Source organism: Mobula hypostoma, chromosome 1 (assembly GCF_963921235.1).
Source record: "Mobula hypostoma chromosome 1, sMobHyp1.1, whole genome shotgun sequence".
NCBI lineage: Eukaryota > Metazoa > Chordata > Chondrichthyes > Myliobatiformes > Myliobatidae > Mobula > Mobula hypostoma.
In genome coordinates this window covers 153,651,121-153,723,209 of record NC_086097.1, presented here as the reverse complement: position 1 = coordinate 153,723,209, position 72,089 = coordinate 153,651,121, and positions in this window count along the sequence as shown.

The following is a 72,089-nucleotide window of genomic DNA, read 5'->3' as shown; positions in this document are numbered from 1 at the left end:
ACAAGAAACACAACAGGATCAATGAAATACCACACCCAACAGACTGGACAACAACAAATGTGAAAAAAGCGAGCAATACAAAAAGAAAGAGACAAGAATCACTCAGAATATTACATAAATAAGCAATAAATATTGAGAACATGAGATGAAGAGTCCTTGAAAGTGATTCAAGTTCAGTAAGAACAATTCAGTGATGGGACCAGTAAGTTGAGTGAAGTTATCCCCTCTGGTTCAAGAGCCTGATGTTTAAGGGGTAATAACTATTGCTGAACCTGAGAAGACGGCATAGCCTGGATGGTGAGGGCTGTTGATGATGGATGCTGCTTTCCTGAGGGAGTGCTCTGGAACCTTCTTACTTCTGCAGGCCTGGCTGTATCCCCTCCCCTCCTACGGCTGGTTCCCAATGGCTCAGGAAAATACAGATGAGTCCAATGGAACTCCTCGATGAGTGATGGATTCAAGGTGAAACTGGACGGCAGCCAAGAACTCACCTCTGGGCCATATAGGACAAAGTAAGTATGGTTTCCTTCAGGGAAAATCCTGCTTGATGAACCTATTGGAATTCTTAGAGGAGATTACAAGTAGGATAGAAAAGGGGGATGTAGTGGATGTTGTAAATTTAGATTTTCAGAAAGCCTTTGACAAGGTGTCACACATGAGGCTGCTTACCAAGTTAAGAGCCTGTGGTATTACAGGAAAGTTACTGATATGATTAGAGCATTGGCTGATTGGTTGGAGGCAGTGAGTGGGAATAAAAGGATCCTTTTCTGGTTGGCTGCCAGTGACTAGTGGTTTTCCACAGGGGTCGGTGTTGGGACCACTGCTTTTTCTGCTGTATATAAATGATTTAGATAATGGAATAGATGGCTTTGTTGGCAAGTTTAAATAAACGTGCAAACTATTTTCTAAACGGGGAGAAAATCCAAAAAGCTGAGATGCAAAGGGACTCGAGAGCCCTTGTGCAGAACACCCTAAAGGTTAACTTGTAGGTCGAGTCGGTGGTGAGGGAGGAAGGCAAATGCTATGTTAGCATTCATTTCAACAGGTCTAAAATACAACAGCAAGGATGTGATGCTGAGGCTTTATAAGGCACTGGTGAGGCTTTACCTTGATTATTGTGTACTGTTTTGGGCCTCCTTATCTGAGAGGGTCCAGAGGAGGTTCACAAGGATGATTCCTGGAATGAAAGGGTTATCGTACAAGGAACGTTTGATGGCTCTGGTTCTGTACTCGCTGGAATTCAGAAGGATGGGGAGGGATCTCATTGAAATCTTTCAAACGTTGACAGAGTAGGTGTGGAAAGGATGTTTCCCATGGTGGGAGAGTCTAGGACAAGAGGGCACAGCCTCAGGATAGAGGGACACCCTTTCAAAACAGAGATGCAAAGAAATTTCTTTAGCCAAAGGATGGTGAATTTGTGGCATTTGTTGCCAGGTGCAGCTGTGGAAGCCAGGTAACAGGGTGTATTTAAGGCAGAGATTGATAGGTTCTTGATTGGACATGGCATCAAAGGTTACAGGGAAAAGGCCATGAACTGGGGTTGAGGAGGAGAGAGAAAAAAAGGATCGGCCATGATTGAATGGCAGAACAGACTCCATGGGCCAGATGGCCTAATTCTGTTCCTATGTCTTATGGTCTTATGGTATCCTTCCCAATTGTCCAGGTACTACACACGTTGTGCACATGATGTGAATCCAGAATGGGCAAACTGTTACACTTGACAACGTTCCACTATCCTAGGTTCCAGAGATGCAGGCTCAGGTAGGTGGGTTGAGTGGTCCTTGGCCAATGGGCTTGAGGTAGGCGTGATCCTGACTGACAGTAGCACCTGGGGACAGTAAGTGACAGGATTGAGACCATGGGTGACCTTGAGGGAATAAAGTCTGGGCAAAAGCTTGCAGGAGTCAGAACAAAGGGGCAGATGTCTCAGGCAGGCAGCCAGACACAGTCTACAGGATGGAGTAGTCTGGGTGGGTGCCACTGACAGTTGGCCTGGTGGCAGTAGGCATAGTTTGCAGGGAGAATGGCTTTCTTCCATGCATTCCGGCAGCAGTGAACCAGGGCTCCTCCACGGGGAACAACAGGGATTGCTAGCCCAGAGTGGCACTGATCGGAGGGATTGGACTGGGCACATTGATGGCAGGAAGGGATGAAATAACGTACATCTGCGACCAGAACCAGTGTCGCAGAAAGTCCAGAGTCAGTCGTGCACCCGGATGGCCGGAGAGGGGCGAAGATTGGGCCCACAGGATTGCCTCAGTGCACGTATACACGGTGGCTAGAGCAAGCTTGTGCTGTAAGGCCTGACGGATCTCATTCTAAAGGTCCCTCCCAGACAATTGGGACAAGGATCAGTGAGGGTGGAATGATCGGCTGAGGGTCGATCTCATTTCATCTGGGTTGAACTGTCAGGACAGGGTGTCCACCTTAGGGTACCTGGAGCTGAGTCACTAGGAGGTGGTGAAATTGAATCGCTTGAAGAAGAGGAACGAGTGATTCTGGTGTGAATTGAGAAGCCAGGTGTATTGTTTGGATATCAGATTCAGGTTCAGTTCAAGATGGGCTTGGTGTTTCCCGTCAGCCAATGCCTTTATTTCTCTAAAACCATTTAATACTGAGTAGCTCTCTGTCTCTTACTCCATAATGGCACTTTGTAAGGTTGAATGTGTGAGAAGAAGGCACATAGGTGTGTCCTCCAGACCCTTTCTCACTGGGAGAGAATGGCCCCAGCACCCACGTCAGATGCATCCAGCTCTATCACAAATGTCTGGAGGGATTCAGATGGTGGAGTATGGGAGTAGTGGTAAAGCGTCTCTTGAGATCCTCGAAAACATGGTCCAGGGCAGCAAACCTGGTTATCTGTGTGGTAGGTGACTTGGTGAGAGAGGTGAGAGGAGTGGCGATTTGGCTGTAACTTCTGACGAAACAGGAGTCGAAGTTGGAGAAGCCCATAAAGCGCTGTAGCTGTTTGAGAGTGCACAGTCAGGGCCATTCAATGATGGCGTGCACTTTCTCTGGGTCAATGATTATGCCTTCCAGTGAAAGAATGTAACCTAGGAAGGAAATGACTGGGAGGCTGGATCTTGCATTTCTCTAACTTGCCATAGATTTGTTTTTCAAGGAGACACCAGAGAAATGAATGAATAAGATAAATGTTGTTGTGGGGGTTTTTGGAGAGGTGACAATATCATCGAGGTAGAAGGAAACTTAACTGTGTAGCATGTCTTGCAGGATCTCATTAATGAAGTCTTGGGAAATGGCTGGACTGTGGAAAGTCCGAAAGGCATCACCAAGTACCTGTAGTGGCTAGTGGGCATTATGAATGCCATCTTCCACTCAAACTCCTGGTGGATGCAGATCAGATTGTGCGCAATCTATAGATCCAGTTTGGTGAAGACCTGGCCCATAGAGTGTTTGAAAGTGCTATCCATCAACAGGAGAGGGTAATAGTTCCTAATGGTTCTTTTGTTGACTCCACGGTAGTCAGTGCAGGGATGAAGACACCAATCTTTCTTTTCGAAAAAGAAGAACCTTGCACCAGCTGGGGACTGGGCTGAGTGAATGAAGTCATGCTGTAGCACTTTGGCGATTTAGTCATTCATGGGTTGGGTCTCAGGAGGAGAGAGGGAGGACAAATGGCCTTGGGGAGGGGTGCTGCCCAAGACGAGGTTGATGGCACAGTTGTGTGGTCTGTGACCAGAGTGCTGGCTTTCCTTTTATTGAAGGTGATTGCTAAGTTGTGATATTCCTGTGGGAGTTTGATGAGGTTGAGCGTTTCCTCCGTCATGATGGATTTATGGGGCAAAGTCAATTGATTTTACAGGCAGGTGGGTCCCTCCCCAACTTAGCAGTGCATCAGATGACCAGGTGAAGAGAGGGTTGTAAGTGGAGAGCAAGCAGTAATCCAGGATGAGAGGAGTGTTGGGTGAGGAAGAATTGGATGGACTCGCAGTGCTTTTGGATGCTCGAGTGCACAGGCTGAGTGCACACTCTGATTGTCCCAGACCCAGGGGACGTCTGTCAATGGCTGTGATGTTGAATGTGTGAGAGGTAGGTTCAGTAGGGAGTCCAAGCTGCGCACACAAACTCCGATTCAGAAAATTGTCTGTTGTGTCGGAATCCACCAGAGCCCCCTGTGCTTGTAGAACTGTCAGTGTATGGAGGGAGATAAAGAGAGTGAGATGGGCTGTGGGGCTGCAATGAGGGGCAGGGCAGATCTTGTCAGATAGGAGACTCTTTGTCTCGACCTGGAAGCACCATTTTCTGGACTCAGTGGGCATTTGATGTGTTCGTAGTTGATGCTCTGCAGTAGGCACACAATTTGTTTCTCCACTGATGCTCGTGCTCCTGGTGGTGGTGGGGTGGGGGGGTGGGGAGGTGGGTGGGTTAAAGTAAGGAAGCTCTCCACAACTGCCTGGGTTCTGCAGGTGTAGGTGAGGAGGTTCTGAGAATCGAACTGGCTGATGACCTGAAGGGAAATTCCATAGGAAGCTTGTTAAAACAGAGAGCCAGAGTGATGAGGCTTTCAAGGTTGGTGGGTAGACAGCTCATCTTTAAGAGGACATGATCATATTGGGCCAGCGGTGCTCCTGCATCCCATCTGCACTCCACCTTGAGGTTCCCGAAGGCCCGTGATCTAGCACGGAGTGTGGACCTTGGTGCAGGCTAATTATCAGATCGACTGTCTCCCTTCCACTTCCTGGATGGTCAAAAACCCAGCGCATCTCAGCGGTGACTTTATTGCCCCAGTTACTGGTGGCCCAGGCCAGAGCTCACCCAGTGAAGAGAGAGATGAGGAAGGCAACCTTGACCTGGTCTGCTGAATATAGAGATGGCTGGAGCTCGAAGTAGAAGACACACTGGGGGAAGAAGTAGCGGCATCAAGCTGGAAATCTGTCGAAGCATTTGAGTCTGAGAGGGAGACGTTGGCTGGCATGGAGTTATGGCACCAAGGTGGACTGTCGGACGAGAGTGGTGGACAGGTGGCCAATGGTTTTCTGCTGCTTCTGGATTGTGTGCTTGTGTCGGCATACGACCTCCTTTAAGTAAGCATACACCGGTGGGTCAATCTGCTGGGACAACTACTGAAGGGTCTCGGCCCAAAACATCGACTGTACTCTTTTCCATAGATGATGCCTGGCCTGCTGAGTTCCTCCAGCATTTTGTGTGTGCTGTGCAGAACCACAGTTTTGAGTGCCGCATTAGATCAAAGATCCCGATAGGACCCCAGCCACCCTGAAAAGGAATATAGAGACATTGGAATTAGGAAGAATTTAACTGTTTTGCCGATGATCTGGGAGAAGACACCCTCTGGTACACTCTTTTTATAATTCATCTTTCTATAGATGCTGCCTGTTTACTATGCTTTTCCCAGGATTTTCTGTTATTATTTCAGATTCCAGTATCTGCAGCTTTCTTTTTAATTTTGAGCCATATTGGGGTGTGTCACACAACAGACATCAAAGTTGCTGGTGAACGCAGCAGGCCAGGCAGCATCTGTAGCAAGAGGTGCAGTCGACGTTTCAGGCCGAGACCCTTCGTCAGGACTAACTGAAGGAAGAGTGAGTAAGGGATTTGAAAGTTGGAGGGGGAGGGGGAGATGCAAAATGATAGGAGAAGACAGGGGGGGGGGGGGGATGGAGCCAAGAGCTGGACAGGTGATTGGCAAAAGGGATATGAGAGGATCATGGGACAGGAGGTCCGGGAAGAAAGACAAGGAGGTGGGGGGGGACCCAGAGGATGGGCAAGAGGTATATTCAGAGGGACAGAGGGAGAAAAAGGAGAGTGAGAGAAAGAATGTGTGCATAAAAATAAGTAACAGATGGGGTACGAGGGGGAGGTGGGGCCTTAGCGGAAGTTAGAGAAGTCGATGTTCATGCCATCAGGTTGGAGGCTACTCAGATGGAATATAAGGTGTTGTTCCTCCAACCTGAGTGTGGCTTCATCTTTACAGTAGAGGAGGCCGTGGATAGACATGTCAGAATGGGAATGGGATGTGGAATTAAAATGTGTGGCCATTGGGAGATCCAGCTTTCTCTGGCGGACAGAGCGTAGATGTTCAGCAAAGCGGTCTCCCAGTCTGCGTTGGGTCTCGCCAATATATAAAAGGCCACATCGGGAGCACCGGACGCAGTATATCACCCCAGTCGACTCACAGGTGAAGTGTCGCCTCACCTGGAAGGACTGTTTGGGACCCTGAATGGTGGTAAGGGAGGAAGTGTAAGGGCATGTGTAGCACTTGTTCCGCTTACACAGATAAGTGCCAGGAGGGAGATCAATGGGGAGGGATGGGGGGGACGAATGGACAAGGGAGTTGTGTAGGGAGCGATCCCTGCGGAATGCAGAGAGAGGGGGGGAGGGAAAGATGTGCTGAGTGGTGGGATCCCGTTGGAGGTGGCGGAAGTTATGGAGAATAATATGTTGGACCCGGAGGCTGGTGGGGTGGTAGGTAAGGACCAGGGGAACCCTATTCCTAGTGGGGTGGCGGGAGGATGGAGTGAGAGCAGATGTACGTGAAATGGGGGAGATGTGTTTAAGAGCAGAGTTGATAGTGGAGGAAGGGAAGCCCCTTTCTTTAAAAAAGGAAGACATCTCCCTCGTCCTAGAATGAAAAGCCTCATGCTGAGAGCAGATGCGGCGGAGACGGAGGAATTGCAAGAAGGGGATGGCGTTTTTGCAAGAGACAGGGTGAGAAGAGGAATAGTCCAGATAGCTGTGAGAGTCAGTAGGCTTATCGTAGACATCAGTGGATAAGCTGTCTCCAGAGACAGAGACAGAAAGATCTAGAAAGGGGAGGGAGGTGTTGGAAATGGACCAGGTAAACTTGAGGGCAGGGTGAAAGTTGGAGGCAAAGTTAATAAAGTCAGCGAGTTCTGCATGTGTGCAGGAAGCAGCGCCAATGCAGTTGTCGATGTAGCGAAGGAAAAGTGGGGGACAGATACCAGAATAGGAAATTCTGGGGTGTGTAATGCTATTTTGTAAACGGTATCTCCATTTCACCTTGCAGTTTAAATGCTAGTATAACTGTTGGATAAATTTGGCTGAGGGCATAATTATTTCAGAATTCAATTCTTCAGTAATGCAGCTGGAATGTTGTCTGATCCCTTTGTCTTTGCTTCTGCCAGTGCTCATATTGTTTGTAGATTGTTTTTTGTGGAGGTGGGAAACTTTGGAGGGGATTGAGATAGATTATATGCTTGATACCGCTGGCTGAGTGATTGTGAATTTTCCAGCCTTGTCTTTTTCAAGCAGAGGTTAGATTTTGCTATTGATGAGGATGACTCATTTGTGGAATTGACTTGCCCCATTCAGCTATTTAACTGTTCACCACCTTATAGACACGAAGGAAGGGGAGGTGGGGTGGCGTTGCTGGTTAAAAAAGAGATTAACGCAATAGAAAGGAAGGACATAAGCCGGGAAGATGTGGAATCGATATGGGTAGAGCTGCGTAACACTAAGGGGCAGAAGACGCTGGTGGGAGTTGTGTACAGGCCACCTAACAGTAGTAGTGAGGTCGGAGATGGTATTAAACAGGAAATTAGAAATGTGTGCAATAAAGGAACAGCAGTTATAATGGGTGACTTCAATCTACATGTAGACTGGGTGAACCAAATTGGTAAAGGTGCTGAGGAAGAGGATTTCTTGGAATGTATGCGGGATGGTTTTTTGAACCAACATGTCGAGGAACCGACTAGAGAGCAGGCTATTCTGGACTGGGTTTTGAGCAATGAGGAAGGGTTAATTAGCGATCTTGTCGTGAGAGGCCCCTTGGGTAAGAGTGACCATAATATGGTGGAATTCTTCATTAACATGGAGAGTGACGTAGTTAATTCAGAAACAAAGGTTCTGAACTTAAAGAGGGGTAACTTTGAAGGTATGAGACATGAATTAGCTAAGATAGACTGGCAAATGACACTTCAAGGATTGACGGTGGATATGCAATGGCAGGCATTTAAAGGTTGCATGGATGAACTACAACAATTGTTCATCCCAGTTTGGCAAAAGAATAAATCAAGGAAGGTAGTGCACCCGTGGCTGACAAGAGAAATTAGGGATAGCATCAATTCCAAAGAAGTAGCATACAAATTAGCCAGAGAAAGTGGCTCACCTGAGGACTGGGAGAAATTCAGAGTTCAGCAGAGGAGGACAAAGGGCTTAATTAGGAAGGGGAAAAAAGATTATGAGAGAAAACTGGCAGAGAACATAAAAACGGACTGTAAAAGCTTTTATAGATATGTAAAAAGGAAAAGACTGATAAAGACAAATGTAGGTCCCCTGCAAACAGAAACAGGTGAATTGATTATGGGGAGCAAGGACATGGCAGACCAATTGAATAATTACTTTGGTTCTGTCTTCACTAAGGAGGACATAAATAATCTTCCAGAAATAGTAAGGGACAGAGGGTCCAGTGAGATGGAGGAACTGAGCGAAATACATGTTAGTAGGGAAGTGGTGTTAGGTAAATTGAAGGGATTGAAGGCAGATAAATCCCCAGGGCCAGATGGTCTGCATCCCAGAGTGCTTAAGGAAGTGGCCCAAGAAATAGTGGATGCATTAGTGATAATTTTTCAAAACTCGTTAGATTCTGGACTAGTTCCTGAGGATTGGAGGGTGGCTAATGTAACCCCACTTTTTAAAAAAGGAGGGAGAGAGAAACCGGGGAATTATAGGCCGGTTAGCCTAACGTCGGTGGTGGGGAAACTGCTGGAGTCAGTTATCAAGGATGTGATAACAGCACATTTGGAAAGCGGTGAAATGATCGGACAAAGTCAGCATGGATTTGTGAAAGGAAAATCATGTCTGACGAATCTCATAGAATTTTTTGAGGATGTAACTAGTAGAGTGGATAGGGGAGAACCAGTGGATGTGGTATATTTGGATTTTCAAAAGGCTTTTGACAAGGTCCCACATAGGAGATTAGTGTGCAAACTTAAAGCACACGGTATTGGGGGTAAGGTATTGGTGTGGGTGGAGAATTGGTTAGCAGACAGGAAGCAAAGAGTGGGAATAAACGGGACCTTTTCAGAATGGCAGGCGGTGACTAGTGGGGTACCGCAAGGCTCAGTGCTGGGACCCCAGTTGTTTACAATATATATTAATGACTTGGATGAGGGAATTAAATGCAGCATCTCCAAGTTTGCGGATGACACGAAGCTGGGTGGCAGTGTTAGCAGTGAGGAGGATGCTAAGAGGATGCAGGGTGACTTGGATAGGTTGGGTGAGTGGGCAAACTCATGGCAGATGCAATTTAATGTGGATAAATGTGAAGTTATCCACTTTGGTGGCAAAAATAGGAAAACAGATTATTATCTGAATGGTGGCCGATTAGGAAAAGGGGAGGTGCAACGAGACCTGGGTGTCATTATACACCAGTCATTGAAAGTGGGCATGCAGGTACAGCAGGCGGTGAAAAAGGCGAACGGTATGCTGGCATTTATAGCGAGAGGATTCGAGTACAGGAGCAGGGAGGTACTACTGCAGTTGTACAAGGCCTTGGTGAGACCACACCTGGAGTATTGTGTGCAGTTTTGGTCCCCTAATCTGAGGAAAGACATCTTTGCCATAGAGGGAGTACAAAGAAGGTTCACCAGATTGATTCCTGGGATGGCAGGTCTTTCATATGAAGAAAGACTGGATGAACTGGGCTTGTACTCGTTGGAATTTAGAAGATTGAGGGGGGATCTGATTGAAACGTATAAGATCCTAAAGGGATTGGACAGGCTAGATGCAGGAAGATTGTTCCCGATGTTGGGGAGGTCTAGAACGAGGGGTCACAGTTTGAGGATAGAGGGGAAGCCTTTTAGGACCGAGGTTAGGAAAAACTTCTTCACACAGAGAGTGGTGAATCTGTGGAATTCTCTGCCACAGCAAACTGTTGAGGCCAGTTCATTAGCTATGTTTAAAAGGAAGTTAGATATGGCCCTTGTGGCTACAGGGGTCAGGGGGTATGGAGGGAAGGCTGGGTTCTGAGTTGGATGATCAGCCATGATCATAATAAATGGCGGTGCAGGCTCGAAGGGCCGAATGGCCTACTCCTGCACCTATTTTCTATGTTTCTATGTTTCTATGTTTCTATGTTTCATACTGGACCACAGTCAAACTTTGAGTTGCTAGATATGCTCTGGGTTTATCCCAGTTAGCACAATTAAATACCCCACAATCCAATAAATGGAATCCTCAGTGTAAAAACAGAAGCAGGTCTCTCTAAGCACTGTATGTTAGTGACTTCTACCAAAGCTGACAACGTGCAGAAGTACCTGCAATTAGATAAGTAAACATGAAATTAATTAAATTTGTCCCTTGTATAGATATGCAAAACAGAACTGGCATTCCAATGAGCTGGAAAATCCTAGATTCAACTCATTTCCTGAACCTGCTATTCATAGCACTGGAGTGTCTACATTAATCTTTTTCAAATATGGAGAGTTAGCCAAAAAGATTCTTTGTGCACAAGGATTGTGTGGTAAATTCATACTCAGAGTAGACTTGAGGCTCCCTGGACTGCCCTGATGATCTTTGACAACACAGAGCTGCCATCGAATTTGAGGTATGTTTGAAGATCCTGGATGGTCAGAAATATTCAGTATCTGTTCATTTCGGTGCTGGCAGTCACTTCACATCAGTGCTGGAAATGAAACTTGAGATGCTTTGGTGAAATATGAAAGTGAGTGTTTGAAGTTAGACTTGTGGAGTGTTGATTACTTTTAATGCATGAATAAAGAGTCAAAATAATTTATTTTAAGTTTGCTTCTTTCAAATGAATCTGTCAATTGAGATCTTTCATCATCAAACCAGACCAATGATCAGAAAAAAACACTCGGCATTTGATGCAATGCCACTCCATTTTGTGTTGCCGCAGGCATTCAGTACTTAGAATTAATTCCATTTAGGCATTTGATTCACTTTTATCATAAAGTACACAGAAAAGATTGTGGGTGTGGTGTTCTGGGCATGATGTTCCTTGAGATCTTATAATTGCAAAGAAGAAATTATCAGAAGTTCCTTTAACTTTGCCCAATGGTTGACAGTCTTCTTGAAAATGCCAAGGATAAAGGTACATTAAATGGCTGGAAGATGCCTCTGTATTGTTGCTTTTGGTGGAGTTGTTGTTGCACTTAGAATGGATGCAATAACTTGTTAGTCTAGTAGGGGTGACCAGAGAAATGAAGATCACAGATGTTCTATCATTGTCAACATTTCAGATTTCTATTATAGTCTTTAGCTTAAGAAACATTCCAAGCTGCTTTGCAAGGAGGAACCACACACAAAAGTGGAAATAAACAAGTAAGTTATTTATAAAATTGAGATGGCAGTCTTTGACCAGGTTTTTGAAAGCATGCAGGGAATTTGTCAATGTGTATTGCTTAGAAATATAATTCCAGGGCATATGCTTGTGATATCTCTGCCGAACAAATGGGAATTGAAGTTGGAAGAAGATGCAGAAATAGATGGGAGAGATAGTGACTCAGGTTCAGATGTACACTTCAACACATCAACATTGAAAAGGCTAATATTGTGGTAAAGAGAAAATGTGATATTGAAGGAAATATTGATCACATTTTTTTAACTTATTCTCAGGATGGGTGGTGTTCTGGCATTAGCAGAGTCTCATAAGTTCTCACTGCAGCCAGCCTTGTACTGACTGATTGCTAAATCACTCCCACGCACTAAATTCATTTTATACAACAGAAATTGGTTTAAGTCTATTCTATTCAATCCTTACCAGCGTTATAACCATTAGAGAAAACAGTTTGATGCATCAGAATAGGGAAGCTTAAGCTGAAATTGTTTTAAGTGTATTATCCAGAGCCCAAATTTGCAGCATCTTGTAATTCCATTCCTGCTTTCCTATATGCTTGTTTGCAAAATGCATATATTTCTCCTTGGTTTAATAAGTAAGTCATTAAAAATTATTTTTGTGATATAAGTATAAATAGCAGCTTTCTCCTCTCCCCCCTGCAAGTCTACTTAGAAGCTAATGTACACTGTGTCAATATTGTTATTAATTTTCTTCATTTTAATTTAAAGCAGCCTTCGGTGAAAAATTCTGTATAGTGCTTGGAGATTTACCATGTGTCAGTTAATCCCACAATGAGCGCACTTCGTTCTTCCATCTGCTGTATTTTCTTGCTCCATTAAGTTAACATTTCCTGCTGATGGTATTGGGACACCAGGGTGCGGATAAAGTACAAGTCAGAAATGAACAGCCAGCAATTGGTTAGGATTTGTCAATCCCCTGTCTGCTTCCTTCTCCCTTCACTTATTAATTGCAACCACAGGGAAATCTCTGATGAAGTCGTTCCTGATACCTGAACTATAAAGGCTAAATGGAGGTCAAGTTCCCAGAAAAAAAGGGAGTGAAGTCTTGACAGAGACTCAAAGTTCAAATTAAATTTATTATCAAAGTATGCATATGTCACCAGAGGGACATCATTAGGAGAAAATGCAGGCAGAAAAATTAGATCTGGAAACTGTACGGCTGATCTGCTAAAACAATGCCAGCTGCTTGGAGGTCTCATCATCACATCCATTGTTGGCAGTGGTAGCTCCTTAGTGTTGGGGTCCCCGTCATAGGACTTTTATAGTATACACTCAACAATCTGGCGTCCATAGGAAACTGAAATTCTGATGGAAGATTGGGGTGAGGATGCTGGTTGCATGATTAAACTGATTACTTGAAGATTGCTCAAAAAGTAACTCCACATTGCATTCTATGTGTGAACGTTTAAATATGTGACTCAAATTCATTTATCACTCCGAGCTGACAAAGAATCCTTTAAGCTTCACACATTAATGACATAAATTGTTAAGATTGTGAAATCCCTCATAAGAACATCAAGATTTTCATCTTTTTCCAGCGTTTTACATGTTTCAATTTTAAAACAACACATTTTCAGTTTGTACCTTCGCTGTAAGTAGTCTTATCCAATGTAATGGCGAGATGGGAGAAATAAAAGAAAGTTTATGAATCACAATTGGAACCAATTAAACATGCATGTGAAGGCAACACACAGCAAAGTTGCTGGTGAATGTAGCAGGCCAGGCAGCATCTCTAGGAAGAGGTACAGTCGACGTTTCAGGCTGAGACCCTTCGTCAGGACTAACTGTAGGAAGAGTTAGTAAGAGATTTGAAAGTGGGAGGGGGAGGGGGAGATCCAAAATGATAGGAGAAGACAGGAGGGGGAGGGATGGAGCCAAGAGCTGGACAGGTGATAGGCAAAAGGGATATGAGAGGATCATGGGACAGGAGGCCCAGGGAGAAGGAAAAGGGGGAGGGGGGGAACCCAGAGGATGGACAAGGGGTATAGTCAGAGGGACAGAGGGAGAAAAAGGAGAGTGAGAGAAAGAATGTGTGTATATAAATAACGGAAGGGGTACGAGGGGGAGGTAGGGCATTAGCGGAAGTGATGGCATGAACATTGACTTCTCTAACTTCCGCTAATGCCCCACCTCCCCCTCGTACCCCATCCGTTATTTATTTTTATACACACATTCTTTCTCTCACTCTCCTTTTTCTCCCTCTGTCCCTCTGACAATACCTCTTGTCCATCCTCTGGTTCACCGCCCCCCCCCTTGTCTTTCTCCCCGGACCCCCTGTCCCATGATCCTCTCATATCCCCTTTGCCAATCACCTGTCCAGCTCTTGGCTCCATCCCTCCCCCTCCTGTCTTCTCCTATCATTTTGGATCTCCCTCTCCCCCTCCCACTTTCAAATCTCTTACTAACTCTTCCTTCAGTTAGTCCTGACGAAGGGTCTCGGCCTGAAACATCGAATGTACCTCTTCCTAGAGATGCTGCCTGGCCTGCTGCATTCACCAGCAACTTTGATGTGTGTTGCTTGAATTTCCAGTATCTGCAGAATTCCTGTTGTATGCATGTGAAGGCCTCAGGGCAGGCTGATGGGAGACAGTGCATGAACGAAAACACATCTGAAAAGTGAAATATGCACTTTCTGAGAAAATTCTATGAAATAGATCAATGCTCTTGGACACTTCTGCCAGTTACATGTGAATTCTGTATAAGGGCAAAGCATCTAGTTGTAGATATCAAATTAAAATATTAATATTGAAATGTTACTTAAATAGAAGTTATATTTTTGAGATATGATATGAGGCTTTCGGCTACATTAAATTCACCTCCACATATTATGGCTCATAATGAAGGAAAATATAGAAGGGATAAATTGGCCAGTAAGCTAATGTGACATGCAACCAATATCTTTGAATCAGGCTGTTCTCCTTAAATTTGCAAAATGATGTCGTGATGTTGTTTCTGATGATGTAATGGAGAGTCTAGGTGGTGTGGTTGATTTCATTCATTTTGAGAAGGTTAAAGGGAGGTTTAATTGAGATGTTCAGAATCATAAAGGGCTTTGATAGTGAAATTGGAAACAATGGCAAAAGGTTAATGGTCAGGGGCGTGGCAGATATTTAACATAATTGCTGAAGTACCGGGGGTGTGATGAAGAATTTCCCCCTCCCCCCATCACCACCAAACACAGCTGAAGTGCACCATCTGAAAACTGATGTAAGCAGGCTCAATAATATCTCTCACTGACACAATAAACAAACGGTCTGTTTCTATTCTATTACATTCTACTGCCTATAATTTTCATATTTAGTCCATTCCTGGACAGCTATTCATTGGCAATTACACTATTTTTGAGATGGCTTTACAATATTTTAATGCTGCCACATTTGTAAGACAAGCATAATGCAATAAAGAGCTTCACACTTTCTTTTTGATTTTCAATGCATAATGCAAATTAACATCAGAACTAATGTACTGTGGTATTTTCTGGGAGCTGCAGACATTATGACCTGTAAATTATGCTTTTTTGTCAAGATAGCAGGTGAATGCTTAATGCCTTCTTTTAGTAATTTAATTCCTTTGCTGCAGCAGAGATGGCCATTCTTTTTATCACAGTGCAGTGTTTTTTTATCATTTTCTCCCCCGCATTTCTTCTTCACAAGATAGATTAGGGCTCTGCCTTTCTGGTTATCTGGAAGCACTGAACTCTGTTTTCCTTAAGTTTTCTTACAACATAGAGGCAACCATTCAGCCCATTTATTCTATGGTAGTTTTCAGAGCAATGTCATGAATTTCATTCCTGCACTGATTTTCTTGTGTCCTATGCTCTCACATATCCTCTAACTCCACCCTGCCTCTCCTACAATCCACCTACACAAGGGGTGATTCACAGTTAATCTACCAACTAGCAAGCATTTTGGAAATGAGGGAGAAACCCATGCAGTCACTGGATGATGCACAACATTCATAAAAAAAAGCTCTGGAGAACACGTTTGAAGTCATGATGCTGCAACTATGAAGTAGCAGCACTAACTGCTGACACTCTGTGCACTTTCTGCAAAGAGCACACATTAAGAAACCGAATTAATACAGGAAAGTTTGATAAACACTGCTCAGGACCCTGCCCTTGTAATGAAATGATGTATACATTTGAAAACACATGACGGACAGTGCCACAACATAGGACTCTTTAAATTATTTCCCTCTTTTTTAACACTGAGAGACAAACAAACTCAGAAAGTGTCATTTTCTGGAATTTCATATTCACAGGTGTACCTCGGTTACCAAATAAACTCAACATTAATCACAGATTCTGCATATTGAAATTTATTGCTTAGTTTTCATGTAAAATTAGGTTGTATTTAACCACTCAGCCTTCTCTTAATTGATTAGGAAATCGAAATTTGCCTTCCCCTGACCCTTTAACCCATCAATTTTTCTCCATAATTCTGCCATTTAAGATTATTTGCAAGATTACTTTTTAAAAACATCAGATTTACTTTCAAGTATTTGTGTGAAGTTTTCTAGGTGTGGATTTGCTAATTCTGTTGTTTTTAATGTGCTTGAATAAACCAGGTACACAGCACCAAATTTCAATCATTATTGCTTCTCATCAATATTCCTTTTATGAGAGCCTTGTGGTTGATTATGGCATGCCAAGCAGCTCAACTTTGACCTTCAATTAAAAAAAATCTTCAGATTCCTTAAGTAAGAATGTACAAGTATTTGCACACACTAACCTCAGACTGGACAGAATTATTAGCCAACCTATGTAGATTTTAGTCAAAAGTATTGTTTGTTTTCCCCTCCTTTACATTCAACTACTGTATACTGCATTCTTATGTCAGAGTAGATGGACAATGGAATTACCTTCACGAACAAGAGAAAATCTGCAAATGCTGGAAATCCAAGTAACACGCACAAACTGCTGGAGGAACTCAGCAGGCCAGGCAAAATCTATGGAAAAGAGTAAACAGTCCACACTTCGGGCGGAGTCCTGCTGTACACTCGGCCCAAAACATTGACTGTACACTTTTCCGCAGATGCTGCCTGGCCTGCTGAGTTCCTCCAGCATTTTGTGTGTGTTGGTGTGTTGAATGGAATTACCTCGCATTATTTTCTTTAAAAACTGTTTACTGCAATGTAGATGATATTGGCCAGATGATATCTTGCCCATATAAAATTGCTTTGAAAATATTGTATTGAAAGGAGTGACGGCAAATTATGACAATTAGTACCAAACACCAAGGTGCGTTCAAGAGCCGAGAGGTAATGTTACAGCTATATAGGACCCTGGTCAGACCCCACTTGGAGTACTGTGCTCAGTTCTGGTCACCTCACTACAGGAAGGATTTGGAAACTATAGAAAGGGTGCAGAGGAGATCTACAAGGATGTTGCCTGGATTGGGGACAATGCCTTATGAGAATAGGTTGAGTGAACTTGGCCTTTTCACCTTGGAGCGACGGAGGATGAGAGGTGATCTGATGGAGGTGTATAAAATGGTGAGAGGCATTGACCACGTGGATGGTAAGAGATTTTTTCCCAGGACTGAAATGGCTAACACGCGAGGGGACAGTTTTGAGGTGCTTGGAAGTCGGTACAGAGGAGATGTCAGGGGTAAGTTTTTTTACGCAGAGAGTGGTGGGTGCATGGAATGGGCTGCTGGCAACTGTGGTGTAGACGGATACAATAGGGTCTTTCTAGAGACTCCTTGATAGGTACCTGGAGCTTAGAGAAATAGAGGGCTATGGGTAACCCAAAGTAATTTCTAAAGTAAGTACATGTGTGGCGCAGCATTGTGGGCCGAAGGGCCCGTATTGTGCTGTAGGTTTTCTATATTTCTATGTTTCTATGACTCCACATTTGGGTATCACCTTTCTGAAACACTGTTACAGATTGTGCTCCAATCAATCAGCTTTCATGTGAAGCTTACAAAGTTGCAAATTGTACAACATCAGCATGGTTTCCAACAAAGAAATGTTAAACTCTAACCTTTGCAGGCTGATACACAATTGAACACAGAGACTGCCGCTTGGGTGCACTGCAGATTGATGAAGGGCATCAGACTTCAAAGGCACATTTCCCTTGGCAGCCAGACAGCAATACACATTATGTCTGCTGTCGAGGATAGTACAGAATGCAGAAGTACTTGCACACACTAAGGACAGCCTGGACAGAATTATTAGCCAATCAATGCAGGTTTTAGTCAAAATTATTGTTGCCATGATGAAATTTGCATGTATGTCTCCAAAGTAATAGTCTCGGCCACTGGTACTTGTGTCACGATTCCATAACAAAACTGTTGTGTCATCTGAAAGAATTATTTCTATTGTAAGAACTGGAAGCAAGCAGAGCCTTTGGTCTTGTGGCAAGGGCTTTGCTGGCAGACTCTTTTATAAACTATTTGAGGCTGGGAAATAGTAGCAAAAGTGTATTTCTAAATCTCTTAACTATTACAATGGCAAATAAGGAAGATAAAAAATGTGGTAAAATTTATTAATACAGTAAGCTCCAAATTAAAGCTCTTTTGGCAGTACCACTTTGTAACTTGAAAGTGTAGGGAAAGCAAGTGTTGTCCTCAACTTGCCATAACTTTGAAGAAGCAGTAGCAGAAAACAATATAAACAAGCACCTATGGTGCAGAAAATGATACCAGCTCTGAATTGCTGTCATTAGAATGATGTATATAATGTAGGAATCAACAGATGCTGTTCCGAGTGTATTCTTAGAGATGATTTGCTGCAAATATCCACAGAAACACCTTTTCAAGTCTCCAGGAAGTTGTCTTTATGGACCGATGTTTGCTGCTGAATCACTTACAGAATTTGCTGTCAGGATATCTACAGACAACCTCAGTCACAAGGTCCCCTCCAGCAAAAGCAAGCATTCATCTTCGATATTTCTGATCTTGCTCTGGCTTTCCATAAGGGACAGATACAGTCAACCAGTAGAGCACCAAGACATCAATAAATTCACAAATGTTTTGTTTATCAGGTTAAGTATCAAGTAAAATAACAGGAGAAAGACAAGACGGCAACATTGCTTTGTAAGACACCCAAAATTCACAATCTCAGTTGCTGTCTGTGGCACTCATAGAGCATGCAGACTCCTTAACCATGTCACAGTCTTCATAGACCACAAGGCCCTTCACACAGTAAATGGCCAGCTTTTAACAAACAGCAGCACAGGAACATGCAGGTCAATGCTCACTTTCAGACAGCAGTCACAATTCATTAATTTTAATATTGCTCTTTATCACACACTATGCACTTCCTTTCCAAATAGTTTATGAGTTTTACTATTTATGGTGGAATTTAATCATGTGGAGAAATTTTACTAACCTCCCTTTTAAATCTCTTTTTTTCATAAATGTCTTAAACTTATGATCTAATATTGCAGCTTCGCCGCAAAGTAGATTTTCGCCACAAATCTTTCACGATTTATCTTATTGTAACTATTAATAATCTTGAGGGTTACTCTTAATCTTCCTCCCTCCAGTGAACAGTCCTTGCCTTCTCATGGCCACTTCCAAAGCTGTAACTCATTTTCACTAGTATAATTCAAAATGAAATTACAGTCCACATTTCCCATCATTTTTATGTCCTTCCTGTAGTGGGCCACTCAAAACTGTATTTAATTCCATTTACAATAAACACTCATCATGTCAGCTCATAAAATATGACTGCCTAATCCTTATATCTGTGATTATTTATATCAACTTGAAGCAAACAATGTCTGCTTTCTTTATTGCCATTCCCAAATACTTGGTATGCTCAGAATTACATTCAGACTTATGCAGGAATACATATGCTGTTCCTAAAACTGGAAATGCATTAACCAACCATGAGAATAAGAGGAAACTAGTAAAACAAGCATTTCTTTCTTCATGCTATATAAAAGAAAGGTTCCGAGTTTCATAATCTTTACATCACTTTTGCTTCAAAGATTTTCATTTATGAGGAATGTTCCTGTTCACACAATGGATAATGATTTTTTTTATTGTCTAGGTATGTTGGATCTTGTTTCAATGGTTTTACTAACTTGCTCTTCACTCTAGAGGTTACCTGTTTCAGATTCACTGATGGTGGGAAGTTGTTCGAAGGGCATGTTTTGTGTGATATAATTCTCCAGCTTTCCTGGTGATATTTCTGTAGTTCCATGTGCAGTTTCACATAAAGTCTTTGCTTCTGTGATTATCCTCTGCAGACAACTTTCTTTAGTGTTGGCATGATTTTGCAATGTGTGAAACCTAAGGAAGCTGAACATTTCTGAACTTAATACTTTTGATCATCAGTTCATAATCTCTAATCACGTTGTTTTCAAATCACCAAACAGTGGAAAGGCATGATCAAAGTCAAGAAATGTAGACTCCGCAGATGTTGAAGTTACAACTTCCACAGCTGAGGTTCTACTATAGTCCTCAATATATACAGTATTAGCAAATAATTACCAGAGTCTAGGTCTGCCAAATCAACACTGACTTTCATCTGAGGCCCTTTGTATAATTTCAACATTTTGCATCAGTTCTTGGAATGTTGAAATTGTGACACATTGATGGACAAGACGGTTGTTGTATTTTGCATTCAGCCTTCAATGTATTCATGGAAAACATCTTCTTGAAAAAAATATATTTTCATAGAACAATAAGGCAATTGTTCTATTTTCATGGTTTCTCAATGGCTCTTTGTGAGCAAACTTCATTGGCTACTATGGGACGAAGGTGATTATTCATAGCTCAAGTGCAATTGTGAATTCATTCTTGAATTTCCTGTGCTTCTTGAAGCATGTATGTGGTTTTCACACAAGGGCACAGTTTCCATAATGTTTCTATTTTTATAACTGAACATGTGTCAAATACTGACAAGATAACATGTTCCTTTTATGCATTTCATCATTTGGGCATCGTATTCATAATCACAAATCAAATATTTCATTCTTCAACTTCACTTGAAAATATTAAATATGGGAAGAACTTCAAAAGGTGTGTATACTTGCAACAAATGCACTGGTATTAACCTATACATTGGCTTGCAAGTTGCAACTGTTCACTTTTGGTTATGACCAAGTGTGTTTGTGAGTGTGATGCAATAATGTCAGAACTGGTGTTGATCTCTACATTAGTTTCTGCATTCACTAGAAGCTTTAATCAGCTCTGATACATCAGTTTTGGTAAATGATAACAATAAAATAGATGCATTCTCTGCACAACTTTCACAGTTTTCCTTTAGGAGGCATTCTATTTTATGGTGCTAGCTGCAAATGCAATGGTAGCACTGCTCTGAGTTCTGTTTCTCTTCCGAATGCCGGTCAGTGCTCAGTTTATAGCTTTGAGCAAGAAATTCTACCCTGAAGTTTATCTGCTCCATTGATTCTATTCACTGCAGCATCTTGTCCTCTTTCTACATTATCTGTATTTTTTTCTCTGAAAGTGACAATGGCCTTGCTAACTCAAGCAGCTCAGTCAGTTTGATATCCCATTCAAGGGCTTTCGTTGAAGTTAGTTTGATGTGCACCCTTCTGTGCTTTGTGCTTTCAGTTTTTGTTCAAAATAAGAAAGTTCTCATTTGTGGCAATTTGCCTCAGATGCATACAACATTGATCTCTTGCTCCTTTTCTTTCTTGCCTTGTATGATGAAACACAATCATCCTGGAAATCACATTGGGCTGCAGGATAAAATATATAGACAAGGCACTTTTCGCTCTAATGTAATCATTACTTGTAAGTTGTAAAGTCTCATAAATACAGTTCCCTGTTATTCTTCATCTCTGCGATGCAACAAGAACTTTTCTTCTTTCACCTTTAGTTTTCTGTGATTTCAAATCCTGTCCTTTTATACCACGAAACCACCTTTCTCAGAGTGGTAGAAGCAAAGATGGCTCAGAATGCACATGAAATAGCATGAAAATAGGTATGTAGATTGTTATTTTATCAGCATCCAGATGTAACCATATATAAATATAACCATATAACAATTACAGCACGGAAACAGGCCATCTCAGCCCTTCTAGTCTGTGCCGAACTCTTACTCTCACCTAGTCCCACCGACCTGCACTCAGCCCATAACCCTCCATTCCTTTCCTGTCCATATAGCTATCCAATTTAACGTTAAACAACAACATTGAACCTGCCTCAACCACTTCTGCTGGAAGCTCGTTCCACAAAGCTACCACTCTCTGAGTAAAGAAGCTCCCCCTCATGTTACCCCTAAACTTTTGTCCTTTAACTCTCAACTCATGTCCTCTTGTTTGAACCTTCCCAACTCTCAATGGAAAAAGCCTATCCATGTCAACTCTATCAATCCCCCTCATAATTTTAAACACCTCTATCAAGACCCCGTCAACCTTCTACGCTCCAAAGAATAAAGACCTAACTTGTTCAATGTCTCCTTCCTCTCACCTATGTCCTCTTGTTTTTGATACCACTGCTATGGGAAAAAGGTATTGGCTATCTATATATGCCTCCTCTAATTTTATATAGCTCGAACTGGAAATCCTTCAATTTCCTTGGATCCAGCCCATCCAATCTCTCTTCATAACTAATCCAGGAGTAACATTGATGCACAGGATATACTGGGCATTACAGTTTATGCAAACATATATTTTGACATTGATTGACTCACACTGATTTGGGTTACTTACCTTGCTGTGGGGATTTACTTCTTAGTGTTAAGCATTATTGCAAGAAACCTTACCATACTATGTCAGAGATCAACAAGAGGACCATCTTAGATGGTCATCACACAAGTGGAACTGCACGGTGATCTTGTAAAAGGGAGTACAAACATAACACAAAAACACCAGGGAATCTTAAGAGTTAAGAGTTGTACAGCTCAAAACAAGGCCCTTCAGCCCAACACGTCAATGTCAACCTTTTTGTCCAACTACACTGCTCCCATTTGCCTGCACTAGGTCTATATCCCTCTATGTTTCGCATATTTAAGTGTTTCTCTAAATATCTTTTAACCCTAATGGATGTATCTGACACCACCAACACATTCAGCAGGTGAGTTTCAGATAAACACCATCCTCTAAAGAAACTTTCCTTTTAAATCTCCTTCCTCTCACCTATGCCCTCTTGTTTTTGATACCACTGCTATGGGAAAATGGTATTGGCTATCTATATATGCCTCCTCTAATTTTATATAGCTCGAACAGGAAATCCTTCAATTTCCTTGGATCCAGCCCATCCAATCTCTCTCCATAACTAATCCAGGAGTTATCCTAGTGGATCTCCTCTCCATTCTCTCTAGCACAACTACATCCTTACTTAGTTTAAACTGTACATAATGCTTCAAATGTGGTCTAGTCAGTGTTCTATAAAGTTGGAACATAACTGTCACCTTTTAAGAAAATTACGCCTGAACTATGAAGGCAAACGTGCCAAATGCCTCTTTACCATCCTATCTACTTACTTTGCCACACTCCACACACAGACACACACACAATAAAATTGAACCCAAAGATTCCCCTTATGATCACCATTCCCTAGTGCTCTACCATTCACTCTACATGTCCTGCCCTTCTGTCTGACATTCCAAAATGCTTAATCTATACTTAGAAATCAGCTCACAAGACTCAGGCATTGTCAATTGTTACTTTCATGAGTTAGTGAGGAATTGTTGAAATTAATGGGAATTGGCAAGTTCTGAGTAAGAAGTTTCTGTGCAGAGAGCATGGTGATTACAATTAGGCTTGGATGATGCAAAAGGCTTGCCTAGTAAGAGAATTCTTCAACATGGTGAAAGATAAAAAGCCCTTTCATTTAATCATCAGGATTCTTGCCCTTCATAACCTTATAAAGTGTTAATTATATTGTCATGTTACTGCTGTTATGATGTAGGAAACATCATAAACAATGTGCCCACAGCAAGCTCCCACAAACTGCATTAAAGTGCCAATCAGATAACATGTTTTCTTTAGTGATGTTGGCAGTGAGATTAATATTGGCTAGGACACTGGGGAGAAGCTCAGTGTTCATTTTCAAAATAATGCTCTGAAATAATTTATGTCCACCTGTGAGGACAATATGGTGACATTTCAATGCCTTATCTGAATAACAGGGAGTCTGTTAGTGGAGCACTTGCACGGTACTGTTTAGGGTTGGATTTTATGCCCAGTTCCCTGTAGTAGGGCTTAAATCAATGAAGAGAAAGCTATCATTAAGTCAAGGTTAGCATATATATCTGTATGATTTGAAAATAACTGAAGGATAAGAAATGATATTAGTAAATGATAATTCAAATTCCAAACTCAAATGGAAAATTAATGGATGTGAAAATGAAATACTGCTTGATTAGTCATATCTGGAATTGCTTGCTAAACTGAAAGCCACTTCGGGACTCAAATAATGTTCACATTCTATATGAACTTGGAGTTTAATCTTTACAAACCAAAATAACATCTAACTCCTTCTGACACAGATTTCATCCTGACAAGCATGGCTCTTAAAATCTGTTCACTAGGAAATGAAAATACAAACACGTTTTCACCATCACACTAAAACTGCTCTTGTTTCACTTCAATTATATTCACTTCATTAATTCATTGACACCAGAACAAATGATGAAGCCATTAGCAGGACAACATGCACAGTGACATTCAATACTGCACTAAGATTATTTATCTGTCCCCGGCCAGTTCTGCCACTAGAGTTAGACATTCGTCTTTTTCATTTCAGTTAGCCACAATCTAACTGTGTGTGTATGTGTGTGTGTGTGTGAGAGAGAGAGCTGATCACTTTTCTGTCATCCTTCTTTCAAAGATAATTACCAATCATATTATGGAGTTCCTTTCATGTACATTTTTTATTATCCTTCTTTCATAAGGGAACTTAGTTGTTATCAGAGTCATTGTTATTTCTGTATCAGTTCAAATAAAATATACCTTCTGCAAAGTTCTGCTTCTCTCATCTACATTTGAAGATTTAAAGAGGCAGGTATGGAAGCCATATCTGTTACACTCCTGATTTCAATGAACAATGTCACATTTGATAGTGCAACACAACCAGAGTACTGTTTATGTTTGGATTTTGTATTCAGTTTTCTCGAGTGGTCATTAAGTCGAGTCCAACTCTTCATGACCCCATGAACCATTGGGTCCATAGGGTTTTCATGGCAAGATACGGAAGTAGATTGCCAGGCCTTTCCTCCTGGCAGATACTACCGCTGCCCAGGTTGGGACCTGGCTGAGTCTGAACTCAGGACCATCTGCCTTCAAGTCCAATGCTGATGCCATTACTCCACCAGCTGGCAACTCGGCAACAATTCTAAACTACATGTAAGAGAATTCCAGCAGATTCAGGAAATTACAAGACTTTTTTATAGAAGTGAAAATAAAAGGATGAAGGTATCATACTGATGTGCAGCACTTTCCATTAAACAGAATTAAAATTTAAAAATCGCAATAATTTGTAAATTTTAGCAAAAATATCCTTTGTTCCAGTTGAACATCATTATTGCATATAAAATGTTTTGCTTATTAAAGTTTAAAATTGGCTGGTTACTCTTTGAATTCTGTTCTTCTTTAACAAAGTTAATGGCATAAACCATTTTGCCTATGTTGTTTTTAGATCATGTTGCTTTTCTTTCAAATAGGTTTCTTTGAACTTTAGAAGGTAGATTAAAGGAGGAAATAACCACAGAGAATTATAACAAAATGCTGCTTTACCAAGATTATCTTTTATTTTATCTGTTACAGTCAGCAGAGAATATAATCAACTGAAAATGCATTTAAATCATATTCATGTGCAAGCAATATAGAATCTGATGAAAGGTTATTGTTCTGAAATGTTAATTTTTGTTCTCTCTTCACAGATGCTGCCTGATTTATGAATATTTCTGGCATTTTCTGCTTTTATCCAAGACTACCGTTGTCTGAGGTAGTCTGCTTCCAACAATTTGATTAATTGCTTTTGGGAAAGAGGAAGTAGTTCATCTATTATTGGGTTCTAGCCTGGTCATCTCATTCACTTTGGAGAACAGCAAAATTTTTATAATTGCTTGAGTGCTCATTAAAATTTTGATCAATAGTTTGCAGAAAATCAGAAGTTATTATACAATACCAGCATCCTACCTCACTTCCTCCTCCCCACAGAAAGTACTTTCACTCTCTCGCTTCAATTGAGCTAGTGGAACTGATTCGTTAAATGCATGGCTTATTGCCGTAATGTTGTCGTAGTAAAGCAGTATCCATCATCAGAGATCCTCACTACAGAGGTAGAAGGTAGTGGTGCTTCAGGATTTGTACCATCAGGTTCAGGAATGGTAACAACCCCTCAACCATCAGGCTCTTGAACAAAAGGATATAACCGCTTTTGTTCTATTTCTAGTATTCCCACAACAAATGGTCTCACTTTAAGGACTCTTTATCTTGTTATTTCATGCTCATAATTTAACGCTTTTTATTTATGTTTGCATTTGTAGTTTGTTGTTCATTGATACTGTTTACAGTTACTGTTCTATAGATTTGCTAAGTATGCCCACAGGAAAAAGAATCTCAGGGTTGCATGTGGTGATGTGTATGTACTCAGATAATAAACTTTACTTTGAACTTCGATTAAGATAAAGGATTTGATAAATAAAATGATAATTATGCCTTTAGCCAAGAACAACAACAAATGAAAAATGACATCTAAAATTTTCTTTTGGGGTGATTCCTAAAGGAAAAAAAATTCATGCAAGTCAGATTCAACCCTACAAGTAAGACACAGCAGAGTTCAAACTCCCTTTACGTAGAAGGTTAAATCCCAGCATATAGCGTAAACACTGCTCCTGACTGATGGCAAACTGCGGAGACACATTGGAATAATTAGTTCCTTCAAACTTCAGCAGATCAACAAGTACCTCAGCTGACCCACTCAGCCTGAATATTGAGGACATCTTGTTGACATGTTGTTGAAACGTTCCATTAAATCCTCAGTACTCTATTAAAGTAAGCTGGATACCTTTAAACTGTCCAAAAGCCTCAAGCCAGCCATCTTTTCACATCCATTTTGGGCAACCAGCATACTGGTAGGATATAAAGAAAGTCTATAATTTACATATAATCTGTCTGGATTCAATGCATTTGGCCCGGAGGAATTTTACCTTTACATCTACTGACATGGAAATCTCCCCTAGTTAAAACCTGCTCCCCAAAAGAATCAGTCCATCTATGTTTTTTCAATCTCCTTCTCCCTCTCCCTCTCTCCTCTCCCTCTCCCTCTGTCTCTCACACACTCCCTCTCTCTTTCTCCCTTTGAAATAATAATAGTGTCTTGGATTGAGATACTGTGGAGTTGAATTATTTAAGAAGATTTCAAATAATGGGTGTTATCGATTAACACTGAACTGTCCATTAATTGGAAATGTTTCCACTGTAAGATCTTTTCAGTAGGCAGAAATCCAATAATGAATTTACATTCTCTATACACTACAAATGATCTTGAAAAAATATTGCAGTCTTTAGTAAACATTATTGACAAGCATATAATGGAAGTTATGAAAATTGTCATGATCATTTCATATTTATGACTTTGTTTTAGTTAGCATTAGCTGACAGAATTGCAGAACATTTGCCTCTTGCTTAGGAGATTAGAAATATTTAATCTATTTTGCTCAAGGTACTATTTTTGCCTTTTAGAATTATTTTTCCTTTGTTCTTTGTAACACTTGTTGTGCATCTGCATTGGAACGACTTCCAGACTCTGTACTCCGCAATCCATCAAATATCAGGTAAACACCTGCCAATCATTTTTCTTTTGATGATGTTGATGGAGAAAAGACACACTGTTGCTTTTCACAGAGGACACTGTAGTCATCAATGTCCAGCTGATCTATTGACTTGTGAGAATGCAGGCATCCTCCTAACTGCTCTGACATATCAGGATAATTACATGCTCCCGACTTGGGGTGAGTGATGGGAGACTACTACAATAAATTTGGGCACAGGAAAAAAGCTGGTTGCTCTAGCATTACTAAAAGCTCATGAGGACTATACTGTATATGAATGGTAGTTAATCTCTATTTGACAGTCTTCTAGCAGGACTGTCAGATGTTGCTGAGTGAGGCTTCAGATGGCTATGGATCAAGAGGTGTGACCCGTAGACTAATACTGCTGGGGTACAACCCAGAGCCTGATCAACCCTGGCTGGGTTGCCTTGGTGAGGGTGGTGTTGAAAGGTTCAAAACACCAATGACCCAGCTGACGTCACTGATGATGTGTTCCAGTGCATCCTAAGATGTATCTTGCAGCACTACCTAAAATGAACTTTATTTTATTGGGGTTTTAGAATGTTTCTGGCATAAGTTACCAACTGAGCTACACTGAATTTTGAAAAATCTTTAGATGTGATCAAAGGCCTTAAATTACCTAAACATTAAATCAGAACCTGCCTTCATTTACCTGTAGGTTCTACAGGTAGTTTGCAGTAACTTCAAGCATTAAGACAAAAATATATCTTCCCTCTCACCTTGAGATACTAAAACTAATCTGGTACTTCCATCTTGATTGTCAAGGGCATATCAAAATTGTATAGGTACCTGAGCAAAGCTATATGAAATCTGGTACACAAATAAGTTTATTATGCTAATTCACATATACTCATCCAGTACATTAACTAAGTCCAATGAGCAAACCTTTTAAGGATAGGTAATATGTTATGGAAAGGAAAGGTACGAAGCATTCGGAGTATCTCTGGTTAGCAGATGATTTCCCTCCATGCCTCTCTGAAGTAGTGGGGAACCGGTTATGATCATCCTTATTTTAATTGAATAATTTCTGTTGGGTTGGTAAATACAAATATGCTAATATTTCCTCAATCCAGCCTGAAAAGGTTCTTAGTCAAGTGCTTAAGAGTTCCTAATACTCTTAAGAGTAGTGAGTTCTGTCAATAAGTGGAACAGAGTGCCTCCTAAAGCAATGGATGTTGACACATCTACATCAGACTATTGTTTATTGACTACAGCTCCATCTTCAGCATTATTGTTCCATGCAAATTCACCATGAATCTCCAGACCCTGGGAGTCAATCCCTCCCTCTGCAACTAGATCATTGACTTCCTGACCAAAAGACCACATTCAGTAAAGATAGGTAGAAAAACCTCCACCACAATTATTCACAACTCTGATGCCCCACAAGGTTGTGCTTTCAGCCCCTCTCTTCATCCTGTACACACACCACTGCACAACCAGGTTCTGCTCCAACTCTCAAAGTTCAAAGTAAAATTTATTATCAGAGTCCATTCATGTCATCACATACAACCCTGAGATTTTTATTCCTGTGGGCATTCTTAGCAAAACTATAGAACAGTAACTGTAAACAGGATCAATGAACAACAATCGGTGCAAATGCAAATATAAACAAATAGCAATAAATAATGAGAGCATAAAATAACAATTCTTAAATGTAGTCTTAAATCAGTTGTGGGAACACTAGAAATAGAATGTGTAGTTATCCCCCTTTGTTCAAGCACCTGATGATTGAGGGGTAGTAATTGGTTTTACAGGTTTGTAATTTGTATTTACAAGTTTCCAGATGATGCCATCGTAGCATGCCAGCTTTCAAATAATGATGAGTTGGAGTACAGAAGGGAGTTAGAGAGCTTAGTGACATGATGTCATGTCAACAACCTTTCCTTCAATTATATCAAAAGAGCTGGTTCGTGACTTCAGACAGGGTCAGTGGGGGTGGGTGGTCAGTGCACATGCTCTTGTCCACATCAACTGTGTTGAGGTTGAGAGGGTTGTGATGTTCAAGATCCAAAGAGTGGACATCAACAAAAGAATTTCCTGGTCCAGCCACATTGATGTCATGGCCAAGAAATCTCACTGATGCCTCTAATTCCTCCGGAGGAGAAAGAAATGCTGCACATCCCTATCGACCCTTACCAATTTTATTGATGCATTTTCGAAAGCATTCTGTCTGGATTCATGACTGCTCAGTATAGCAATTGCATGGCACATAACGGCAAGAAACTGCAGAGAGTTGTGCATACAGCTTAGCACATCCGGGAACCAAACATCATTCTATGGACTCGGTCTATACTCCTCACTGCTTCAGTAAAGCACCCAGCATAATCAAAGACCCTACCCACCCTGGACATTGTCTCTTCTCCCATTCCCATCAGGCAGAAAATACAAAAGTCTGAAAACATGTACCACCTAGCTCAAGAACAACTTCTGTCCCACTGTTATCAGACTCTTCAATGGACAGTATGATGGACGCTTGACCTCACAATCTACTTCGTTATTTACCTGCACTTTTTCTGTAGCTTTACATTTTATTCTGCATAATTATTGTTTTCCCTTGTTCTACGTGAATGTAGCAGATTTGATCTGTATGAACAGTATACAAGACTGATGATTGATGCAAGTGATCAATATGAATACCAGTTATCTTTTCCACACCTTCTATAAAGCTTTCCCTTTTCAAATCCTTCTTTGATGGCATTCACATACAAGCCAGCCACTTTGATCACTTACTGCCTCATCCTCAGCTTGCTGTTCAGAATTGTATCTTTTAGTTCATTTTGCCTTTCTCATTGTTCCTGCCAATGCTCTGCATTGTACTAAATTTTACCTCCCATTTGTCTGTATAATCAACCAGTCTTGCCATACTCTCTCAAAATCTCTCTTTATAGATCACTCCCAGATTTTGGAAATTGTGCCCTATGCTTCCAAATCTGTCATTATTATCTCATAATGTCACATGCAAATCAAGCTCAAACCTCAAAACAGATAAAGAATTGCCTACGGTAAGGAAGAGATTTATTCAAATAGTAGCAACACACATCAAAGTTACTGGTGAACGCAGCAGGCCAAGCAGCATTTGTAGGAAGAGGTGCAGTCGACGTTTCAGGCCGAGACCCTTAGTCAGGACGAAGGGTCTCGGCCTGAAACGTCGACTGCACCTCTTCCTACAGATGCTGCTTGGCCTGCTGCGTTCACCAGCAACTTTGATGTGTGTTGCTTGAATTTCCAGCATCTGCAGAATTCCTGTTGTTTTTATTCAAATAGTTTCTGTTATTTTATCATTGCTTTATTATAAAAATACAATACTGAAAAAAGAATCAGGTATTGGTGCAGAACTGGTACTTATTCCATCCTGGGTGTGACAGTGATATATTTCATTAACACCTTTTATCTTTCTATAAAAATTTTTCAATTATAGATAACAATACAATATAGAAGATCAAAAAAATTCATAAAGGATGAAGTAAAAATGCTTTGAAATATAAACAGGATGTTGCTGGAAATAGGCAGTAGCAACTGCGGAGAGACAAACAGAATTAGTGTTTAATATTGATAACAGTATCAAGCAATTAGTATTGATAACTCATCATCTAATTTGGGAAGTTAACAATTAAAAAATGTTTTCAGTTTTTCAAACAGTTGACACCAATTTATTTCAGTGATTGGACAAAGAAAAGTCTCCATCCTACTACAGACATCCTCTGCTAGCTCCTCTCTTTCCCTTCTTCCCAAATCAAAACTGTTTCAACTTCTGATGAAAGAAGTGTGATCTGAAATGTTACCTCTGATTCTCTTTTCATAGATGCTGCCTGATCTGTTCAGTCTTTCTGGAACTGCTTTATTTCAGATTACCAGCATCCACAATCTTTTCTTTTACTGTGTTCTGATGTCTGTCCAGATTCTATAAAATTAAAGAAGCCAACTCAGGTTTTATAAAGAGCCAGGACGTTATATCAAATTGAAATCCTACACTAGCCTTAAAATGTAATGGTTATCATGATTCCAATGAATATCTGATAAAAGTTTTAGGCTTCTGAAAGGATCCAAGTATTTAAATAGTTACCATCCAAAGCCCACTGTCAAGGCTCACCACCCTGACTTTACTTTACTGGTTGTGATGGGCTAGATTCAGCACCCAAGAGAGATCTGCAAGTGAGTAACAAAAGCACAGGCAATGACTTCTGAGGCTTAGATGTGTTTGATAGTCTAGCATGCTTAAACAGAGCAACACACCATTAATAAATAAATAAAATCATTTAATTAAAACCTGATGAAAATGTGAAAAATAATTGAAATATTAAATATGGGGCAATGAAATAAAATAAATCAAGCCCATGCCTTCTTCCACAAATCTCCAACATTATTTATATGAATGAGGTCATGTCAGTGACCTAGAATTGAGGGCCTGATGTGAAATTTCTTTACCCCATCTCTTCAGTGCATCAGTTTATAAGTACAGTGAGAAACCATCATATGCAGTAGGCCAATATTTCACTGGTGGCTGGCCTCAGACTCTTGCATCTCTGCCTTTATGATACGGTCAGAGAAAAGGTGTATTGAAAGTGGCTGATACCATTAGCCATCAGTAGATATGAATCAGTCTATTTCCTTACAGTCATTTCCTTAGAGCTCGCATGCACCACTTGCACTGATGTTCTCATGAACCCCCTCTGAGTGAAGATGCTTCCCCTTATGTTCCCTTTAAACTTTTCACCTTTTACCCTTAACCCCTGACCTCTAGTTGTAGTTCTACCCAACCTCAGTGGAAAAAGCCTGCTTGCATTTACCCTATCTATACCCCTCATATATATTGTATATTTCTATCAAAACTCTACTCTTTCTTCTGTGCCCCAAGGAATAAAGTCTTAACCATTTCAGACATTCCACATAACTCAGGCACTTCCACATGGCAACATCCCTGTAAATTTTCTCTGTACTCTTTCAAACTTATTTACATCTTTCCTGTAGGTGGGTGACCAAAACTGTACACAATACTCCAAATTAGGCCTCACCAATGCCTTATATAACTTCAATGCAATGACCCATCTCCTGTACTTGATGCTTTGATTTATGAAGGCCAAAGTGCCAAAAGCTTTCTTATGACTTTGTCAATCTATAATGCAACTTTCAATAAATTACAGACCTGTATTTCTAGATCCCTTTGTTCTACTACACTTCTCAGCGTCCAACCTACCCTGGTTGGTCCTACCAAAGTGCAATGTCTACCACTTGCCTGCATTAAATTCCATTTGCCATTTTCAGCTCATTTTTCCAGCTGATGCAGATCCCTCTGCAATCCATGAAAGTCTTCCTGGCTGTCCACTGCGCCCCAAGTCTTGGTGTCACCCACAAATTTGCTGATACAATTAAACACGTTATCATCAAGATTATTGATAGAGATGACAAACAACAATGGATCCAGCACCGATCCCTGTGGCACTTCACTAGTCACAACTCTCCAGTCAGAGAGGACTGTGGGAGAAGCCAGTGTCTAATCCAATTTACCACCTCATTTTGAATGGCGAGTGACTTAACCTTCTTGACCGACCTCCCGTGGGGGATCTTGTCAAATGCCTTGCTAAAATCCATGTAGACAACATTCGCTGCCTTTCCTTCATCAACTTTCCTGAAAAAATCCTCAAAAAACTCAATAGGATGTTGTAGGACCTATGTAGGACCTACCATTCACAAAGTTATTTTAACTATTCTTAATTAGTTTGTATCCATTCAAAAACTCATATATCCAGTGCCTCAGAACACCTTCCAATAATTTTCCCACTACTGATGTCAGACTCACCGGCCTATAATTTCCTGGTTTATTTCTTTTAGAGCCCTTCTTAAACAGCAGAAGAGCGTTAACTATCCTCCAATCCTTCCGCACCTCACCTGTAACTGAGAATGATTTCAATATCTCTGCTAGGGGCCTGTTAATTTCTGCACTTGTCTCTCACGGGGTCTGAGGGAACACCCATAATTTGCCTCAACACAGCAAACACCTCCTCCTATGTAATCTACATAGAGTCCATGAATATGATGCTATTTTGACTTACTTCTATATATTCTGTGTCCATTTCCTGAGTAAATACAGATGCAAAAACTGCATTTAAGATCTTCCCCATCTCTTTTGTCTCCAAGCAGGGATTACTATTCTGATCTTCCAGAGGATCAATTTTGTCCCTTTCAATCCGTTTGCTCTTGACATATCTGTAGAATCCCTTAGGATTCTCCTTCACCTTGTCTGCTGAGGCAACCTCTTGCTTTCTTTTGGCCCTCCTGATTTCTTTCTTAAGTGTTCTCTTGCATTTCTTACACTCCGACAGCAGCTCAGGTGTTCCTACCTGCCCATATCTGCAATGCACTACCTTTATTTCTTAACCAGGACCTCAATATCTCTTGTAAATCAAGGTACCCTACACCTGACATCCTTACCATTTATTCTGATAGGCACATACAAGCTTTGTACTCTCAAAATTTCACTTTTGAAGGCCTCCCACTTCCCAAGTACACCTTTGCCAGAATACAGCCTGTCCCAATCCACACTTGCCAGATCCTTTCTGTACCATCAAAATTGGCCTTTCTCCAATTTGGAATATCAATCCACAGACCAGACCTATCTTTTTCCATATTTACTTTGAAACTAATGGCATTTTGATCACTAGATGCTGTGTTCACCTCACAAGCTACTGTCAAACTCCATCCTATCTAGTCCTTTTACAGCATGGGAGTCCCAGTCAATACGTGGTAAGTTAAAATCACCTACTATAACAATCATATGTTTCTTGCAACAGTGTCTTACAGACTTGCTTCTCTAAATCCTTTGGTCTGTTGAGTGGTCTGTAATATAGCCCCATTATTGTGGTCACACCTTCCTTATTTCTCTGTCCACCCACAATGCCTCACTAGACAAGTTCTCCAGTCTGTCCTGACTGTGCACTGCCGTGACATTTTCCCTGACTGGTAACACCACCCCTCCCTCTTTAATCCTTCCTGGTTCTGTCTCGTCTAAAATAATGGGTCCCAGAATACCGAGCTGCCAGTCCTGCCCCTCCTGCAACCAAGTCTCACTAATGGCTACAATATCATAATTCCAGATGTTGATCCATGCCTGGAGCTCATCTGCCTTTCCAGCCTAGGACATTATTTGCACCATGCCCAACCTTTTGATTCCTGAATTTGTCTGAGCACTTAACAACATTTGTCTGCACAGCCTCTGCAGTACAGGATCAAGCTCTGGAGAGCATGCATTCCTATATGAGTACGACATTTTCCATTTCCTACAACAGTAATCTTTTGTCATCATAATAGACGTTGCCAATTTAGTCAGTTTGTGGTGAGTTGGAGTAGCAATATTCTCAAATCCAATTAACATTATGTGCTGGATTGAGACCATTCAAATTCTTTTCAGTTGCTATTTTCTGTAGACTCATCACATCAATCTTTGTTGATTTATACTTAGGAACTAAAGAAGAAACACTGAACAAGCAGTGACAAGAAGCATTTTTCAAAAAGAGGCAATCAAAAAAATAATATATGTTAAAAATGTAAATTATGTTGTTATTTCACCAAGATCAATCAGTAGAAAAAATGTTAGAGTGCAATTCTTTATCAAAATCCACTGATTCCTCCTTAAGAGGGTTTTTGTTATCATGTCTTCTTCACATGGATCATTTACCTATGCACCATTATGATAATCTCTGATAGTCAATGGCTTCAGTTACTCTTGTACTCATTATACTAACTTGCTTTTTATGGAAATCAAAGTAAAACACACTCACCACTAATCTCTTAACAGTGTAGGATCGAGCAACTGCACTTTGACGTGCAGCTATTGAAGCAATTTAATTTCCTGTCATTAGTGCAATAATATCTTTGAGAAACTATTTCTGAGAAATTATAGTCTGGAGTATAATAGTATAGGTGGTCTTCCTATCATTTTGCTGTCATAGTGAAGCTGTCGGTGTCAAAGTTACAATACACCTACAAAATACCCACATCTGAACTCATTTATCTGTGAACTATTCATCTTCTGTCTTCTTTTTGACAAATACAGTAACTATTAGTTGTAATAGATTACCATAACCTAATAGCCATTTATCCATCTCACAATAGAGCCCAGCTCTTCCACACCAAGAATTAAAGCTCCAAAACTTCTTTTACAAAGCAAGAAAAGAAATGGCTAACAAATGACTGCAAGTCTGTAAAGCATCAATCTGTAGTTAAAGTACTGCTAGAATATTTCAAAACATCACTTTTAAATGCCAACATTTAATTAAACAAGACAAAAAGTTGATAGTCTAAAAGACAAATCAAACTGGACTAGCTAAACAGAAGAGATAGGTTTGAATTTGTTGCTGTTTTGAGGCAGGACTAGCAGAGTGTAGCAACTATACAAGTAAGCTCAGTGATTTACTACAGAGCTGACATTGAAAAGATGGCTCCAGCATCATTTAAACTGCTGGTGATGAAACCAGAAAGCATTGCATTGCATACTTCTGGAAATCTCAGTAGGCATTTCATGACTGAGAAAAAAGTGATTCATGAAATGGTTAAATTGAAGTAGCAGATGTGGTTGCACCAAGCAAATGATCCATTGAGAGCAATGCAGACTGCAGCATCCATCCTTGCAATTAAACCAACAGACAAGTATCTCAACAAGGACTGTAATATGCCTGGCATGTGTAACAGATGTGGAACCCATCACACTGCAGGGAAAACTGCTCAACTGAAAATGCAAAATATCACAAGCATGGAAACTATGGGCCAGACTGTAGGTTGTTAAAGTAAAAGGTGATGAAACACCAAAAAAATTAGAAAAGGAGATTTATGATGGAGAATATGTATCCCTGAAGTAGTTCTGTATTTGTTCATTGTGGAAATGCACTGGGAAATCAAAAGTATGAGACCCTCATCGTCCAACATGCAGGCTTCAGACTGTTTTTACAGCCATATTAATTATCTAGCTGCTTCCAATCAATGGCAAGCTCCTGACTGTAGTTTGTGAATGATTTGACGATGAAAATGCCACTGAATATCAAGTGAGAGATACCTCATAGGTTGAGTACAAATGCTACTTGACACAATCAGTTCATTTACTGTATTTACCACTTGTAGATGCAGTATGAACTGCATAATTTTCTGAGAAGTAACAATTGAATTCTGGTTTTGGTCCCATTGAAGCATAATGTTGTTATTCTCTCTCTGACAGTCCACTGAAAAAAAAAGTCCAAATATCTCTCCCTTCAGCTCTTCCATATCCTCCTTTTCTCCATCTCCTTATTTGTTGTTCATTATCCTCCTCATTCTCTACTTCCTTGCCCTGTTGTCATTCCTGCTGCACAGTTGTTGGCAAAGGTCAAGCCTGTGTAATTACTAAGTTGTGCCAGGACTGAAAGCACTGTATAAAGCTGCCATCCCAGCTGTCAGTGGTACCAGAGGCACACAAGTGTAGGGGTTAAGTTGCTGGACTGATATTTGGAACAAATAGTGGTGTGCCAGCTTAGTGATTAACTTGCTGAGCTTGTATCAAAAGTCTATTGATCTGGGTTTGTTCAGTCATCCATTTCATTTATCTGCACTGGCTCCAGACCTAAAAATGTGGTTAACTCTTAACTTCCCTCTGAAATGGGCTAGAAGGCTGTTGTAGTGTGAATGAAGTCACCGGAGAGAAGTACTGGTAAACACGAAGCAGCCTCTTTGTTCGACAAAATAAGATACAACAGCCATCATATGGAGACCTTTTTGGGACTGATGGGGGTTGGCGGAGTTCTGCCTGTACTCAACAATACACAACATTTTTTGTGCTAAAGATCAAAGAAAATTCAGGACAATTCAAACAAATCCATATTTATAATGTCTTCTCTGAGCTACCTATGACAATTTCAAATGCCTGGATCTTCCCACCACCACCCCCAAAATGAGTGTTAAGTATTGGTGTATCCGTGCAATGGGGTGTTGATCGGATTTATACAAATATTGACAATCAGTTAAGTGCCTGTTTCCTGGTCTGTCTGGTCTGTATTTTTAAATTTATTCTTCAATGCATATTTGAATCTGAAGGCTAGTGTCCAAAGTTGGTTAAGTTAATTAAATCGCTCTAACATAATCCATAATTACTATATTTACAGGTTTTCTCTCACTCTTTAACTGGTTTTATTCATTCATCCATCCAAGTTTGTCTTCCAAGGACCTGTATGTATTTTCACTATTCTTATTCTTTTACACACTTTTAATAACTCAAACAGATAGTATTTATATTGTATGTTTTCTAATAGATGGCATTTTTCTCTATATCGTTTTCCAACTGATTCTTGTTCAGTTTCTTAGTACTTCAACTCCTTGGGCTTAATGAGCTCCTTGAAACTATCACCATTTAATATTAACCTAAATCTCTTCAAATGAATCACTTTCTCCATGAAGTTAAATTATTAATGGAATGGATATTCATTGAGTTTTTTTTTGTTTTAAATGTTGACCATTATTTACCCAGTGGCAATCTTTTGAGTTTAATTTTCCAATACTTCTTTAACTTGACCAATGTGTTCCACACTTACATAATTAGTTTTATTTAAATTCAAGGTTCTAATTTCCATTTTAAGCATGTTATTCTCAAATTTAATGTAAAGTTATGTTATATTTATTAATATTTTTTCCTGAGGGATCTTGAACCATGAGATTTCTAATTAACCCTACCTCATTGCCGAAAACAAGGGCAAAATTACCCTTTTTCCTGATTGATTCCAGTGTATACAATGTACAGAAAACATCTTTTATGAACTCTGTGAATTCAGTTTCTTTACTGTTTCACCAATTTCATTTAACTAAACTGTACAAAGGTATAGAAGACCGTTAAGATTGTTTGCAATATCTTTGTTGTGACCAATTTATTTTAACATTAATACTCTGTATAGTTATTGATAGACAATTCCTTCTTAAGTCTATTATTGGGAAGTATAAACTGGTTCCACCTCTACTTTTTTCCTCTATTTATCCTTAGATCCACACACAATAACAACAGAGTGGGGGTCAGTACTCATTGTAGCCCTTATGCTATCTTTCATTATCAGAGCTGTGCTTTGCTGCCTCCTACACAACTATCACATTTCTTAAAATTTCCTATTTGGTTTGAACCTTCTCAATATCACAATAGTTCCAAAACTTAGTAACCATGCCTTCTGACTTTGTAATATCTTATCTTTTTTGTATCATTCATTCTTTTATCTCTTTATGAATGCTAAGTGTGTAGAAATAAAATGCCTATAATTTATTTTCTGATTTGACCTTGAACACAAATATATTCTTAATATTAAATGCTTTTCACTTCCTGTAAAACACTGTTCCTTATTATCAAAATTGTACAAAAGTCTTCTGGAATTTGCTCTTTCCAAAATACCCCCTCATCAGCACATACATATTTCGCTTTAAATCTCTGGGTGCGCCTCTAATTATCTGATGCTGTACGTCATGAATTGTTTAATGTGGAGGACTGGATGAGCACACCTTCAACACCTTACAGAGATCTGGATGGGCGGGGGGGGGGGGGGTTGTCAAAGACAATGCATTCTGAGACCATACGCTTGGAATATGCTGACAGCATTGAGAGTATGACAAATATTTTTAGATGTCTCTGATAGTCTGGCATGCTTACAACTATTCAAGTAACTTAATTCAAATAATTGATTTATTTATTAATTTCAAAATACCTAGGTGCACAAACACAAGAAAATCTGCAGATGCTGGAGATCCAAAGCAACACACACAAGTTGCTGGAGGAACTCAGCAGGGCAGGCAGCATCTGTGGAAAAGAGCAAACAGTCGATGATTTGGGCTGAGACCCTTCTTCAGGACTGGGAAGAATGAGGAGAAGTCAGAGTAAGAAGGTGGGGGGAAGGGAGGAAGAAAGGCAAGGTGGCAGGTGATAGGTGAAACTGGGAGAGGGGGAGGGGGTGAAGTAAAGAGCTGGAGAGTTGATTGGAGAAAGAGATAAAGGGATTGGGGAGTCTGATAGTAGAGGACAGAAGACCATGGAAGAAAGGGAAGGAGGAGGAGCACCAGAGGGAGATGATGAGCTGGTAAGGAGATAAGATGAGAGAGGGAAAGGGGAACGGAGGATGGTGAAGGAAATGAGGAGGCAATTACCAAAAGTTCGAAAAATCAAAGTTCATGCCATCAGGCTTGGAGGATATCCAGATGGAATATAAGTCCTGCCGAAGGGTTTCAGCTTGAAACATTGACTGTACTCTTTTCCACAGATGCTGCCTGGCCTGCTGAGTTCCTCCAGCAACTTGTGTGTGTTGCTCCGATTTCCAGCTTTTGAAGATTTTCTCTTGTTTGTGATTGGAATATAAAGCGTTGCTCCTCCAACCTGAGTGTGTTCTCCTCGCAGCAGTAGAGGAGGCCATGGACGGACACACCTGCCATCAGGTTAGAAGTTGGTCAATTGTTGCTCAATTGTTTAGGCTATTTATTTAATGAACTAATAGTTTTGTTTTCACAGCCTTTGTCCTTGTTTAACAGGGTAGGTAAACTGTGATGCCCAAGATCAATCAACTGCCTGCTATCCTGTGATGTTATTCCTTCTGTCATTTTCTTCTGATTGCACTTTGTTCATTTATGGAAATCCAAGTATTCAGGGGTAACATTTTACCATTCATAGCTCTGCCTATGTAGAGTTGATCTCAGGTCAATTATAACTTGGTCATCCAGATTCTGCACTTCCCCTTTTTGTTTTTTTATGTACAGCACCTGCATTTGGTTGCCAAATTTGGCAACTTGTTAACACTATTGACACCATCTTTGTCTTGCAGTGCTACAAAGCATTTCCTGAAATTCTACAATAACTAAATGAACACATTCCTGTAAGAGGACACACTGCTGATCTTGGATATATAACTGAAATACCCCCCTAAAATGCAAAATTTTAAATATCTATGCATAGAGGTACTTCAGGAAAGTATTTACTACTGCAGTCCACTCCAACTAATAATTAGAATTAAAAACAGCCAGCCCAACTCTGAGCAAAAAATAGTCCTTCCCTTTCTTGATATTGTTATTCTATTCAAGCAATTCAAGGCACATTATACAGCACACTGAACTCATTCACTTCAAATTTGCCACCTCAATTGCCTTTGGCTCTACTTAACTGATTAAAAATGTCAGTCAGGATAATGAAGTATATTTTAATGGCTAAAATAAAATCTACATATTTGTTCATAAAATGAAATAACAATCTTGCTTTCAATCAAGCACTTCTCATTTCAGTCAGCTAGATTCTTTCTTTCAACCCTTAGGTGTCAGTCTTAGTTCAGCAGTAGCATTTGTATCCTGCAGAGGAAAGCCAGGGATCTAAATCCCAATCCAGGGAATTGAGTGCATAAACTCAGTTGACACCACTGCAGCACACAGGGAGAGCTGTGCTATAGAGAAGGTTAATTTACTGATGAAACAGCAACTAAGAGCCATATTTGGCTATTTGTTATGGAAGACCTCTTGATAATATTTCAAATGCAGGAATCTCTCACCATGAGACTAGGTGGCTCTATGCTGCATTAGTTAGTCCTTGTGTCTGACAGTGCCAGGAGCTCAGGTTTGATCAAAACTTTGGCAGAATTTGCATTTCATCATATGACTGTGTGGGTTCCTTCTGTTCTACTTTCATCCCAAAGATGATTAATAGGTTAATTGACCACTGTAAATTACTCATTTAGGGATGGCGGAATTGAGCCAATTGGGATTACATTGTTGAATTTAGCCAAGATATGAGGACTGAATATCCTCCTTTGTTCTAGTCAATTACTGACTTTGACCATGATCTAGTCTTCAGTCAACACCCTACTAAAAATAATCCATTTTCATTTATCTCAACACAGCATCTTACAAGTGGAATCTTACTGTGCATGACTTTGCCACTATTTCTCTCAGCCTAACAGTGCTTCATTGGTGTTTCACTGGCTGCACTGTGGGATTATATCAATTGCAGGGCTTGGAATGAAAGTTTATATAAATGTAAGCAAATGTAATGTAATTGGGACTTCCCTAAAGCAAGTGAAATAAAAATGTTCTCTGAAATAAAACAAAAGTAGTTCTTTTATTCAAGTTGTACTTCACATGAACTCAGACTGTCCCAAAAGTACCTCACAGCCATTGAGGACCTTTGAACAGCTAATAATACAAAATTTGGAAGCTACTTTCACACAAGCAGTTCTCATGCACATCTCTGTGATAATAAGCAATTAATCTATTTTTAATGTTGTTGCCTAAGTATTAACAAACTATGTTGGATGACGTGATGGTTGAGTCCTAAATATAGCAAGAGGAACTCCTTCGCTCTCCTTCATATTGATTGCAGTGGTTCAGGAAGATGATTTACTGCTGCCTTTTCGCTGGAGATTAGGGATAGGCAATAAATTGAATCTTATCACCAATCGTACAGATTTTACCATGCCTTCACTGGTGTCTGACTCAACCAAGTCATGTTGGCGATCTACATGGCAGCAAATCTAGACATAGCAAGCACTGTGCTGCATATTTAACACTCATTCTTTTTAAAGTGCATGAACAGCATGATTGTCATTTGTACCCACTGCCCCAACACACTTCGACTATTTCTAACATCACTCAGTACATAGGAAGTTAGAATAAAATAAGGGGAGATGGGCAGCTTTTCCAGTCACACATGAAGTGAACTATTCAAATGGTGAGGAAAAGAATAAAAATCAAAGTCATACTTGTGTAGAAAAACATGCAAAGCCCTTCTGTTTAAGGAAATATCAGAAGAGTAAAGTAAAATATATAGGCATGCTTCATGTTTGCCATTCTTGCCTTCATAGATAGGGATATTGTGTGTAAGAGTAAGGAAGTCATGTTGCAGATGTATAAAGCTTTAGGGTAGAAAAGAGGCTTACCAGGACACTGCCTGGGTTAGAGGGTAGGAGCGATAATGAAAGTTAGCATGCACTTGGTGTCCATCCTAGCACACTGGAGGCTGAGGGGAGATCTGATGGTGATTTTTTCAGAAAAATAAGAGAGACATGGATAGGGTAGACAGTCAGAATCTTTTCCCAGTGAAGAACTGTCAAATACTTTTAAGGTTGGGGAGGGGAGGTGAAGATTAAAGGTGAGTGGGGGTGGGGGGGGGGAATAGTTTCAAGGCAATGTGAAGGCCAAGATTTTTTTTTATGCAAAGAGTGGTACACGCTTAGAATGTACTGCAAGCTGCGAGTTTGGTAAGAAGATGGCACATTCAATCACCATGGCTTCTATGGGGTCAACCAGGGTGTTATTGTCCTTTTTAAGTATACTTTTTACTATCGCAAGAGCCTGCAGGCCATTAAGAACTTAAAGTACTGCAGGTCTACCCATCAGTGGATCAGCTCATTGGTGGAGAAACTGAAGGAACTGGAGTTAAACATAGAAATTTACAGCATATTACATGCTCTCTATTTTTCTAAGCTCCATGTACCTATCTAAAAGGAAATTAAATGCCCCTATTGAACTGTTTCCACCACCGCCACCAGCAGTGCATTCCATGCACCCACCACTCTCTGTGTGAAAAACCTACCCCTGACATTCCCTCGATACCCATTTCCAAGCACCTTCAAACTATGCCCCCTCATGTTAGTGATTTCAGCCCTGGGAAAAAGCCTCTGGCTATCCACATTATCAATGCCCTCATCATCTTATACACCTCTATCAGGTCACCTTTCATCCTTCGTTACTCCAAGGAGAAAAGGCCAAGTACACTCAAACTATTTTCATAAGGTACACCCTCCAGTGCAGGCAACATCCTTGTAAATCTCCTTGCACTCTCTCTATAGTATCCACATCCTTCCAGTAGTGAGGTGACCAGAAATGAACAGAGTACTCCAAGTGACGTCTGACCAAGGTGTAGATCATGTTGGAACTTGCATCATAGAGGCATTCGTGGAGTCAGTGTGTGAAGGAGGTGTGCAGTCTAACAGCGAGTGATCATCTTAGTGCTCTTCCTGTGATCACAAGACCCTGCTGTGTAATGTTAATATGGAATACTGCCAGCTCAATTCATGGATTAATTGGTGAAGGGCAGAGGCGGACGGCAGGAGAGCTGAGAGTCCTTCATCAAAGTGAGGATTAGGCCTCAAGCCACAGTTTTGTTTAGGAGAGAGCTGTTGGGATCTGTGTGCTCCACCGGAAGCGATGTGGTGCAGTATCCAAGCTGGAATTGGTGCTACCCCCGCCCCCCCCGTGTTCACTTGGCCCAAGACAAGCTATATGGTGTGTGAATGCAGATTTCTGCAACATTCATGGACTCAGGGTCTTGGGCTATTCTTTTTTGTGTGACACTGTATCTTACTGATATCTTATATATGTTTGCTATCGTACATGTCTGGATGTGCCTTGTGCTGTGTGTGACAGTTGGTATTGTGTTTTGCACCTTGGTCCCAGAGGAATGTTGCTTCGTTTGACTGTATTCATGGGTTTTCATGTATGGTTGATTGAATGGCGATTAAACTTGACCTTGAACTTGGTACAGTTTAAGAGGCTTTTGAATAGACTTGTGAATATGATGGGAATGAAGGGATATGGATGATATACAGGATGAGGACAATTAGAAACATAGAGTCATAGAAAAGTACAGCATAGAAACAGGCACTTCAGCCCCTCTAGTCCATGTTAAAACATTTCAATTTCCTAATCCCATCAACCTGCACAGGGATCATAGTCCTGCATAACCCTGCCATCCATGTACCTACTCAAACTTCTCTTAAACTTTGAAATCAACCTCATATGCACCACTTGCTCAGGCAGCTCATTCCACCCTCTCATAACCATCTGAGTAAAGAAGTTTCCTCTCATGTTCCGCTTAAACTTTTCACCTTTCATTCTTAATCCATGGCCTCTAGTTGTAGTCCCATCCAATCTCAGTTGAAAAAGCCTGCTTGTATTTATCCCGTCTATACCCTTCATAATTTTGTATACCTCCATCAAATCTCCCCTCAATCTTCAATATTCCAAGGAATGAAGTTCTAACCTATTCAATCTTTCCTTTTAACTCGGGTTATTGAGCCCTGGCAACATCCTTGTAAATTTTCTCTGTATTCTTTCAACCTTATTTATATACTTCTTGTAGTATGAATTGGTACTGAGCTTAGTACAACATCATGAGATGGATGGCCTGTCCAGTGCTGCACTGTTCTGTTCTGTATTACACTGTATGTAAACATGCTATATTGAAGTACTTTGCACTATTTTAGTCAAGTCAAGTCAAATTTATTTATACAGCACATTTAAAAACAACCCACATTGATCAAATTGCTGTACAGATCAGAGCAGAATAGCTAAAATTACAAATACGAGAAACACAGACATAACCAATAAGGCAAACAGCTTATAGGCACAAAAGAAACAACACAAGGGCCTAGGCACAAGCCAAAAATCAGCCACATCAGGAGGATTCAAACACTAGTGAATGAAAGTAGGATTTGAGCCTGGATTTAAAAGAGTTGATGGAGGTGGCAGATCTGATAGGGAGGGGAATGCTGTTTCACAGTCTAGGGGCTAATTTTAATTAATTTAAGTAAAAGGAACATTATATCTTCCACATTCAGCAAGAACAGATCATATTATTTTTATCACATTATATTTAGTCTCCACACTTTTTTTTGCTGCTTTCTAAGCATGTTGCATCATGCTGTCTCTAATGCAGATGTGTGTTTATCTAAGCTGATAAATCTAGGTGTTGAACAAGACATTAAACTGAGGCCCTGTCAGCCTTCCCAACTTCCTCCAAAAGATCTTATGGCATAATTTGAATCTGCTGTCATCAACATTTCAGATATTGCATTCCAGATCATAACAACTCAGTTCACAATGAAAATCTTTTCGTTGCCCTTGGCATTGTTGCCAACTCTGTTACAACTGCTTCTTTTCAAGACTTTTCATTTAAATGTTTGTATAAATGACATACCACATACTTAAAGACAACTAGAGGGGAGTGGATCCAGCCCAACGTAAAATAAAGAAAACTGGCTTTATAAAATGGAGACATGAAAACATAGAAACAAAGGAAACTAGGAGCAGGAAAAGGCCATTCAGCTGTTTGAGCCTACTCAATCATTCAAATAGGCCCCATCTAGAATCAGACAATCTTTGCATAAATGTCTGGCATAAATAGCATAGCCCTAATGTCAAAGTATAATAATTATGTATTTGTGACAAAAATATAAAAAGATAAATAGGTAACTTAGCCTTTCCTGAGATGATAAGCAGAAATTTTCAAAGCATTTAACAATTTTTCTCAATACTTAGCTTTTGCTTTAAACATAGAAAACCTACAGCACAATACAGGCCTTTTGGCCCACAAAGCTGTGCCGAACATGTCCTTACTTTAGAAATTACCTAGGGTTACCTACAGCCCTCTATTTTTCTAAGCTCCATGTACCTATCCAAGAGTCTCTTAAAAGACCCGATAGTATCTGCCTCCAATACCATCACTGGCAGCCCATTCCATGCCCTCATCACTCTCTGTGTAAAAAACTTACCCCTGACATCTCCTCTGTACCTTCTTCCAAGCACCTTAAAACTGTGCCCTCTCGTGTTAGCCAGAAGATTTCAGGATCCATTTATTTAGGCTAGACCCCACAAAAAATATCTGAATACTGACTTTGAAAAGACATTGTAAGATTTGATCTAAAGCAGGTAAACATCATATTATTTTTATCTGTGCAAACATTTGTAACATTGGCCTGTATTTCTAGCTATTGGAGAAGGTCAAGAGAAGGTGAGGAAATACTGAAAATGGAAAGATAATCATTCCCCTATATGATACTGCGCTTCACATGAGAGACTGCATACAGTATAATGTGTTGCACTGCATTAAAAATACCAATGTTCTTGTAGGAGATTACATTTGTCTTTTTATTACTGGACAGCTACAGGGTGCGGAATCTTTAGTTTGCATTTTAATTTTAAAGTTTTTTCTGTCCTGTAAAAATACATAATGACTTACTCTGAGTTAATATTGCTGTCTAAGTTAATAACTGTTGCCCTCAAATGAAATTTAGGGATACAGCTCACCAACATACTTCAATAGTTCATGTGTAGAGAATCAATTTTAGTTTATGTTCACCATACCTCTTGAATAGGAGGGTAAAGTAAATAAGAAGTTGCTTTTATCTTTGCATCCTGGATTTTAACCAATAATCCAATTGCAAATGGCCAGCATCAATATGTAGATTAATAAATATATAAGAAAATTTAAAATGCAATCAAAGTGCTTTTAATAGGAACTTAAGATATTTGTTCCACTCTGTTGAAGCCAATCACTTAAGCTTCTTTGTAGAACATTCATTAAATTGAAAATCTATACGAATTGTTTAATCTTGATCTGTAGTTAACTTAGTTGAATTTTTATTCAATATTATACTTTTTATTCCTCTGTATGATTGCATCAAATAACACTGTATAAGTTTCAGAGAATACAATAACATTTAATGAACCGTAAAGTTTCCAGCATTGAGTTAAACTGTGATTGGTTTGTAACTTAACTTCCAAACTTTCTGCCTAAACCTTATATTTTTTGAAGAGAAAGAGACAGACAGAGACAGAGACAAAATTTCTTGCATGCAGCAAGCAGGTAATGAAATTCTCATGTTTAATAATACATTACCTGTGTCCAGTTAGGTAACTCAAAGTCAAAGTTGAGCTTTTTGTTATTTGCAGAAGCACATGTGTGCACAGCTGCATCAAAAGCGCATAGCATCACATGAGCAGCATTCGCAAGAAAACATGGATGAAACACAATGTTTACATGAAAACACAAGTAGAATAAAACTAAAGTCCATTTTAGTGTACAGTGGTCAAAATGGTCATTGTGGTGCCGAACTGTAGAGATTAGAATTTTTCCAGTTGGTTCAAGAACCATATGACCAAACGGTTGAAAGGAAGTAACTATTTTTGAACCTGTAGGTATACGTTTTCAAGCTTCTGTACTTCCTGCCTATTGGCAGCTGGAAAAAGATTACATGGCCAGGGTGATGTGGATCTTTAATGATAGATGCTGCCTTCTTGTGGCAGCATCTCCTGTAGATATTGTCTGTGTAGATGGGTAGGATATGCCTGTGATGTACTGGCAGAATCCACTAGTTTCTGGAGCTTCTTATGTTCCTGTACATTCAGATTACTGTACCAGACCATGATGCAACAAGTCAGGATACTTTCAACAATACATCTGTAGAAGGTTTTAAAGTTCCCAGTGACAAGCCAAACCTTCTTTCTTTCCTAAGAAAAAAATGATGGGAGCACACTTTCCTTATGATGTGATGGGCCCAGGAGAGATATCTGATAAGATAATGCTCAGTAATTTAATGTTGCTGACTCTCTTCATTTCTAATCCCCCAGTATAGACTGGCTCATGTTCGCCCATCTCCCGCTTCTTGAAATCAACAAAATTTAGTTCTGCTGACATTCGGTAAGCTGATTTATCACCACCTTTGATTTATTAAACGGCAGTGGTGTTATCAGTGAATTTGAAGGTGGCATTGGAGACTCCGTGTGTATAGAGAATAGAGCTGGGTGCTAACCACTCAGCATTGAGGTGTTCCTGTGCTGCCGGTCAGAGAGGAGATGTTTTTACCACTGCTCACGAACTGAGGTCTGTTGATGAGGCAGTCAAACATCCCATTGCAGATGGAGGTTCAGAGGCCCAGATCCTGAAGCCTGATGATGAGCTTGGATGGGCTGATTAGTATTTCAATGAGAGAACATTGTGGCATCAGTTGTTCTGATTTCTAGAGGCACAGATCATTTTGTATGAGCATCACTTTCTGTACATAAGCTGTTTTTTTTATCTCATTTTTTGTGCGGGTTCATTTAGGTTTCAAACGGTGGAATTGCATCCATCTGCATCTCCTGTTTATTTGCCCTTGAAACAGCAATCTCTTTTCACAAGTAAAATCTCATTAAAAACCCTGAAGGAAACTTTCGTCTCGGGTGACTTTTGAGAAGATGTTTAACTCATTGTATAGCTTTGTATATCCACACTGTGAGGGCAAGTTAGTGAAAAGACAAATCGTCTTTAAAAGCATTGCCGGCAGACTGGAGACGTATTTGAATACTGTATGCGAGAACATCAGCCTCTGACCTGAGCAATGTCAATTGCCAAGACCCAGAAGTGAGGTCAGAATGTGGCGCATCAAGCACACTGTCGCGATGCTTGAACGAATCCACGATTAGCATAAGCACAGCACAAGTTTGCGCCAAAGCTGAAGCAGCAAGAATGAGCGCAGCTTATGCTAAACGCAAAATTGAGACGCAAGTAGAGAAAGCTCATATAGCCATGGAGAGAGTGCGTGTAGAGGCAACATTAAGTGCACTCAGGGAAGAGCGTGAAACTGAGCCTGCCTTAGAAGAGGCAAAGGTATATGAAACATCAGCTGATTTAGACAGAGGCAAGTCTACAGCCAGAATCAGTCATGATTTGCTATCACAGTAGGCATTGCAGCTTTCTAAAGAATATATCCAAGCACATTTCAGCTGCAAGGAGAAGCTGTCCGCAGCACACAGCCAACATGCCTTTCACACAGTCCAGGTTTTGATAGTCGAGGTATACAGCAGCAAAGACCCACAACACCTTCTACTGCAGTTCCATTTTGGCAAAAATTTCAGTCAAGATTTACCAAGTCCACTTACACAGACACCAACCCCATTTGCACAGCATAGACAGACTGAACTTCCATCTATCCTAGGACATACGTTTGGTAAATCAGTCTCCAATATGCCCTCAATCAAGAGCCACAGGTGGATTAGATTTGGCTTGGTATCTGACTCACCGAAAACTTGTCACAACAGAACTAAAGGTGTTCGACAACCAGTCTGCTGGTTATTATATCTGTCCCTTAGATCAAGCTGTCACAATGTCATGGAAGGACTAAACCTCAAACCTAGCGAACAGCTCAACCTTCTTTGCATGTGGCTTGGTGGAGAGTCACTGCAACATGCCAGAGGGGTTAGAGCAGTTCAATACTCCAGTTATGGGTTTACAAATGCTGAGGCAGAGACTGGACAACTGCCTTGGCTCTCCAGAGGGAAATGAAGACATTTTCTTCAGTAAACTTGGTAGTTCTCCAAAGCTCTCACACAAAACACCACAGAAGCTGCAGGAGCTTCCTGGTCTTTTGTCAGAACTGCAAGCTGATAAAAACAAAGGGCTGAGTTTCTTGGACACAGCAACTGAAATAAACCCTAGAGTGGAGAAACTGCCAAACAATATATAAGAACAGTGGATAACTGTAGGTTTCAGGTAAAAAATAAAACATCATGCATTCTGCTTTCTACCATTTTCAGTCTTTGTGGACTTCATCTGGCACCACACAGAATTGCAGAACGACCCTAGTTTTATGCTCTCAGCTTTTGGTAACAGCTCATTCAAAGTGAAGTCTCCAGCAGAAACATGGAAAACCAAAGCAGTGTGCAAATCTGAAGTACAAAACTGTATTATGAATCCCAATAGGAAATGGCCTGTTCATAAAAAAAACTTACATCTTAAGGAAATACAGAGGATTCAGAGAAAAGAAATGGTTGCAGACCAGAGATGCTTTCTAAAGGAGCACCAATGTGCTTCAACAGTATGCTCAGGAGAAGATGAGAAGCTATCATACCCTGCACTGAGTACAGCAGAGAATGGCGGGAAGTCAGCCAGGCATCCATCAGACGTAGCTACTTCCTCATGTACAGACGTATGCGGGAAAGGCTTTCATGGCAAAACCTGTGTAGGTGATATCAAATGATCAGAGCAATGTGTCTTTGGTAAAATCAATATTCTGTCCAGTTTTCAAAGTTTTGTTTCCCTGTACCCGCTAAAGGCATGTTCTGGAACATCAGAAGCTGCTGGACGGAAAGCCAGTTAATTTGTCACGAAGTCAATAGATGGGGAAGTCTACTTACCCTTGGCAAACTCAATTGAATGCACTCACATTCCCCAAAACAGGGATGAAATCCCAACTCCTGAAGCTGCATGCGGTCACTTACATCTGAAGTTCATAACTGACAAGACTCCCCCCACTTAGCTCTTATGCAGAGGTAATCCTTTTGCTTGAAAGAGATACCATCCATGCACATAAGTTATGTGCAATGGTTGGCACAATCCAGTTTATGCCTAATGAGAGGACTTGGGTTGGGTCAGAGTGGATGAAGTCTGCCCTGATGGAGCTCATCGGCCCACTGATAGTACATTTAAGACTAATGTCCTGGAGAATGGGTGCCCGAATCATGAGAGCAGAATCTGTATGAAAAAGAAGATTAAATTTAAGCAAACCAAGCACTCCAACATACTTCCAAGCTTCCCAACTCTTTACCTCACCCCCTTCCTCTCTCCCAATTTCACCTATTACCAGCCACCTTGTAATGCTTCCTCCCCTCCCCCCACCTTCTTCCATTCCAGTCCTGATGAAGAGTCTCACATGAAACTTCGACCGTTTACTCTTTTCCATAGGTGCTGCCTGACCTGCTGAGTTCCTCCAGCATTTTGTGTGTGTTGCCTCAACCTATTTACCAAGCTCAACCAGATTTAGGCCAGCTGGTCTCGCACTCAGAAAGTGCCTATAAGCTGGCACCTTGCACTGAAGATGAGGTCTTCCTTTGATTCATGCTGCAGGACGGGGGCAAGTCGATGTTTGGCTCCATTCTGCTGATTAAGGATCCCATTGTCCGCTGATTACAGCAACAAGGATGAGTAAGGCATCAAAGCGAGTGGAGAGGGTGAATGCTGACTGCCGGTCTTTTGATCGGTTGCTCTATACCAGCGAGGGGAGAGTCTGCCATTGTGCCTGGGCCCGAAGAGATTTGACCAGGTTTTTTCTGCATTTTGAATTTGGAATTAGGACTATAGACTCTATTTTTCAGTCATAGTTTTTAAATTCTGTGTCTTTTCACCTAACATTCTCATTTTTTTATGGGGGAAGGAGATAAGGGGTCGATGTGCCTGATCCATTTTGCTCAGTTTTTGTGGGGAAGGGAGATTTAGGGGTTGATGCACCCGATCCATTTTTGTTTTTTTTTCTTGCAGGGAGGTGGGATTTGGGCATTGATGATCATGCTGCCTATCTTCTCTTTCTTGGTTTTATGGCTACCAGAGAATTGAAGAAATTCAGAGTTGTAAACTTTAAATTATCATTTGAACCTTTGATTCATGAACAAAGAATTTATCAAAGATGAATCAAACAGTTGGATAATACTCCTTCTTTTCTGATCCCCTCAATTTCTGCCAAATAACTGACAGCAGGCCCTTAGTTGACTCATGTCCCTCAGTCACACATTGAGAAGGAAACCTGAAAACCAGGGATCCTCTTCAGGAACAATCATGCTGAGTTAGCGCCCCCACCAGATCCCAAAAAAGAAAACTGGTGTTTGCCTCATTTAGGTGTTTACCACCCCCAGAAATGCACAACTACAAATTGCCTTTGATTAAAGTGCACATTTCAAAGTTGTATCACTAAACAGTGCGCTCTTGTGGGGTCCAGACCTTGATAACAGTCTGCTCGGGGAACTCAGATGCTTCAGAACTGACAACACACATCAAAGTTGCTGGTGAACGCAGCAGGCCAGGCAGCATCTCTAGGAAGAGGTACAGTCGACGTTTCAGGCCGAGACCCATCGTCAGGACTAACTGAAGGAAGAGTTAGTAAGAGATTTGAAAGTTGGAGGGGGAGGGGGAGATCCAAAATGATAGGAGAAGACAGGAGGGGGAGGGATGGAGCCAAGAGCTGGACAGGTGATTGGCAAAAGGGAGATGAGAGGATCATGGGACAGGAGGCCCAGGGAGAAGGAAAAGGAGGGGAGGCGAACCCAGAGGATGGGCAAGGGGTATATTCAGAGGGACAGAGGGAGAAAAAGGAGAGTGAAAGAAAGAATGTGTGTATAAAGATAAATAACAGATGGGGTACGAGGGGGAGGTGGGGCATTAGCGGAAGTCAGAGAAGTCGATGTTCATGCCATCAGGTTGGAGGCTACCCAGACGGAATATAAGGTGTTGTTCCTCCAATCCGAGTGTGGCTTCATCTTTACAGTACAGGAGGCCGTGGATAGACATGTCAGAATGGGAATGGGATGTGGAATTAAAATGTGTGGCCACTGGGAGATTCTGCTTTCTCTGGCGGACAGAGCGTAGGTGTTCAGTAAAGCGGTCTCCCAGTCTGCGTTGGGTCTCGCCAATATATAGAAGACTATATTGGGAGCACCGGACGCAGTATATCACCCCAGCCAACTCACAGGTGAAGTGTCGCCTCACCTGGAAGGACTATCTGGGGCCCTGAATGGCGGTAAGGGAGGAAGTGTAAGGGCATGTGTAGCACTTGTTCTGCTTACAAGGATAAGTGCCAGGAGGGAGATCAGTGGGGAGGGATGGGGGGGATGAATGGACAAGGGAGTCGTGTAGGGAGCGATCCCTGCGGAAAGCGGGGGGGGGGGAGGGAAAGATTGCTTAGTGGTGGGATCCCGTTGGAGGTGGCGGAAGTTATGGAGAATAATATATTGGACCCGGAGGCTGGTGGGGTGGTAGGTGAGGACCAGGGGAACCCTATTCCTAGTGGGGTGGTGGGAGGATGGAGTGAGAGCAGATGTATGTGAAATGGGGGAGATGCGTTTGAGAGCAGAGTTGATAGTGGAGGAAGGGAAGCCCCTTTCTTTAAAAAAGGAGGACATCTCCCTCGTCCTGGAATGAAAAGCCTCATCCTGAGAGCAGATGCGGCAGAGACAGAAGAATTGCGAGAAGAGGATGGCATTTTTGCAAGAGACAGGGTGAGAAGAGGAATAGTCTAGATAGCTGTGAGAGTCAGTAGGCTTATAGTAGACATCAGTGGATAAGCTGTTTCCAGAGACAGAGACAGAAAGATCTAGAAAGGGGAGGGAGGTGTCGGAAATGGACCAGGTAAACTTGAGGGCAGGGTGAAAGTTGGAGGCAAAGTTAATGAAGTCAACGAGCTCAGCATGCGTGCGGGAAGCAGCGCCAATGCAGTCGTCGATGTAGTGAAGGAAAAGTGGGGGACAGATACTAGAATAAGCACGGAACATAGATTGTTCTCATCGATTGCTTCAGAACTGAGTCTTTTGCAACGGTGGCAGACATCACACAAATGTTCCACAGCTTCCTAGTGAGAGAGGATCATTAAGACTACCTCAGATTTGTGTGGCCTTGTGACCACCAACTGAACAACGAGATCCTGGAGTACTGCATGGGAGCTAATGTATTTGGTGACTGTCCCTTGCCAACTCTGGCAATCCATGTCCTTAAGAGGACAGCTACTGAGTGAAGGGGGAATTTGGGATTGAAGCACAGAGGTACATAGAGAGGCATGTTGATGTTGATGATAGTCTTAAATCATTTTCTAGTGCATAAGAAGGAGTCAGTGTGCTGAAAGCAGTGCAAGATCTGTTGGCGTTGTCTAATCTCAGACTGCTTGAGATATCATCCAACAGTGCTGAGGTCATGTAATGTTTCCCATCTGAAAATCTGGCCAAAGGTCTAAGGAATCTTGATCTTGAACCAGACTCCCTCCTATGCAGTGCAGGTGGGCCCTGGATGGGACCTCGTAATTGACACGTTTATCTTCCAGGTCACTAATACCAAAAGATACTTTATGCATCATGGTGTCCAATCCACTACTAACAGCCTATCTGACTGTCTTGTTTATTGCTACTCTAGTTAGTATCCAGGGATGCTTCATGCAAAGAGAGTTGACTTTGACACTTGTAGATGGGATGTCCCACTTTCTAAAGATAAACATGAGCAGTGGCAGCAGTGGTGTTCTTCCCTTCAGGACCTTAAAGACCTCAAATTTCTAAGAACCAACATAACAATTCCACTATCCCAGGAGAGAGAGAGCTTCAGCTTTGGTGATTTGTCAACTGAAGTTATTGCTTTTGTCGCATACCAGAGGGTCACAGATGCTGCTGGATATAGTGAAGTTGAATTCATCCTGAGCAAGGTGAAGTTTGCTGCCAAACCAGATCTCACCATACCAAGGCTTGAACTCAATTCTGCTATTCTAGCAGTTGAGATAGTAGAGATGACAACCAAAGATTTTGACACAGAATATGATATCAAGTTCTTAACTGACAGCAAGTCTGTTCTCAGTTATATATTTAATGAAATAAAGAGGTTCTCTGTTTATGTATGTAATAGGATCCAACGTATCAGGTGATCAACTCAGAAGAGCAAATAGAACTATGTTCCTACAAATCTCACCCACAGGAGGGCTCCAAGCTAACCAGCTCACCTTCACCTCATAGTTAACAGGCACAGCATTTCTTGCAGATCTCCATAAGGAACATCATCAAGACTCACAAACATGAGAAAATCTTCTGATCCTCAGAGATCTTGACACCCAAGGAATTTAAAATTGCTCACTCTCTGCACCTGGTCCCTCTATGAGGACTGGTTTGTGTTCTCTCGTCTTACCCTTCCTGAGGTCCACAGTCAGCTCTTTCGTCTTGCTGACATTGAGGGCAAGGTTGTTGCTGCAACACCACTCAACTAGCTGGTCTATCTCGCTCCTGTACGCTCTCTCATCTCCATCTGAGATGCCACCCACAATGGTTGTATCATCAGCAAATTTATAGATGGTATTTGAACTATACCTAGCCACACTGTCATGGGTATAGAGAGAGTAGAGCAGTGGGCTAAGCACACACCCCTGAGGTGCGCCAGTGGTGATCGTCAGCAAGAAGGAGATATTATCACCGATTTGCACAGATTGTGGAGGATCCAATTGCAGAAGGAGGTACAGAGGCCCACGTTCTGTAGCTTTTCGATTAGGCTGTGAGAATGATGGTGTTAAACACTGAGCTATAGTCAATGAATAGCATCCTGACATAGGTGTTTATATTTTCCAGGTGATCTAGGGACGTGTGAAGAGCCATTGGGATTGCAGCTGCCGTAGGTAAATTACAATTGATCCAGGTGTTGCTGAGGCAGGAGTTCATTCTAGCCATAAGCAACCTCTCAAAGCATTTCATTACTGAAGATGAGGGCACCACTGGGTGACAGTTGTTGAGGCAGCCACACTGCTCTTCTTAGGCACTGGTATAATTTTTGGCTTTTTGAAGCAGGTGGAAACTTCTGCCCATAGCAGTGAGAGGTTGAAAACGACCCTAATTACTCCCGCTAGTTGGTTGGCACAAATTTTCAGAACTTTACAAAGTACCCCAAGTACTGCCTTGTGAGGGTTCACTGTCATTGAAGACAGCCTAACATCGGCCTCCAAGACAGAGATTGCAGTGTCATCGGCTGCTGGAAGGATCTTCACAGCTGTAGTTATATTCTCCCTTTCAAAACTTGCGTAGAAGACATTGAGCTCATCTGGTAGTGAAGCATTGCTGTATTCATGTTATTGGGTTTCACCTTATTGGAAGTAATGTCTTGCAAACCCTGCCAGAGTATATGTGCATTCAATGTTGCCTCCATCTCTGCTTGGATTTGTCTCTTCACTCTTGAAATAAACCCCTGCAACCTGGTTTTCTTTTACAGACCTGGGTCACCAGACTTAAATACCACAGATCTAGCCCTTAGCAAATAATAGAAACATAGAAACATAGAAAATAGGTGCAGGAGTAGGCCATTCGGCCCTTCAAGCCTGCACCGCCATTTATTATGATCATGGCTGATCATCCAACTCAGAACCCCGCCCCAGCCTTCCCTCCATACCCCCTGACCCCCGTTGCCACAAGGGACATATCTAACTCCCTCTTAAATATAGCCAATGAACTGGCCTCAACTGTTTCCTGTGGCAGAGAATTCCACAGATTCACCACTCGCTGTGTGAAGAAGTTTTTCCTAATCTCGGTCCTAAAAGGCTTCCCCTCTATCCTCAAACTGTGGCCCCTCATTCTGGACTTCCCCAACATCGGGAACAATCTTCCTGCATCTAGCCTGTCCAATCCCTTTAGGATCTTATACGTTTCAATCAGGTCCCCCCTCAATCTTCTAAATTCCAACAAGTACAAGCCCAGGTCATCCAGTCTTTCTTCATATGAAAGTCCTGCCATCCCAGGAATCAATCTGGTGAACCTTCTTTGTACTCCCTCTATGGCAAGGATGTCTTTCCTCAGATTAGGGGACCAAAACTGCACACAATACTCCAGGTGTGGTCTCACCAAGGCCTTGTACAACTTCACATTTATCCACATTAAATTGCATCTGCCATGAATTTGCCCACTCACCCAACCTATCCAAGTCACCCTGCATCCTCTTAGCATCCTCCTCACAGCTAACACTGCCACCCAGCTTCGTGTCATCCGCAAACTTGGAGATACTGCATTTAATTCCCTCATCCAAGTCATTAATATATATTGTAAACAACTGGGGTCCCAGCACTGAGCCTTGCGGTACCCCACTAGTCACCGCCTGCCATTCTGAAAAGGTCCCGTTTATTCCCACTCTTTGCTTCCTGTCTGCTAACCAATTCTCCACCCACACCAATACCTTACCCCCAATACCGTGTGCTTTTAGTTTGCACACTAATCTCCTGTGTGGGACCTTGTCAAAAGCCTTTTGAAAATCCAAATATACCACATCCACTGGTTCTCCCCATCCACTCTACTAGTTACATCCTCAAAAAATTCTATGAGATTCGTCAGACATGATTTTCCTTTCACAAATCCATGCTGACTTTGTCCGATCATTTCACCACTTTCCAAATGTGCTGTTATCACATCCTTGATAACTGACTCCAGCAGTTTCCCCACCACCGACGTTAGGCTAACCGGTCTATAATTCCCCGGTTTCTCTCTCCCTCCTTTTTTAAAAAGTGGAGTTACATTAGCCACCCTCCAATCCTCAGGAACTAGTCCAGAATCTAACGAGTTTTGAAAAATTATCACTAATGCATCCGCTATTTCTTGGGCTACTTCCTTAAGCACTCTAGGATGCAGACCATCTGGCCCTGGGGATTTATCTGCCTTCAATCCCTTCAATTTACCTAACACCACTTCCCTACTAACATGTATTTCGCTCAGTTCCTCCATCTCACTGGACCCTCTGTCTCCTACTATTTCTGGAAGATTATTTATGTCCTCCTTAGTGAAGACAGAACCAAAGTAATTATTCAATTGGTCTGCCATGTCCTTGCTCCCCATAATCAATTCACCTGTTTCTGTCTGCATAAATAATGTACCTGGTTCATCCACGGCTTTTGTTTATAGCAAGTTTTCGTAGGCACACGCTCATCCACACAGAGTTTAATGAAGCTGGTAATAACCGGGGTATACTCATCCAGATTCGAAGATGAATCCTTGAATACAGTCCAGTCCACCAATTCAAGGCAGTCCTGTAAGCGTTCCTGTGCTTCCCGTGTCGTTTTAGTCGTCACTTCTGGTGCTACAGTCTTCAGTCTCTGCCTATAATGGAGACAGCTCTTTTTTCCTTATTAGGGCGAGAGAGAGCCTGTGGTATGTCAAGTTACCGGGTGAACAGTAGTCTTTGGGGTACTGCGAGTCTGTGTCTTTATTGATGCTTGCTGCATCCTTGAGTGTTCTGTGAAGGGCGCAGATGCTTTTTTTGCTAGTGGGGGAGGGGGGATCGGTGCTTTGCTGCTGCTTACATGTGGGAGGGTGGAGCTGGGGCGGGGGCACTGGAGACCTAACATTTAACTGTCATTCATTCTTTGGGGCACTCCTTTGTTTTCACTGATGGTTTTCATGAAAAATAATTTCATGCTGTATATTGTATACATTTCTCTGACATTAAATGTACCTTTGAAACTTTTGAAACCTATACTCAGGGAGTAGAAGTACCCGCAGGTGATTAGACTTTCCAAAGTGAGGGTGTACAATAGCACAGTAAGCACTCTTGATGGTGGTGTAACAGTGGTCCAGTGTGTGGTTTCCTCTGGTACTACAAGTGGTTTGTTAATGGGAATTATTTAGTCATTTTTTCAAGCTATCTGGTTAAGATCCCCCAGATTGATGTTGAAAGCCTCAGGGTTGTGCAGTTCGTGCTGTTGATCCCATTTCTCAGGTCATCTAGAGCCTGTTTGACATTGAGGTGCAATGTACACCACTACCAAAATGATCGCAGAAATCTCCCACAGCAGGTGAAGTGGACGACACTGTATTGCGAGATATTCCAGATCCAGCGAGCAGAGTTGGGACAACACTGATACATTTGTGCACCAAGAGGAGTTGATCATGAGACATACACCTCCACCTCTGCTTTTGAAAGACTCGGCAGTCCTATCTTGACGCTGTATAGTGAACCTGTTAATCTGAATCACTGCGCCCAGTATGGAAGGGATTAACCAAGATTCCTTAAAAGAAAGGACATGGGCTGTCCTAACAACCCTCTCATACAGCACCCTAGCTCTGAAATTTTCAATTTTATTTACTAGGGACTGTACATTTGCCAGCAAGATAGTCAACAGTGGGAGTCTAAAAACCTGTTTCCTTAAACACACTGTATACCTGACCTGCAGCCATGCTTCCTATGTGGAATCCAGCAAGGTATATAACCACAATCAGCATTGTTTCCATTGGTTTTAAGCAGTGATAGTCTATCCAATCACATTAAGGCCTCTTCATTAACTGTACAGATCTAGGAAGCGGTTGTGACTCTCAGCTGCATCAGGCTGAAATGGGAATAGTTAATCGTATCTAACGAACTGTCCTGTGCGAGCTTGCCGTTCCCCAAGCGCCCTGGAAGCATGAATAGTATGAAGGGTCTGGCCTCTAAAGGTGCAGTTCGTTTTGTATGAAACAATGCTGTACATAGGCTGTTTTTAAAATATATAATTTCCTGCCTGGGTTAACTTGGACTTCAACTTGAAGCACACGGTGGAAGTACATCAGGCTCCACCCCCTCTTTATTTGCCCTTGAATCAGCAAAACCTTTTCACAAGTAAGACTCATTAAAAACCCTGATGGTGGCTTCTGCCTCATATGATTTTTGAGAAGGTGTTTAACTCACTTTGTATATTGTACTGCAATGGGAGTAGATCAGTTATCAGTCATCTAATTATTATGGATAAGGATAAGACTGGACCTTATGTGTAAGTGCTAAACTGGGAAAAGGAAAATTACAACGATATTGGGCAGGAGTTGGGTACAATAGATTGGGAGTGACAATCATTAGGTGAGTCTCATGTGCCATGTAGAAATAATTTAAAAGCTAAATGATCAGAATTCAAGACCAGCATGTTCTTGTAAAGAAGAAAGAAGAATATCAAGGTTTGGGAATTTTGTATGATAAGAGACATTGCAAATTTAGTCAAGAAGAGGTATCAGAATTTGGAAGGATTAGGATAATGAAATCAAACAGAGCCTGTGAGGAATATAAAGAAAACAGCCGTGAATTTAAACAGGGAATCAGGAGGATTTAAAAGTACCATGAACAGTCCATTGAATGAGGTTAAAGAGAATCCCAAGTTATTTGATACATACATAAATAAAATACAATAGGGTAACCAGGGAGAGAGTAGATTCACTCAAGAACAGAGGGGTGAGTTTATGATTGGAGCCCGGGTGTGGGTGAGTTACTAAACATTCTGCAAAAGGAGAAGAACATGGAGGGATGGGCTGAGATATTCTAAGGCAGGAATTTCAGGATCAAGATGGTGGCACAGTTAGGTCTATTGAAGAGCATTAATCCCCAGGCCCTGATGGGATCTTTTCTAGTTTGTTGAGAGAGAAATAAGAGGAGATTATTCGAACCTTGACACTGATACAAAGTACTCATTAGGACCTCTTTATATCCTCTGCCTCCAAGCACATGTTCCTTCCTTAATCCCTGACTGATTATATCTGCTACCTTGCTCTTGATGCATAAGTAGTATGCCTTGAAATCCTCTTTAATCCTACAAGCAAAAGCCCCTCTGGCTTTTTAAATTCCTTTTGTGAGTTCTTTTCTGACTTCTTTATAATCCTCAAGGGCTCTGTTTGATTTTTAGCTTGCTAAATCTTACATATATTTCCTTTTTCTTTTTGAGTTAATTCAGCACCTCTCGTAACATCGATCCTTGTCCTTCCTTCTTGCTGAATCATACCTATCCTGTGCTCTATGCATTTGTTGGTCTTTAAACACCCACCACATGTCAGATGTGGACTTGTCCAAAAACAGCTTAACTCAAGAGATTGTGCAGATGCTGGAAATCCAAAGTGCTGGAGGAATCTAGCAGGTCAGGCAGCACCAATAAAAATAAATAAAGGTACGTTATTGGTGCCAATATCCACCACAATGTGCGGCTGCTCACCTTGCACCTTGAGAAGGTTCTGCAGCCACCCTGAGACATCGTTGACCCAGGTACCTGGAGCCCATACACCATCCTTGTATCTTTTTTGTGGCCACAGGACCTTCAGTTTGTCCCCCTAACTGCTGAGTCTCCTCTCAGTGTTGCTCTGTCTGACTTTACCTTTCGCTGCTGAGTTTTAGGATTGGCTTCAGTGTCACTGACCTGGCTGCTGCTGCAGTGCCCCCCAGCTCAACTCAACATGATAACGAATATATGGCCAGGTGGCCAGGGAGAGAATGAGATCTGTGAATATCTAATGCAGGCATTTGAGAGAAGGAAAGACATTTTAAAGCACCTTTCAGCAATGCAGCTCACTGTTATTAAGAACATCAACAGCTGTTTAAAATGAAACCCTATGGCAAGATGAGAATGAGCTTGATAAATGACAGAGTAAAACAAGACACCAGTGCATTTAATGTACAATATTACAAACAAGATGGGAATAGGAGGAAGTAAATTGTACATGAATAAATATCTGAACAGCAAACGAGCTTGAGAAGGCAAAACTATTTTAATATGACAAAGCCTAAAGCCACCGAAAACTGATAAGTGTAGTGTTAATGCAGAAAATAACAAATTCTATCATTGACAAGAGAACAGAAAAGCTTGTTTTGCAGCTGTACAGAGAAAATTGTAATCCAATATACATTCTGCTCACTTAATAACCTGTTTAGGTTCGCAATTCCAATATTGAGAGGCAGCTCTAGGAATGCAGTCAGATATTAGTGCAAGGTGTATTCTGAGGAAACGTACTACAGACTATGCTGTGTATGATTTCCCTTGTTGATAAGTCACTCGTGCCTTTATCAAATATGCCCTTTGATGTGTGACTGTTTAACAGGTCCAGAGTGTCACTCCCACTGGAATGAATTTATTGAGAAAAGACTGGACATTTAACCTAGGGCTCATCCTCGGCCATAGGTAAACTGTGATGAATCTGAGATGAAAAAGAGTAATTTTGCATTTGTGTGATGTTAAAATTACACAGTTTATCAAAATCAAAGCAGATTACATTTTTGAAATGTGTGTTTAGGAGACAAATGTCAAACAATTGTCTGCAATGAGGTAATTGGTAATGTGATAATCTCATGATAATTATCCCCAAATATATTTGCTCCTCTGTGGCGATAGCCACACAGTATATTCTTTTCTAATAATCTACATTTATTCTGTTTTTGTCCAAAATTGCATGTGCAGTTGGGTACCACTTGTAGCCAATTGAGACTTTCCTTTGGCTGAATAGGAAATAAAGATACCACCACATCGTAGGGTCAATCATAGGCCATATCAAGGAAGGGAGGGCAAGTGAAAATGAACCAGATTGTTTTTTTTTATTACTGTTTAATAATTTTCTGCTTATCGGTACCAAGGCTAGCACTTAAAAAAAATTGCAAATGTATTTGATTATTTGAGTTTGAATTTCCAAGCTGTCATGGTGGGATTCAAACTTCCATCACTGGATCGGTGGTCCAGCACTCTAGTGCTGGTCCTATAACGTACTTGCCCTACTACTGTATTCCACATTATTGTTACCAATCCAGATGATTTTTGATTCCACTGTGCTATTTTTCTGATACTGTATGTATAAATAATAAATTGTCAGAAGTCATGTTATGGCCATTAAAGTCTTCCCTTTCCCTGCCAGTTGTTTAAAGCCAAATTAGACTATTCACCTTCAAGCTTGATCTTGATATAAGCCATCTATACCTTCTCTAGTACTGCCCATTTCTGGTTTTGTGACATCTCCCTCACACAGAACCTACCTAAACTCCACAAATACAAACAATGCCCACTGCTCTACTCTTTCTACGCACTAGAGTGTGTGGCTAGGCACAGCTCAAATGTCACCTATAAATTTGCTGACAACACAAGTATTGTTAGCAGAATTTCAGGTGATGACAAGGAGGCGTACAGGAACGAGATAAATCAGCTAGCTGGTTGAGTGGTTTTGCAGCACCAACCTTGCACTCAACATCAGTAAGACCTGGGAATTGATTGTGGACTTCAGAAAGAGAAAGGTGAGGTATACACACCAGTCTTCCAAGAGGAATCAGAAGTGGTAAGGGTTTGCAGTTTCAAGTTCCTGGCTTTCAACATCTCTGAGGATCTATTATGGTCCAGACATAATAATGCAATTACAAAGAAGGCACGACAATGGTTATACTTCATTAGAAGTTTGAGGAGAATTTCTATGTTATCATAGACACTCTCAACTTTCTACAGATGTACTGTGGAGAGCATCACAATCTGGTATGGAGAGGCCACTGCACAGGCTCAGAAAAGGCTGCAGAAAGTTGTAAACTCTGTCAGCTCCATCATTTGCACTAGCCTCCCTAGCATCAAGAATACCTTCAAAAGGCAATGTCTCAAAAAGGCAGCATCCATCATTATGAACCCCATCACCCAGGACATGCCCACTTGTCATTGCTACCATCAAGGAGGAGTTACAGGAGCCCGAAGACACACACTTGACATTTCAGTAACAGCTTCTTTTCCTCCACCATCAGATTTCTGAATGGACAATGAAACCATAAACACTTCCTCAGTATTTCCCTCCCTATTTGTACTACCTATTTAATTTATTTTTATATATACTTCTTATTATAATTTATAGTTTTTATTATTATGTAGTGAAATGTAATTTGGCCGCAAAACAACATTTTTCATAACATATGCTGGTAGTATTAATCCTAATTCTAATTCTGCCTATGTTCCAAATTGCAGCAAGTTCCCGTCACGCACCATGGGGTTTTATGATCAACATTGGTTCCTGATTGAATTCTAGTGCACCTTGAAATTGGATTTCACCTATATTTAATATTCTAAATAGGTTCTGCGTTCCTCACTAACTCCACCATTTCTAGGTTGACTATTTTTTGATGCAGGATCTCAGTCCAAAATATTGGCTGTACTTTTGCCTCCATAGATGCTGCCTGACCCATTGCTTTCCTCCACTGGCCTGTTTCTTGCTGCAATTGGCATGACTGTAATCTTAACAGAGTGTGCCACAATGGAATTTTGCAGTTACACCAAAAACGTCGTCTGATCTTCATCCAGATCACAATAATAGGCAAACACAACCTGCCTAAACTAATAACACACAAACCATTGTACTTCTTCTCGTCATTACTGAGTACACCATTTAAACAATCACAGTGCAGGTTCAAAAAAAGTATGTGAACCTCTGAGGTAATGCCTTCTACAAAAGCTGTTTGGAATCAGGTGTTCCAATCAATGTGATGAGATTGGAGGTGTGGGTTGTAGAAGTCCGCATTCCTTTATAAAAGACACACAAGTCAGGTTACTGACGGAACCTCTTCTTCTCAAGAAAGATCTATTTATGTACACCATGCCTCAATCAAAACAACTTTCAGACAACCTTAGGAGATGCATGAAGCTGGAAAAGACTACAGAAGTATTTCTAAAGATCTGAGTGTTCATCAGTCCACAGTAAGAGAAATTGCCTCCAAATGGAGGAAATTTAGTCCTACTGCTATTCTCCCTAGAAGTGGGCGTCCTGCAAAGATAAGGGAACAGTGCTGAAGGAAGTGAAAAAGAACTCAAGGATAACAGCAAAAGACCTGCAGAAATCTCTAGAACTTGCTAAAGCCTCTGTTCATGTGTCTACTATAAGAAAAGCATTGAACGAGAATAGTGTTCATGGAAGACACCATTCAGGAAACCTTTGCTCTCCAAATAAAAACATTGCTGCATGTCTCTAGTTTGCAAAGACCACATGGATGTTCCACAATGCTTCTAGGACAATATTCTGTGGACAGTTGAGACAAAAGTTGAACTTTTTGTCAGAAATGTACATTGCTATGTTTGGAGGGAAAAGAGCACTGCACATCAACCTCAAAACTTCGTAACAACTGCGAAGCATCGTGGAGCGAACATAATGGTTTGGGGCTACTTTGCTGTCTCAGAGCCTGGACAGCTTGCAATCATTGAGGGAACAATGACTTCAAAATTATATCAAGATATTTTACAGGACAATGTCATGGTAACGGTCCGGCACCTAAAGCTTAATAGCAGGACTGATCAACAGTTACCAGAAACGTTTGATTGGAGTTATTGCTGTACAAGGGGGTCACACCAGTTACTGAAAACAAAGGTTCACAAACTTTTTCAAACAAATACATGTAATATTGAATCATTTTCTCAATAAATAAATGAACAAGTATAATGTTTTTGTGTTAATCATTTAATCGGGTTCCCTTTATCTAGCTTCAGGACTTATCTGAAGATCTTTGATTGAGGCGTGACTATGCAAGTGCGTGGACGTCAGTGAGGTAGACCGGCGGAAAGATTTAAAAGAAGATAGCTTTATAGAGTGGACATAGAGGAGTAGGCGACAGATTAGAGGGAGACAGAGTAGGAGGGCTTTCGTTTAATGGGGCTTCGGCGATAATGGTTCGAGGCGAGGTAAGCTACTTGTGAGGAATAGGAAGTATGTCTGTGAGGCCGATGTTCTGTACTGGGTGTCTGATGCCGGAAGTCTGGAAGACTCTCAGCCTCCCGGATGGCCACATCTGCACCAAGCTGAAGCTCCTGAGGGACTGGGTTAGGGAACTGGAGATGCAGCTCAATGGTCAGGGAAAGAGAGGAGGTGATAGAGAGGAGTCACAGCGGGTCCTTGAGAGACAGGTAAGTGGGTAACAGTCAGAAGAGAGAAGGGCAAGAGTCAGATACTGGAGGGTATCCCTGTGGCTGTCCCCCTTAACAATAAGTACTCCTGTTTGAGTACTGTTTGGGGGGATGACCTACCTCGGGGAAGCAACAGTGGCCACGTCTCTGGCACAGAGTCTGGCCCTGTGGCTCAGAAGAGTAGGGAAAGGAAGAGGATGGCAGCAGTGATAGGGTGTTCTATAGTTAGAGGGTCAGACAGGCATTTCTGAGGACACAGGAAAGAAACACAGATGGTAGTTTGCCTCCCAGGTGCCAGGGTCTGGGACGTTTCTGATCATGCTCACAATATCCTGAAGTGGGAAGGTGAACAGCCAGAGGTCGTGGTACATATTGGTACCAATTACATCGGTAGGAAAAGGGAGGAGGTCCTGAAAGCAGACTACAGGGAGTTAGGAAGGAATTTGAGATGCAAAGGTAGTAATCTCGGGATTACTATCTGTGCCATGCGACAGTGAGTACAGGAACAGAGTGAGCTGGAGGATAAATGTGTGGCTGAGGGATTGGAACGTGGGGTAGGAATTCAGATTTCTGGATCATTGGGACCTCTTTTGGGACAGGTGTGACCTGTACAAAAAGGATGGGTTGCACTTGAATCCCAGGGGGCCAATATCCTGGTAGGGATGTTTGCTAAGGCTATTGAGGAGAGTTTAAACTAAAATCGCTGGGGGGTGGGAACTGAACTGAAGTGATGGAGGAAGGGATGGTTGGCTCACAAATAGAGAAAGCTTGTAGGCAATGTGAGAGTGAGGAGAGGCAGGTGATAAAAAAGGGATATGCTCAGACTGATGCTTCGAGATGTGTATATTTTAATGCAAGAAGTGTCATGAACAAAGTGGATGAGCTTAGAGTGTGGATCAGTACTTGGAGCTATGATGTTGTGGCCATTACAGAGATCTGGATGGCTCAAGGGCAGGAATAGTTACTTAGAGTGCCAGGCTTTAGATGTTTCAGAAAGGATAGGGAGGGAGGCAAAAGAGGTGGGGACGTGGCACTACTGATCAGAGACAGTGTCATGGCTACAGAAAAGGAGGAAGTCATGGAGGGGTTATCTACTGAGTCTCTGTGGGTGGAAGTTAGGAACAGGAAGAGGTCAATAACTCTACTGGGTGTTTTTTATAGTCCACCCAATAGTAACATCAAGGAGCAGATAGGGAGACAGATTCTGGAAAGGTGTAATAATAACAGGGCTATCATGATAATTTCCCCAATATTGATTGGCATCTTCCTAGAGCAAGGGGTTTAGATGGGGTGGAGTTTGTTAGGTGTGTTCAAGAAGGTTTTATGACACAATATGTAGATAAGCCTACAAGAGGAGAGGCTGTACTTGATCTGGTATTGGGAAATGAACCTGGTCAGGTGTCAAGTCTCTCAGTGGGAGAGCATTTTGGAGAAAGTGATCATAATTCTATTTCCTTTACCATAGCATTGGAGAGGGATAGAAACAGACAAGTTAGGAAAACGTTTAATTGGAGTAAGGGGAAATATCAAGCCATCAGGCAGGAACTTGGAAGCATAAATTGGGAACAGATGTTCTCAGGGAAACCTATGGCAAAAATGTGGCAAATGTTCAGGGGATATTTGCTTGACGTTCTGCATAGGTATGTTCCAATGAGACAGGGAAAGGACAGTAGGGTACAGGAACCGTGGAGTACAAAGGCTATTGAAAATCTAGTCAAGAAGAAAAGAAAAGCTTATGAAAGGTTCAAAAGACTAGGTAATGATAGAGATCTAGAAAATTATAAGGCTAGCAGGAAGGAGCTTAGGAATGAAATAATGAGAGCCAGAAGGGGCCATAAGAAGGCCTTGGCAAGCACAGGGCATTCTACAAGTATGTGAAGAGCAAAAGGATAAGACGTGAGAGAAAGGGACCAAGCAAGAGTGACAGTGGAAAAGTGTGTATGGAACCAGAGAAGATAGCGGAGATACTTAATGAATACTTTGCTTCAGTATTCACTATGGAAAAGGACCTTAGCAATTGTAGGGATAACTTAGAGCGGACTGAAAAACTTGAGCATATAGACATTAAGGAAGAGGTTTGATGCAAATTATATTTGCCATGTTTGTAATGCACTGCGCTGCTGCTGCAAAATAAATATTTTCATGGTATTTATATACAGTACTGGGTATGTGTGCCCATGACAATAAAATTGAACTTGTGCTTGAATCACCACATTTCCATAATTGTGAGACCAAATATAATCACTCTGCCTTTGACAGATTTGCCTTCATCTAGCAAGAACTAAAGTCCTGTTGTTCATTCTATGTCTTTCTTTGGTCCCTCCTCTTTGGCCAATATTTCAATCAGCTTACTGATATCTCATGTCCTTTCTCATTGGCAACACTCCTGTGAAGATCATCTTGCTAGACTGAAGATGCAACATAAATGGAAGATATTGCTATTGTCACTTTGTTCTCCTCTTTTTTTTTCAGGGAGGATGTTGGTATAAGCCCAAGAAAAACTGTACTTTGGCCAAAATGTCATTTCAACAAATCTTTACAAACACTACCGTGTTATCTCACTCTGAAACATAGAGATTATTTCTTCCTGACTTACGTTCCTGATTATTCATGTTGCCTAATATCTCTTTCTGGTGAGTGCAGAGGAGTACAATTTGCGGTCTCCTCTCATCTTATTTTCCTCTTTTGCTATTTCACCTGATATCTTGACTTGAGTTCCATTTAGGATAGATTATTCAAAAAAAATCTACAAGGATCTCTGATGCTTTTAGCAAACCCTTTCTGCTATCCTTAAATCCCATAATCTCCTGAAACAGTCTTTCACAGCCTTGTTCATTTTTCCTGACCTGCTGTTTGCAGGGGTCACTGCTGCTGAGGATTCAATTTCTACATAATGTTTTTCTTTGCTTGCTGTTACTGACAATTTAAAATTCTTCTTGTGACTGCAACAGAACACAATAATGCTTTGGACTATAGACATCGTTAATAAAACCAAAGTTGATAGGCATACAATAATTACTTCTGTGTGATCTTAATAGACTAGGTTTTAAGAAATTTGGCCCTATTAAGATGAAGGACAATATTGGTAGAAAGTACAGAGTTGAATTCAGACTAAAGCATTGTAATGATTCTTGCTTGCTTCAAGTTCTTTCTTTATTTGTTGAGTAGACTGCTGAATAGGCCCTTCTGGCCCTTTGAACCTACCAACTGGGATGTCTTTGGAATGTGGGAGGAAACCGAAGAACCCGGAGGTCACAGGGAGAACATATAAACTCCTTACAGGGAGCAGCAGGAATTGAATGCAGGTCGCTGGTACTGTAAAGCGTTGTGCTAACCACTACACTACCAATTCCAATTTATTATTGTGTTAAATGCAAAGAAATTGCACAATCCCATTGACAAGCCTTCAACTCTGAATTAATATCAGTTACTTCAAAGTTCAATGTTCAAAGTAAACTTATTATGAAAATGTTGCAATATGTTACATGTACAGTATAAATTAAAATATATTATCCTGATATTCATTTTCTTGCAGGCATCTACAGGTAAAGAGAAATTCAACATGATTTTATGAAAAACTATATATAAACAAAAAAGACTGAGAAACAACCAAAGTACAAAAGAGAATGCAAATAAAAATAATACGAAGAACGAGTTGTAAAGAATCCTTGAAAGTGAGTCTGAAGGTGGTAAAATCAGTTTGGAGTCGTGATGACTGAAGTTATCCACACTGGTTCAGGAGCTTGATCATTGTAAGGTAATAATTGTTTCTGAAATTGCTGGTTTGGGACCTGAGGCTTCTATACTTCCTTCCTAATAGCAGTAGCAAGAAGAGGATATGCTTAAAATGAAATGAAATAAAAATTAAAGCACAGTTTGAACAATGAGCCCTTCCATTGTTACCTAATTGTTCTTAGGGATGGTTTCTAGCCTCTCAACCGATGGATTCACTTTCAAGGACTCTTCGTCTCATGTTCTTGATATTTATTGCTTGTTTGTTTTTTGTTTGTTTATTTATTTATCTATCATTGGGCTCAAGCTGATAAAACCTGAGGTACGAGCATAGTCAGGCACACTCATTTCTCATTTGCTAGAAAATTTTGGACTATTCTTGTGCTGTTTAGTATTATGGCTTTCTGGACATTTAGAAAGATATTACTGTGTAGGCCTGATTGTTTAATGCTATATGTTGTGACTTTGGGAAGATACCAGTTGCAGATATTACTATCAAGACAATGTATATTGGAGGAGGAGGAGGAGAAGATGGCGACGCGATGGCAGCGCGTGTGGCCACTTTGGTGGTGATGTCTGTTATCTGTCAAGTAGGGGACAGTGCACAATTCTGATTTGATGGAGACAGACGTGAGAGCACGGAGGAACATCTGGAAAACTTCTGAAATGCCTGCCTCGCTGCCACTGCTACTGTGTGGTAACCAGAATCTCCGGAGCAGAAGGCCCCGAAATCCTCGGCTTTGCGTGTTTCAGCAGCCGGGGTGAGGTCGAAGGCGCTCGGCAGAGGATGGCGCTCGGGAGGCTGTATCGGAGAGGCTGGTCGGAGCTCGGAGTTTTTGAACGGATGAACTCAGTGTCGGCTATGGTCGGCTGCTTCCAAGGCATCGGCAAGTTGTCGGTGCCTGGAGGTTCATGACAGGGAGTTTCTTCCTTTTGCCGCCTGCTATTGGGGACTCGGGAGTCGATTGACTTGGGGACTTTTGAGACTTTATTTACAGTGACCATGGTTTGTTCTTCATCAAATTATGGTATTGCTTTGCACTGCTGTAACTATATGTTATAATTATGTGTTTCTGTCAATGTTAGTCTTTGGTTTGTCCTGTTTTCTGTGATATCACTCCGGAGAAACATTGTATCATTTCTTAATGCATGTATGCATTTCTAAATGACAATAAAAGGAGGACTGAGTGTTCTCATAATCTAATAATATCTTGTTCATCCAGCAGCGCCTCTACTTTCTGCAAAGGCTGAGAAAAGTCCATCTCCCACCCCCCATCCTCACTACATTCTACAGAGGTTGTATTGAGAGCATCCTGAGCAGCTGCATCACTGCCTGGTTTGGAAATTGTACCATCTCGGATTGCAAGACCCTGCAGCGGAGAGTGAGGTCGGCTGAGAAGATTATCCGGGTCTCTCTTCCTGCCATTGCAGACATTTACACCACATGCTGCATCCATAAAGCAAACAGCATTATGAAGGACCCCACGCACCCCTCATACAGACTCATCTCTCTCCTGCCATCTAGCAAAAGGCACCGAAGCATTCGGGCTCTCACAACCAGACTATGTAACAATTTCTTCCCCCAAACCATCAGACTCCTCAATACCCAGAGCCTCAATACACCAACCTACTGCCCTCTACTGTGCCTATTGTCTTGTTTATTATTTATTGTAATGCCTGCATTGTTTTGTGCACTTTATGCAGTCCTGGGTAGGTCTGTAGTCTAGTGTAGTTTTGTGTTGTTTTACATAGTTCAGTGTAGATTTTGTAGTTTCATGTAGCACCATGGTCCTGAAAAATGTTGCCTCGTTTTTACTGTGTACTGTACCAGCAGTTATGGTCGAAATGACAATAAAAAGTGACTTGACTTAATTTGACTTAACTTGAAGATATGATTTCTTTTTTGAGTTTGTGTTTTAAAGCAAGATTTTGGTGAATGATATTTGCCACTTGATTTTGCCTGTGCAAGGAATCAGATAGAATTAAACAACTGCAGGATCCTGCAATGTGTTGGATTGCTTCTGGTTTTCCTTGGCATTTTCTATATTTATCATCAAGAATTTTATTATGTATTTTTGATAACTTCTTGTGTTAACCACCTGGTCCTGTATTGCCACAAGGAACCCTTCTGTTTCTGGGGAGAGGTCTCCAACTCTGAGCCAGGCATTTGACACTTTCTGGTCGTCATGGTCTACCCAGATTATGATGATGTATTCCATTGGTTAACTGTTTCTTCAATGGTGATACGTTCTTCACTTTCCTGTTTTGTGCTCTCATTTAAGTTTAGTGGTGTATGTCTCTTATCAGAATTGCATATGCTCATGTGGAGAGCTAAATCCTGTTTCTGTTCATGAAGATATATCATCAGAAATTTTATCTGACTGTTGTGTAGATTTCTAATGTCTGTCATTCCTCTTCCCCTTCTGTCCTAGGTAGTGTTAAAATAAGCACATTTGAGTATGCATAATATTTTCTGAAATTTGTCATTTCAGTCCTTATTGTTCTTTGTAAATTTTCCAGATCAGTTTTGACCAAGATATAATGGCAAAAAATACATTAATATAAATATATTGAAAGTGTTTATTGCCTTTATTGTATTTTTACTGTTGAACTCTGGCAGATTTTCTTAAGCCTTGAAATAAGTTTTTGTCAAAAGTTTTTCCTTCAACACACTATGATCTACTTTCTTTACTTGTTGATATCCCATTATTATTACTATTTCTCTAGATTTGTTTCTTTTTGTATTTATACAGTTCATTGTTTTTTGCATATTGGATGTTTGTCCATCTTGTTGGTGCAGTCTTTCAAAGATTCAATTGTTTTTCTTGTATTTACTGTGAATCCCAAGAAATTAATCTCAGGGTTGTATGTGGTGATGTATATGTATTTTGATAATAAATTTGGAGGTTAGGATTGGGGAATAAGAATTCTGGGGCAGCAAATAAAGAGTTAGGGGAAGAGCAGGAGGTCAGAGTTCAGGTTGAAAGGCTCTGAGGTCAGAACTTAGTGATCCCTGAGGACAGTGGTCCAAGGTCTAAGGACATCTCTCCTGTAAGTAGGTGACCAAAACAGCACAGAGGACTCCTAATTAAGCCTCACAAACATCTTATACATTTTGTGGAGCACTGTAGAGCATTGTAGATCACTCTAGGGATTGGATTTAAGGGCATTTGGAGAGCCATGGTTTAATTAGTGAAAATCAGTATGGCCTTGTGAAGGGATAGACTTATTTTACTAACTTAATTGAATTTTTTGAGAAGGTGTCTAAGGTGATTGAAGAAGGTAGAGCTTTGGATGTTGTCTGTTTAGAACGGTATCTGACAAGGTCCCACTTGGTAGGCTCATCCAGAAGATTGAGATACATGGCATCCACAGTGACTTGGCCATTAGAATTCAGAGTTGGCTTTCCGATAGAAGACAAAA